This window comes from Salvia splendens, chromosome 5 (assembly GCF_004379255.2).
Source record: "Salvia splendens isolate huo1 chromosome 5, SspV2, whole genome shotgun sequence".
Classification (NCBI taxonomy): domain Eukaryota; kingdom Viridiplantae; phylum Streptophyta; class Magnoliopsida; order Lamiales; family Lamiaceae; genus Salvia; species Salvia splendens.
This window is the reverse complement of record NC_056036.1, coordinates 13985592-14050463: the sequence shown is the minus strand read 5'-3', so window position 1 is coordinate 14050463 and position 64872 is coordinate 13985592. Positions and strand designations below refer to the sequence as shown.

General features: G+C 39.1%; 3 protein-coding genes and 2 pseudogenes across 3 annotated transcripts; 3 read left to right on the top strand and 2 right to left on the bottom strand.

Moving 5' to 3' along the window:
* The first annotated feature begins 9929 nt into the window (after positions 1-9929).
* Positions 9930-17095, top strand: LOC121803861 (annotated as a pseudogene).
* A 282-nt stretch (positions 17096-17377) lies between these two features.
* LOC121805378 (WD repeat-containing protein 55-like) lies at positions 17378-21393 on the bottom strand. The gene is made up of 15 exons (XM_042205200.1): positions 21144-21393; positions 21033-21065; positions 20884-20948; positions 20719-20806; positions 20549-20621; positions 19809-19915; positions 19297-19339; positions 19126-19182; positions 18840-18916; positions 18634-18682; positions 18495-18541; positions 18345-18418; positions 18161-18216; positions 17901-18021; positions 17378-17623 (listed from the first exon to the last, which is right to left on the bottom strand). The coding sequence occupies exons 1-15, from the start codon at positions 21236-21238 to the stop codon at positions 17553-17555; spliced, it is 1056 nt and encodes a 351-aa protein (XP_042061134.1). The 5' UTR covers positions 21239-21393; the 3' UTR covers positions 17378-17552.
* Positions 21394-28066: 6673 nt separating this feature from the next.
* Positions 28067-31116, bottom strand: LOC121803859 (translation initiation factor IF-2-like). Its single transcript, XM_042203445.1, has 3 exons — positions 30721-31116; positions 29972-30381; positions 28067-28070 (listed from the first exon to the last, which is right to left on the bottom strand). The coding sequence occupies exons 1-3, from the start codon at positions 31114-31116 to the stop codon at positions 28067-28069; spliced, it is 810 nt and encodes a 269-aa protein (XP_042059379.1).
* Positions 31117-40042: 8926 nt separating this feature from the next.
* Positions 40043-43380, top strand: LOC121804748 (annotated as a pseudogene).
* A 752-nt stretch (positions 43381-44132) lies between these two features.
* On the top strand, positions 44133-49786 carry LOC121804747 (mitochondrial-processing peptidase subunit alpha-like). Its single transcript, XM_042204391.1, has 13 exons — positions 44133-44286; positions 45207-45443; positions 45541-45837; positions 45930-46097; positions 46230-46397; positions 46501-46581; positions 46804-46870; positions 47119-47216; positions 48544-48616; positions 48786-48856; positions 48935-48984; positions 49158-49270; positions 49442-49786. The coding sequence occupies exons 1-13, from the start codon at positions 44248-44250 to the stop codon at positions 49486-49488; spliced, it is 1509 nt and encodes a 502-aa protein (XP_042060325.1). The 5' UTR covers positions 44133-44247; the 3' UTR covers positions 49489-49786.
* Positions 49787-64872: the final 15086 nt, after the last annotated feature.

The following is a 64872-nucleotide window of genomic DNA, read 5'->3' as shown; positions in this document are numbered from 1 at the left end:
TGCATTTCATTTTCATTTGAACTTGAGAATAGGAGAAGCAGATGAATGCTCTAGGTAGACGAAGTATTTTATAAGTTGTAATGTATTACTCCCCTTTTCTTTTCTACAAAATTAAACCACTGCCTATTGTTACTTTTTTTTTGTAGGTTTCCTTATTGTTGGAGGTGGAAGTGGAGGTGCTTGTTCCATCTCCTTCCAGGCGAATGAAAAACCCATGAAAAGGAAGGTCAAGCAAGGAAGATATTCTTGCAACCACTCTCATTGTCCCCTCAATTTTCGAGCGAACAACAAACTCCCAATAACGAAACACTGGAAGCAAGACCATGGAGTCACAAGCAACTGCGCTTGTGACTTCTGCGAACATTGCAACAACTACAAGCACGGAGGTCATCTGTGCAAATTCTTTGACCCGTGTCCGCTGGAGTGGGGTTTGACAACAGATGAATCTTATGAACTGTTGAAGAAGCAGTACTACGAGGAGAAAGAAGAGAAGGAGAAGCTTCTCAAGAAGAAGAAGAAGAAGAAGGACTAATTATGATGATGTATAGTGTTGCGCATTTGATTATTGTTCAGAGCATCCTCAACGGTGGTGGGGAAGATGGCCGCCATCCGTGCCAGCGGCTAGGACGAGGCTCTCCGCCGCTGCGCTCGCGCCGTGCCAGCGAGCAGTCGACGTGGCGGCACACGATATTGGGCAACGGCATAGCCGTTGCCTTTGAATAATTTTTTTTAATTCGTTAATTAATTTTAAATAATGATAAAAAATAAAAAAATTATTTTCCAAATCCCAAAAATATGGCCTTTTTTTTGCCCGTTTTCTGAATTTTTTTGATTTTTTTTATTTTTTTTTTGCAAAATCATCTATAAATACACACATTCATCATCCATTTATCACATCAAATCATCTCTCATTCATAATTCTCATACAAACTATCAATACATTCATCCCTCACTCAAAACCTCAAATGGATTTCACCCATATTATGGCGGAAGCGGAGAGTCAAGAACAAGAATACTACGAACAACATCGTGCCGCTTACGAAGCATATGTCGCGGCGAATACCCGAACCTACATTCAGTTACAAGAAGACCTAATCAACCACATGTGGATGAAATTCAGCAACGAGTAGTGGTTTTTTTAATTTTTAGTATTTTAATTATGTAATTTTTAATTTTTAGGCTTTTAATTATGTCGTTTTTATTTTATTTGTCATTTGTAATTTTATTTAGGTTTTTTTAATGAATTTTATTATTATAGAAATGTTATTGTTTAATTGAATTTTAAATTAATTGTGGTCGTCCTTGCGGAAGAGCACAGCTGTGGGTGTTGTGCTCTTGCCAGAGAGCATGCAGAAAAAGTGGGGCCTGGCCCACAACCGTGCCGCTGGCAAGAGCACGGTTGTGGATGCTCTCATGGCCATGTGAATGTTTATGGGACTTTTCCTGGCAAATCTATATTTTATTTGGTATATGCATTAATTAATCTTGTTACTTTTTATATATTTTATTCGGTATATGCATTAATTAATCTTGTTACATTTTTATTTATCTAGAATGATGAAAGCTAGTAGTATTAATTTATGATTGAATGGTCATGGTGGTAAATGTAAGTCAATTTGGATTTGCTTTGATATATGAGCTGGAATTTAATCAAGCATGATGGGAGGTAGGGAGCACATGCATGTGTTATGATGCATGTACATAACATACATATATAGATACATTTTTTCATTTATTTATTTGCCAAAAATATCACATATTGTCTTATCATTTAACATTAGATATAGTTGCGAAAATGTTAGCATAATAATTCTTTGGTACATAGGAAAATAATGTAACGAAATACATTTGTGTTTGACGATGTCCAAGTATTATTTAGATATTCAATATTGTTATTTGTTAATGGCTTAATTAAAATTTGTATAATATTCTTTTGTAAGAACATATAATATTATTTAGGGTGGTGAATTATACCAAAATATACTTCCAACCTCGTGCTGCCACGTGACACGTAACATGTAATATTATAAACACAAACATACATTAGGCCATTTAGGTATAATTCGCTACCCTAGATCATTTCGGTATAATTCCAAAAAGAAAATGTATCACTTAGAGTGGGACGGAGGGAGTGTTTTTTTAAACAAAATACTTACAAATTTTGCACTTGAAATTACAATTTCTCCTCAAATATAATTCGGATTTATATTCCAACTATAGAAACTACAATTTCTCCTATCCCATCTTATAGATCTGACCATGCTCAAAATATCTATCTTAATATGTTCAACAAGTAATTTTGTCATCGAATAAATTAATCTTAATTATAACAGATCCGACAACAGATCACAAAGGAGGTCCAAAAACCTACAAAGATGGTAGTTATGCAGGATTGTCCGCTGCTTAAGATTATTTCTTTGATTATGATACCTATAATTTAAAGTTGAAGCCTACAATGTTAAAACTGCTACAGTAACCTTCAGATATGGTGAACTTGATTTATAATATGCGATACATGGTTGTTTCTTCTCATTGCAACCTTTTCCTTTTACGAGGTGGGGCAGTTGCCCCTTGTGGAGCTAAATTGGATCCATCCCTACTTTGATACCTATACATTTAAAGTTGAAGCCTATAATCTCTAAAATCTTATCATTTTAAATAAATATAATACTGACAAATATAACCAAACAGAATTGCTTTCTCCAGCTTATCTATCCTTGCATCTATTCGGTCTTCACCTTGCACATTCACCGCCTCTAAGCTCCCCCTCTTAAGGATGGTGCGAGGAGAGTCGTAAGCCTTCTTAGCATCGATTAGCCTGCCCAAAATCTCTCGGGCTCACTTACTCGTTTCTTGGTAAAATTTCCCCCGCTAGAAGAGTTTAATAAATCCTTGAACTCCGGATTTGCCCCTTCATAGAAGATGTTGTATACCTCTGCTTCGCACATTCGGTTGTTAGGGCATGAATCGAGCAATCCCTTGAATCGTGACCAATACTGACTCAACGCCTCATCATAATCTTGTCGGCATGCCAGAATCTCCTTCTTGATAGCATTCGTTTTGTTCGATGGAAAGAAATAATACAAGAACAATAGCCTGAAATCCGCCCATGAGTTTATAGAATTTGACGGCAGCCTCAGTAGCCATGTGTTCGCCTCTCCCTTCAGTGCGAAAGGTAGAGCACGTAACCTATAATCTTCCTCGATCCAACCAAGCTGCTCTAGTGGCTTGGGAGTTGATATCAGGGAGCTTTCACTTCCTAGGAGGTCGCAGGTTCGAATCCTAGGAAGTGCAGATTTGGGGATTAATTTCTCCTTGGGCCTATGGGCCCAGAATGACAACGAAGCGCACCTACTGGGTAAGACGCTTCACCTCCAACTGTTAGGTCGGGGGTCCGAGTCACATCGGAGGGTAGATGGGGAACCATCGTCGATCCTCCTAAATGAATGAAAAAAAAAAAAAAAAAAAAAAAAAACCTATAATCTTCCTCGGTCGAGTTAGGTGGCCTCTTCTGAATGCTGCAGAGCTTGCAAAACTCGTGTAGAAACTCGTAGGGACATTCTATCTTATGGCCATAGAAGTGTGGCATGACCGCCAGTACATTGGTCTTGATGTCTATCAATCTCTGAGCTTGGGTGATCACTATTGCTTGTGTCGGCTCGCCGTTCAAATGAGCATTCAGCGAGCCGATCTCTGGATCGTTGTCTGGTTCAGCCGCCATTCTGACGGTTCCTTCGTCTGAGTCTGGAGTTGACTCAACTTCCTCCTTAATGGATGAGACTAGATCGTCGTCACTTTTCGAACTCAACTGGACTGGATCTCCTGTTGTCAACCCAGATCGGGTAGCAACAGGGGAGACTGTCTTCTTAATCTACCAACTAGCTTGAGCGTCTCTCCAACCAAATGAGTTATTCCAGTGTCCAGACCTTGAGCCTCTGCTCATAAACTGAAAAGAAAAACGAAAAGCAATAAATGAAAACTATGTACTCCAAAAATCTCTAGATGCAAACATAAACAACGCCATCCATCCCAAGCAACGGCGCATTTGAAGCGCGCGGTTACTGTGTCGTTCTAAATGATTTGTGTTAATTCTTAGGTCCAGAGGATTCGCTAGAGCATAGGGTCTAGGAGATCGTGAACTTTCAGAATGTAGTCGTTGTCATAACAACCTCGCCTCAAAACCTCAACCCTCTACACTATTGGTTAGTATAGGGAAGTCGGGATCGAATCCACGAGGATGGAAGGGTCGGAATGCATCGAGAGAACTTTTGGAGGGGTTTGGCTGCTGCCACGCAACATGAGGGTCGAGTTTTTAACTACTAGGCATGGGAAACGAAATTTAGTCTATTTTAACTACCAGATTTGGAGAATTGAAAGTACGTAAAACATAAATGCATGCATGATTCGTATCCGAAAGTAACTTGAGAGCATTCACAAACTCCCTGGGTCAAGTAAAAGAGTTTCCTAAATTAACCAAACACAAGGTAGACAAAAGTAAACAGCAAAACAGATTACTCTAATAGCTACTGACAAAAGCTGCAATTAACAAACTAAAGTAACACGACTACAACTACCTAACGATTTCATCTTCTCCAACAAGCAAGCACGAAATGAACAAAACATGGCATGAAAAACAGAGCATACTTCAGATTGAACGATGAACACTTCAATTAAACTAACAGCTATCAGATCTAAACTACTGGGCTAAGTAAACAAGCAGTAACAGGGTTTTCCATGCAGATCCGAACACACGTATTCCAGATTCAAACGATTAACAGAAATCTAAGCTAGATCTACCAGAATCATCACTAAACAAACTAGATCCACCGTTTCCAACATCATTTCAACTCCGATTCAATATCAATTCAGAAAACCAACTCCGATCAACACCGATCTCAACTCCGATCAACAAATCAATTGCGGAAAGCATCCAACTCAGTAAACAGAGCAGTAAACATTAAGATCAAACGAAAACAGAAATCGGAACTAGATTAAGCAAAAGTTGAAACGAATCACAAAGAAATCGGCGAGACAAAAGTACGTGCGAAAAAAGTAAAATTATTTCTTCACTCCTTCTCGGAGTGGTGTTACACTTCCAGCTGAACAAAACAAAACCACCAACTAACTACCCCAGATCTTCATTGAACCAAGTGCGTGAGTGAGTGAGTGAAAAGCGAGCCAAAAATACCAAGGAAATTCTCTAACTAAAAGCTCCCAAAAAAAAGTCTCATCCCCTTTCGTAAGCTTCCTGGTATTTATAGGCGAGGCTCAAATCCCTAGGGCAACTGTATTCCTGATTTGACGATTGTGCCCTTGCGGGTCTCACTCTTTTTTTTCTCACTTTTCTCATTTATTCCCTCTGCCCTGGTAATTGTCTTTCATTCCTGGGTCTGGCAGATTTTTCACGCACCTGGACTAATAAATGGATGTTAGCACCGTAAAATCATAGAATTTATATATAAAATAGATGCATAAAACGAGCCTTATCACATTCTGTAATGAATTAATATAACTTGCTACATAACCGTGAGAGGAGGTTGGCGAGTTAGGTCCACTTAATAGACACTACAGTTAGCTTCCTTTAAAACTGCACTGTTAATTGAGAGTGGACACTTTTCAAGGGTCTTAGGAGCTTTTAGGAGTTACGTATTTAGGATTGACAACCCTAATGTTTGTAACCAACGTTTGCATCGCATGAGCATAAACTAGATGACTTGTTCTATCAAAGTAAGAACTGTGCTAGGGTATTGTAGTTGGAATTTGTATAACCATAACTGTGAACGCACATCCCTGGAATTCCTTCATCTCTATACTTTTATCTCCGTGATTTATTTGCAATTAGTTGTTTATTGCTTTCAAATTGTTCTTTGTTTTCAAAAATTCAAAAATCTTTCGGTTTTCCAAATAGTAATTGAGTTTTAGTAGAGGGTAGCCAGTTTGTGATTGTTTTCCCCGTGATCGATATCCGGTACTAACCTTTAGCTATACTATTCATACTCTGTATACTTGCAGGTATTTATAGTGCTAATAAAAAGTGCATCACCAAGTCAATTAAATATTTTAGGATTTATATGATACTTGTTACATTTTTTCTCAGTTCAATTACTTTTAAATGATGTAATTTTTTTTATTGATATATACTAATGTGGTATGTAATTAAATCCATGACCAATAAATTATGTAACCGATGTAAATATATATTTTAATGTGATGGCAGTTTTAAAACATCACCCACGATCACTCAAAAAATTTAATGTGATTTATACTAATGATAAGTTTCAGATATAAATTGAAATGCACCCTTTCAATAGAAAGAAGCATTTCAGCGTTTAATATAATCGCATAGTATAAATATATTTTTAAATGTGGGTTGCAGTTACAAAACGTACCCCCAATTACTCAACAAATTTAGTGTGATTTACACTAATGATAAGTTTTGGAATACAAATTTCAATGAACCCTTTCAATGAAAAGAGAAATTTCGGCGTTTATATATTGGCTTTCCATACTGAATCTGAGCTAGAAACAAACATGGCAAAAAGAAGGAAAGTTATCGTCTCCACGCTGCAATTCTCTTGCACCGATGATGTTCTTACAAACGTCAAAACAGGTGAATCCTCTTCTATTTATTATTTTTCTGCATTTTGTTATTGTTTTTGCTCCTCTGTGTTCCATGCTCTAGGGAATAGTTGAGATTTTAGAGGAATCTTAATATGTGCATAGATGAATTAGTAAGATTTGTTTAGTGTTGTACTTGGCTGGTTTATGATTGGGGGAGGGGGTTTCAGATGCTTTTCTGAATTATTTTTATGATGAAGAGCGAACAGTACACTACAATAGATTACAAGCTAATGAGATAAAATAAAATTTGAAAGGTTTTATTATTCATTTTAATTGTTATTGATTATTTAGACAAATGTATTTTAGTGTCTATGCTGTGAGGTAAAACTTGAATGTTTTTAGAAATGTTGTTGAATTTTAGTATATGTCTATAAATACATGCTTTTTTATTACTGCATCCTCAAATGATTTAACTCCAGCAGCCGATTACGAGAATATCTTTGAACGGTGTATGGAGACGGTGGAGCTATAGTCCTAGGAGAGAGAGTGAAAGGCGAAGAGTCGGATATTATGGACAGAGAGTCGTGTGAGAAATAATTATTCCTCTTTCAATTGTAGAAACAACATTCATGACCAAATAAATTTATAAATCTGGCTGTTATGCTTGACTATGAAAACAACATTATCCTTAATGGTAGAAGGGATAAATTCCAAATGTATTTCGGGGATAGTCAGAAAGCACTTTTTCACTGGCAACCTTGTCTTCAAGGAATTGAGAAGATGAAACCACACATTATTTGGGCCATATGTATATTCTGGGAAAGAGTCATTACATCTAATGCCTTAAATAGGAGAAGGAAAAAACAATTACACCCGTGCAATGCACGGATATTTAATTTAATCCACAGTAAATTTATATTTTGAATTAATTACTTAAACTTAGATTATACTATCTAAGGATTAAAACTATAAATGTGTAAACAATCTAAATATACAATCCAAAACATAAGATTAAACAACTTTATAAACCAGCCAAGCGCATACACATATTTAAGATGATTGTATGTGATCGGCATTCTTTTTAAAATTGTTTAAAGCTTGGCAATAATTACTTTCTTATCTTACCATAAAACAACAATCATAGTTTTATACTGTATTAATGGACAACATAAACACCGCAATATCATTCACGTCAAATAATTAATACACGATAATAATCATCAATATTAAAGAGTCATTTAAATATAGAGATATAGTAGCTAAGTATGTAGGACATAAAAATATTTATACGATGACAACTAAGTATAATTTCATAAATTTTGGAAAACTTTTTTTATTTACATCTTCTTCTTCACTCATTTGTTCATTTTTTATGCAATCTACCCGACACAGCCTACACCTCAACACATATTTCTTCCTTATTCTCGATCAACTGACATCAACTTCAAATGGTCGTTATCTCAGAAGGCATATTATTTTAGCATATTTACAATTGAAATAAAGAAAATATTGACAGTTAATATCAATTCTTAAAATAAGTTAATAAACTACACATTGCATACTTACATGATAAATGGTTTTAGTTTTATGCATAAACAATTGTCTCCAACACCACAATTCATGTAGTGTATATAATCCTTACAATTACTTAAACAATGAGAATCAATCAAATAAATCCAATCATGCCTATGGAAGACCGTAGACTAAAGGTTCTTCGAAAGATGAAAGCATAGAATAAAGTTTGTCTGCAATTCAGTGATGAACGTAATAGAAAATAATGTGATTCATAGTAAAAATATGTGTGATAAAAGAGTTGGCATTCATAAAATTCTTGAATATATTATTCAAGCAATAGTTAGGAAATTTGAATATTTTGTAAAGTCAAAACTTACTTTAAACATGTGTGTATAGAAATGAGAATTGAGTTACTACTAAGATATTAATAAATTTCAAAATAAAATCTAATGCACATATATTTATTTGTAACTGATTTGTCTATTATACGAAAAATCGTAATTAATTTATCTATTCAATTATTTCAATATAGCTTTGCAACTGATTTATCTATTATACGAAAAATCGTAATTAAATTTTCTATTCAATATAGCGCAAGATCGTTGCTAATTAGTGTGGAGAATGGAAAATCAGAAACTAATTAATTTCCTCAATTATAGGATACGTTATACTATTATCTCAATCAAATATTTTAAAGAGTAGTAGTTTGTTTGTAAATTCATAATGAACACAAATTTGAAGGCCATTATTATAGGGATAGATTGTAGTAAGTGATTTATCAATTACAAAGATAGATTGAAAGTTGAAACTGATTTAAATATAATTAACGTGGAAAATGAAATAATTAATGTACTCATATGTTATACTTGTGTACAATTTTTTCACAAGCAAAATACTCATAGACCTTCTACGTAGAACTCATTCTCGATATATCTTCTCTTTCCCCCACCACTTCACCACCAATCCACCATGCCGCCGCCCGCCACCACCGTCGGTACTTTCTTCAGAATGGTGACAGAGGTGAACATCAAGTGGTTTGTTACTTTGTTTCACCTCACCACTAATGGATTTATATTCTGGGTGAAACTGGCCTTTTGGTTTTATATTTAGAGTGAACTACATAAAAGACCCCTAACTTTTCGCCTTATAACAGCAGACACCCCTAATATTTAAAAATCACTACACAGGTATCTAACAAAATATATAATCACGAATGGGATTTTTTCGGACCATAGTGCCCTCAAGGCTTAAAAGGGCAAATGCGACATTTGACTCATTTCTTCTGCTGCATGTACACGCCGCCTGTGTTGATGTGACATTGAACATCATTTCACATGTCATCTCACTTCTCTTCCCTAGAATGTAGAGGGACGCCCTCATTTGAAATTTTAGTTTTTGCTGTGAAAAGGCATGGGCCTGCATTGAAATTTAATGTTTTGTTTTTAAAATCGTGCACGATTTTGGTTAATTAAACTCAGAATTGATATTATAGCTCTTTCTTTCTCTTCTATTTTCCTCCATTTCACTTTCATTCATTTCATCATTTTCCCTCCCCTCTCTCATCTTACGCACCATTTCTCATCAATGCCTCCAAAACGGAACCGAGGTACCGCTGGAGCTTCCTCCATAAGTGGTACGCGCTGGCTTCATCATGGAGGGCTACATGGAACGGACAGTGTTCGTACCAAGTATCAGGGCCGGCTGGCCAATATGTTGTCAACATGCGCGATTTTACATGTTCATGCAGATTGTGGCAGATAACCGGAATCCCGTGCACTCATGCTATCGCCACAATCAACAAGAATGGTGATGATGTCGCGCGGCACGTCTCCCGCTATTATTTGAAGACAACAATGGTCATGATGTACGAGAATGTCCTTTACCCAATCAATGGGGTAGACAATTGGCCCAAGCATATTTCTGATGGTGTGTTGGAGCTGGCGCCCCCAAGGTCAAAGAGACAGCGTGGTAGGCCGAAGAAATTGAGGTGTGAGGAGCCACAGGTTCGTCTTCATGCTGACGGAAGTGAGTCATTGCGCCGAACATTCGTGATGAAATGTCGCCGTGCGGTCAAGAAGGTCATAATAGGAGGACATGCAGCAATGATCCTCGGACAGATGCTCGTTCTCAGGTTGGGGAGAATTCGCAGCACAACGGGGCACGTGAGACTGAAGAGAATACTTTGCCTGAATCATCAAACAATCGCCGACGCCATGAGGTACTATTCAATGAGCATCTGTACCTATATTTTCATATATACTTAATATACTATTAATTGTTGCAGCCTAATGTTTCGGACCGGGGACCTAGCACGCGAACCAGGACTCAGCCTCAGAGATGTGGCCGGCGCGGTGATCAAGATTGACTGGCCTTGTGTTTGTTTGGTCAATATTTTGGTTTATATTTTGTGGAAAACATGATATGATATGTACGTTATCGGAGTTTTGTTACAGACTGATTTGTAACAAACTACTCTAGTGTATTTGGGTGGAAAATGATACAGTAAATCGTCGGTTTGGTTTTCATGTGATGTGTACACAGTTTGTGATTTCAGTCATAGTTGCTTAACTTCATTCGTGATTGCAGGCATAAATGGGAACATATTTTGTGATTTCAGTCATAGTTGAGTAACTTCATTCGTGATTACAGGCATAGAGAAGTAAACTTCATTCGTGATTTATGGCATATTTGAATGTCTTAACACATTCATTTGTGATAACAAATGAATGCAAACACAACGTATTCAAATTCAAATAACATCAAAAGAGACGTTATCGAAGTCAACAGGACATAGCTTTGTTATACCAAAAGTAGAAAAATTACAATGCATAACAAGAAGAGTGTGATTTTTAACTTTCGGACAGTTGTTGCCGTTTTAGCAATGGTTTGCGTCAATGCTTCACACTCTTCCGTTTTCATGCCAAGTTGTAACTTCAAGGCTTCAAACTCCACAGTTTTCAGGCGCAATTTCTCTTGAAGAACACTCTCAAGTAGCGATTTGGCTCGAAGGTCAGATTTGAATTGGTCACGCTCAAGTTTCACTCTCTGAAAGTAACTGTCATGGCTTGGGGATAGACTCGCATCAAACCATCGAAAAAACTTGCAATCATCTTCCTGCATAAAACTTTTTCCTAAAACTTTCTGCGTACAAAATTATTCAACGACCAAAAACACATGATTTTAACCTTCCATATTGGGTAGCGATAGTACCGTCTACCCGGGTTAGCAGCCGTCCTCGAAGTCACAAGCTCAGCCTCAAGCTCGTGATTACAATTCACAATTTCGGGTCGAGGCCAATTCCAGTTGAAGCTTGAACCGAAAGATTGAGAAGAAGAAGAAGAAGACATTGCAACACGACCTGCATTGAATTCAACAATATAAAATTCAAATCAGCAATGCAATTTCGCCTAAACTTCATCCAAGAATTGCAAAATTCGACCAAGTATTGCAAAATCAAAATCCAGATGAAATCGCCTAAACCCTAAACCCTTGTGGTATACGCTAAATTTCCTAAATTCCAGATGAATTCCACTAAATTCCATATACCGAACAAATGGAATCCCCTAAAATGTGGATACCACTGTAACCCTACAGCCACAAACCTTTGCCGAACAAACCACTTGTGCAAATTACCCTTTAGAACTTACATAAAACAAACACAAGTTCGGACCCACGGTTATGTTTACAGAGGCAACTTCACAAAAACCAAAGGAATGAAACGAGGGAACGATGAATTGTAAGGAAGAGGAACGAGGGAAAATGAATTGTAACGAAGTGGGACGAGGGAAAGATGAAATGTAAGGAAGTGGAATGAGGGAAATAATGAAATCATTTAGAGAAGGAAAGGTCAAAGAACATGGAAAATAGAGAATTGATGTTTGACGAGACAGCTCTGAGAAATCAGTCAAGATGTGCAGATAGAGTCAGAAGCTATGCAGCCAAATGGACTATAATACCCTTCAGCCCATTTGGGCATTTTCATCCGAAAAATGGCAAAATATGCACTGTTTGTGATTATATATTTTGTTAGATACCTGTGTAGTGATTTTTAAATGTTAGGGGTGTCTGCTGTTACAAGGCGAAAAGTTAGGGGTCTTTTATGTAGTTCACTCTTATATTTATAGATGCACAATAAAACCAATAATCATTATGAATTCATAACCTCAATTACCGTTATATTCGGCATGAAAAAGGTCATAGTCGACCGCCATCTGCATCGATGTGTCCTCCGTGTCGATATGGTTCGGGAGGCTCATGTCGATATTCTTCCTGTAATTCCTCCGACCCCAACAATGTCCACAAAAAATGCAAATATGAATAACAATAAAAGAACATGTATTTATAGACAAAAACTAAAAGTTAACCTTTCAAGTTCCACAATTCATAAAAGACCTTTTAGTTTCCATCATCTTCAACATAATTTTAAAATTTACGCATGAAACGTTTACCAAAATTTACGTAAAATTTAATATTTGTAGGTGAAATGCTTAGAGAACAAATGATAATTAAAGGTCACGGTAATTTTTAGAATGTGGAAGGCAAAACGCTTAGAGCAAAAATACTCCACCAATTTAAATCATGGACTATTAATAAAAAATATTTTAATCAATAAATAATTTTTTTATTAAAATGGCATTCAATATCAAGTTTAATCTATCCTAATCTAAAGTGCAAGTTTGGTAAAAAGATCTTAATGCCCTTTTTAGAGGGAAAATGGAAAGATGAGGTGTCTTCTATCCAAAAATAATTTTATGAGGCAAAAACAATTGGACAAATAATAGCCCAATAAAATACTAACTTCTTGAAAAAGTTTTAAAACGCATTTAAATAGTGCACTACCATTATTTTTTTTATAATTAAGTTATTAAATTTATATATTAATTAACCTTATATTTGAGTAATTGGAATTGTGCTAGAGAGTTTAGTTTACCTTCCATTTATTTAGGTTAAAATTGAGATTTAATCATTTATGGAAATACTTTTTGTCTGAATTAATTCACAAGCTAAAAGACAACACATATGTAATGCTTACAATTTTTGTCCTATATTTACTCAATTAAAGTTTTTAATTCTTATATTTTATTTCACCTCTAATTAAATAATACTACTAAGTTTAAAGATTAAACTAAGGAATAAGATGAAATTATATATATTTAAAATTAAACCTAACTTATAAAGTTTGTATAACTTCTTAATATAAAGAGTAGTGTAAATTGTCACATTATTCAAAACAAACAAGATGCATAAAATATTATCGTTATTTTAAGTGATAGTAGTAATTTACTTTTATACGTATATGCCGCAGGAAGTAAGAAATTTATTCTTTCCAATATAAAAAATTCATTTAGTCTTTGACAATGTATATCAAGTTATGCTATGGTCTGAAATTAAAAAAAATATTAATAGTCAACTAAAATGTGATTATTGGATAATACAAATTTTCTAACTTAACTTCTCAAAGAAGTTTTAAATTTTTATGATTTAAATTATTCATGTGGATATGTTTAATATTCCATATATTTTTTTCAAATTAATTTTTTATAAATTAAGCTATTAAATTTATATATTAATTTACCTTTTATTTAGATTAATGATTTGCATAGCACTTTCAATAAACATCTTTACTCACACATATTTTCTTTATTTGTATATCTTATTCTAATTAATTCATACTCTTTGATCATTAGTCACACATCTTATTTTTGTCATTAATTTTATTGTTTTTACTCTACTTAGATTATAAATTAAAATTGCATAAATATTTCATTCACTGGGGAGTAGTAAATTTTTCATTTTGAGTGAGACAAGATAAGTACATTTCTGTTTTTTTTAATCTTTAGATTGCTTTCAATTCTTATTTTCTATATATTTATTATATTTTATATTCATTATTTGAAACTCTTATGTCCCTTGCATACGAGTGTTAATACTAGAGTTAACAATACACAAGATAAGAAATCGATCAGAATCACGTTGGTTATTTTAAATATTGTAAGTCTTAACCTTTTCTAGTTACGAATTTAAAGATTATTTATTGCTTATTATTATATCTAGTTTAATTAAATGCAATTGATAGTATTTAAGTAATAGTATTGTGTTGTATTCTCTATATTTTCTCAATTTAAGGATTATTTATTGCTTATTATTATATGTAGTTTAATTAAATGCAATTGATAGTATTTAAGTAATAGTATTGTGTTGTATTCTCTATATTTTCTCAATTTGTTAAATTATTTTTAATAAACAAAATCACAATCATGAATTAATGAAATATATTGAAGTTATCATTGTAATAGTTAACATTATTATCATCAGAAAGGTGATTATATGTATCTTTCATTTTTTTATATATAATAAATTAATACTATTATAGGAGTACAAGTGGCAATATCACCCTCTGACCAAATCTTATTCCCAAAATCAGCCAATCTAAACGCAATTAGATTTTCTATTGAGTACACGAAAAAGTCCAAACTTATAGATGAGGTCTTTTATCTCATTATAAATACCAGAATTTTTCCAATCATAAATTATCAAACAGAAAAGCCGTTTCTTTGTCACATTGTAATTTTTCCAGTCATATACATAATATATCTCCTTGTGTTTTAATCTTGATATTGAATTATTTTTGTTGCCAAGATAACCAACCTCGTTGACCAGCTCCTACAGGGTAAATAATTTTATTTTCCTCCCAAAATGCCATAATGTTTCATAATATTCACGATCTATAATTTCAAATTGTGTGTCAGATGAAGAGATTAAAGTTGGCCAGCAATCTCAAGGCGCCTTCGAAGCTCCTGAAATAAATGCTTTTGGCCAAAACTTTAGGTATTGAATTAATCATGTTACAATGTGATTTAATTTCTAAGCCAAGTTTTTAAAAATATTAGTATTTGATATGGAATTTATAGGGACTATACTAATGCCGAGACCGAGAGGCAGAAAGGGGTTGAGGAATTCTACCGGTTGCAACACATCAACCAGACATATGATTATGTGGGTGCAATATATTTCGTTTTTAATCAATCACTTCTATATCTTTTTTTTTCTATATATAATTTTAAAATTGAATTGCAAATGCAGGTTAAGCAGATGAGGGAAAAGTTTTCAAAACTTGACAAAATGGAAATGAGCATATGGGAATGCTGTGAGCTTCTTAATGAAGTAGTGGATGAAAGTGATCCTGATTTAGACGAGCCACAGATTCAACACTTGTTGCAATCTGCCGAGGCTATCCGCAAGGACTACCCCGATCAAGATTGGTTGCACCTCACTGCTCTAATTCACGGTACGCAACCAAACAACCGCCTCCCATTAAAAATATTAGGTATTCATCCCATATTGTGAACAAGTAGATTGAAAACAATACATAAGTATTTCCTCAACTTCATTAGTATGAAGCCTTTTGGGGAATAATCCAAAGACAAAATCGTGGAACCTTGATTCAAAGCGTATAATACTATTCTAATATTGAGTTTGAGTGTGCATCGTTTAGCCCTAACACGCTATTTTATCAGATCTAGGAAAAGTGCTCCTTCTCCCAAAATTCGAAGGGTTGCCTCAATGGGCCGTTGTTGGTGAGTACATTAACATGCACTACTATATATTTTTCTCCATTTAGACGATGATCATTAATATACATTTCCCAAATCAGGTGACACATTCCCTCTAGGATGTGCTTTTGACTCCTTCAATATTCATCACAAGGTGACAAATTAATACTACCTCAAAATTCATTTGATTTTATGTGACTTGTATAATCTAATATTAGTGCAAAATACAGTATTTCGAGGAGAATCCCGACAGCAAAAACCCTGCCTATCTCACTAAGAATGGAGTTTACGAGCAAGGATGTGGGCTGGAAAATGTGGTTATGTCATGGGGGCACGACGACTACATGTATTTGGTAACTCTATAAGTCTATAACTATTAATATAAATTACATATATATACACAATTTTCATATCATTATACCAAATCTTAAACTAGTTATATTAGTTGAAATCTCATGTTTCTTAATTTGTCTCTATTTTTAGGTGGCTAAGGAAAATGGTACAACTCTACCTACAGCCGCATTGTTCATCGTCCGTTACCATTCATTTTATCGTAAGTATTCGAATATTGACATAGTAAATGAATGATGAATTATTACTAAATATTCCACAGGCAATATGTGAAATTAGAATTCATGCATTGAATTTGTTGGAAAGAGAGACAACATTAATATGCCGCCCAACATTCATTATGGAGAGTTTCTAAGTGATGCATAGTTCCTAAGCTTTGTAGAGTACCAATTTACATTTATTGATGTACTAGAATATTCTCATTCACCCTATAAATACTAGGGTGATGAACATTTGGAATATATAAGAAAATACAAACATTTTTCTCTCTACTCTCTACCTAAACTATGTCTTACCAATCCTGTTATACCTCTCTCAATTATCATCTTTAAGAGAATTAAGACAAGTTGATAGTATTTTATTATTGTGAGATTGTGAGAATATAAAAGATAATGTCAATCACAAAACTCGATAAAACGAATTATTTTTCTATTTATTGGAAATGACATTGAATAGATTTATTAACATTTGTATCTGGTTAATTGCAGCGTTACATAAGGCTGGAGCTTATACACACACACTTGATGAACGACGAAGACAGGGAGAATCTCAAATGGCTCCACGTATTCAAGTAAATAAACTGATTAATTTTAATTAAAAATTAAGTCCTTAATATTTAACTAGACGAGGAGTATATATTAACACTATTTTTTGAATTGTTAAAATTGTACAGCAAATACGATCTTTACAGTAAGAGCAAAGTTCATGTTGATGTAGAAGAAGTGAAACCCTACTATATGTCACTCATAAACAAGGTGTGTTTTGATTACTAGCTATTTATTCCTTTTCTGTTTTGTTGTTTTTTTTTATTTATTTATTAGTTTTAATTGGCTGATGAGAAGTAAATATTTTATATTTTATTATTGCAGTACTTCCCAGAAAAGCTGAGATGGTAAATTTGTGTGCAAGACTGCAAGTGTTTCTTGAAGAGTAATGTTGGGCATAGGATGAAAGTTGTACTATTTGTTTTATTTTGTTAATTTGTGTGCAAGTGTTTCAATTGACTACAGTTTCAGTATCTAAACTTTCGTAACACCCCAATAATTATGTCATGGACTTACAAGCCATATTTTGTAAGCGAATGGATGGAAGTATTGATTTGATGCACGTTGGGGCCTGGAATATGGTAAATAACATGTTTTTTTTATAGAAAACTACAAGATCAGAAATCATCCACAAGACAAAATGAAACTCTACTTATAATAAAGAAGTGCATAAATCTGTGAAAAAAATTGTCAGCACACAACACTTGAAGGCCAATTCTTGTCGCACAATTTTCTACATTCAACTATTCTAAAAATAAGAATAATACAAAATAAATAAATCTGCATTCAACAACAAAACTCAGCAATTCTACATGTCTGCAAAGAAATTGGTTGAATTGTCAAGTTTGCTTCCCTTGCTTACATTTTTCCTCTTGGTCCCTGCAAACATTGCCAGGAGCACACTAGTTCATAAGATATTTGTAGTAATTATTTAGAACAAGATTAAGAAAGTTTTAATCTAACTAAACCCAAGCCACATTTAACCTCATTGTATAACTCAATCATAAAAAAATTGATGCATCAACAAACACACGAGTTACATGACTCAAAGAATGCTATTGAAACCTAAAATGATTTCTGCCAGAAAATTAAATTCAAGTTTTACCGTGCAGTTTATAAAGTGAAAAACAGAATGCGACTAAAGATATTGGCATACCTTTAGAGGGTTTTGGGATACTAGCATCGACATCCATCCCATCGCTATCACTATCTGAAGCCGCAGAATGGTTTGGCATGCTATTTTCAGATCCTTGCAGTAATTCATCCAAATCCCACAGCTATATATATTCACAGGCCTCGATAAGTTGAAAGCATAGATTATGTAAAACAAGCTATATGCAGATAACAATAGATAGACAGACCAAATGTAGATTTACATTATTGAATATAATGGTTGAGTTGTAGAGAGACGCTGACCTTTAGTGTTTGATCATGTGAAATGCTGCCAAGGAACTTTTTATCATGAGAAAAAGCTGCAGGGCAAGAAAACTAATTGCACTGAGAAAAGAGAATAATGCAAAAGATTATTGAATTGCTTTGCTTCTGACTACAAGAGCAAAAACTTCAAATTATCAGTTTGCAAAAATGAATGGTGTCATACCAAGACCTTCCACAGGGTATTCAGAATGCTCAGCAATTGGCTGAATTATTCTATTTGGCAGAATACCTACCAGGCTATAAAGACAAAAAGAGAGATATTACTTAAACTAAACTTAAGTGTGGAATGTGAGTTTTTATACAAAAACCTCACCTGATTATTCCATTCTCTGAACCAGTTATTAATCTATCTTCGTCAAGCTTAAAATTTAGAATAATCTCATCAGACAAACAACTTGAGAAGCAAGAAAAAAGTTATAAGAAAAGGAAAACCTCATCATGAATGTACTGACCTTTAGCATGGCATCAACAGAGTTTGGGGAGAGATCAACAAAACGATCACTAATCATTAAAAAACTACTATCAATATCAACCAAAAATAAGTAATGCAAACCAAATTCCAAAGTAGAAAAGGATATTGCAGGGTCCTCTATTCCATCCCAATATGGTTAGGACAACATGCAAATAAAGAAAATAGACATCTAAGAAAGGCATATACCTGCAATCCTTGAAAAATCCCCAAGAGTACAACAGCAATGTTCCACTTTGTGTTCCACAAACAACCTTTCTACCGTTCTAGTCCAAAGGGGAGAAACGAAACAGTTAGGCTTATAAAAAAGAGTACTAGGTAACCTGGAATGATATAGTAAAAAGGCTTCATCACTCACTGATGAGTAATGAATAGCAACAACAGCAAACTCAGCAGGTCTCTTCTATGCTACAGGCATTTATTTTCAAAGCAAATCTAGAAACAACTTTCACTTTTCAAGAAGAAAAAAAACAACCTTCATAATCACAACAGAAAGCAGCTCATCCTCAGAGAACTCGGATCGAGTTTGAACCTGATGTACATTAATAACATATATTCTTTCATTGAGTAAACGTAGTTGATAAAGGCACTGACAACCAGATGCGATCAAAATGACAAAGTGCTGGAAGAAAGTAAAAGAGCACACCTTGTTGCTTCTTAAGTTGCAAACAGATAAAGTGCCATCCCCACTGTGTTAAATTTCATAAAAATTTAAAGCATGTATGAGAGAAGTGGAAAATCATAAAATGGATGGCATCATAAGCACTGGATGTATTCAAGAAAATGTTATCACGTGATGAATTTGCATGAAAGCACAAAACTTACAAAAGATAAAACTGGGAAGCTAATAGAAGCTAGACACTACATTCTCAACATGAAAATAGGGCTGTCTACACCCAGCATATGAAATTTGAGTTTCAGAAATGAACATTGAATTATAGGATTAGGAACATGGTAACAAATTTTCAGAAAATTAAATTTATAGGTACCCCTGCCTCCCAAGCAGGCAAAAAAAAGGAAAAATGAGGGGGACCAATTTCCACATCCCAGAGTTCAACTATAACAGACTTGATGAACTTGAGAGCCCACATCTCAGAACAAACCACATTTGGAAGGATTTCACCAGAAAGGTTTGTAATAACAGACATGCACGCATACCTTGTTCCAATCAATTTCATCGAGTCTGATGCAAATGTCATATCTGAAATATATTCTTCATGAACATGTAAAGTGTTGCAGCAAGTACGTTGCCTGGTATCCCATACCTGTGATACCAATACGAAAATTGAAAATATGTTCATTACACAGTTAAAAGAAAATGGTTCACCATTAGCTGCTTGGGAAAAAAACACTCTTCCTACTAAACAATACAGACTCATCACTTATCACTGAAACAGAAGGTGACATAGGCTGAACTCTCTTTACTCAACTAAAAACAAATCCAGAGCAGAATTCTTGATAATAATGCAAAAGATGGTGCCAAGGGATACATGCTGCATTTTAGATAATAATGCACAGTTCTACTAATCAGTAATTATTCTACATACAAGATGAGATCACACTAATTAAAAAAGTGATTTTACCAGTAATAAGATAAGAGTACAAATTTCACTGGATGCAGACAAGAATAAATTGGATAACAAAAATGCATTAAGTATGTCCACTATGAGGGAGCTACCCAGTAGCATTTATGTTTGAAAATACTTGATCAACTCTGATAACTTAACCACCAAAATACATCCCTTAATTGCTGTTCCTCGAGTTTTACAGAGCTTACAAGTATAAGTTACAACAAGCACAGTAGATTCATTTAGCACACCCTCCAAAATAGCACAAAGCTATAGTGCACTTTGAGTCACGAGACTGAATTTTCAATAGTTAGGTGAGTGAAACTTCACCTTAATACAACCTTCATCATCACCGGAGGCAATGGTAGATTCTGTCAAGTTAACTATGCGATTTACAGCAGCCCTACATATTTGGCAAGTAATATTACAAAAAGTCTCGACATCTATGATAGTGTTACTAGACTCATAACCGGAAACTAAAATTTTGTTGTAAAACATACCCATGGGAGTTATCAAGGCGTGCAATAGCCGCACCAGTTTCAACATCTGTTGCAAGAATGGAACAATCTGGAGAGCCGGTGACTATAGCTGAGCACGAAATCCGATTTCAGTGGACGAAATAAACCCAAAAAAACAATGAGTACTATAGAAAGCACACAAATTACCACGTCCTTCGTTGACGAAACGGAGAGCCCTACATGATTCGGTATGAGCATTCACTTCCAGCAGCCTGATAATCAGCATAACCATTAAAGTTTAACTAAACAAAACACATGAATTCACAATTTTGTATTGCCCAGGAGAAAAATTGTACCGTTGTGGCGTAGCTTCTGCATCATAGCGGTACCTAATGGAAAGGAACAGAGAATGCATCAACAACATCGTAATTCATATGATAAGAGTTGGAAAGTGAGACTGAACTCACAGTAGGAGGTTGCCGGTGATGAGACCAGCCGCGACGATATTAGTTGATGGATGAAAGTCAAGATCAAACGGAAGCTTTTCCAAATCAATCTCCATTGGTAATTAAAATACGCTACAGCTGAAAATTTTGATTTACACAGAAAATACTAGTCAATTTAGGCGGGCTGTGGCCGGATGGCGGTTGGAGAAGTGCGGCTGTGGCGATTCAGGCGCGAAGGAGGAGGAGAATACGTAAATGTGATGCAGAAATAAGGATTGTTAATTTTCTAGGGCTTCTTCTTTAGGCCTCCTATTAGGCCCAATAATAACAATGAATGTATATAATAGCCCATAACTTATTTTTCAAAATTTCCCATTTAATGATAAGTTAGTACTAGGGCTAGGGAAAAATATCGAAAAAATGATATATCGCTCGTATCGTATTGAAAAATATCGAAAAATTATCGGATTTTTGATATATCGTAATTTTCGATACGAAACGATACCGTATCGTAAGTTTTCGATACGATAACCATATGAATTTCCTTATATCGCGATATATCGTTTTATATCGAATATACGATATATATCGATATTTTCGATATATCGTTTTATATCGAATATACGATATATATCGATATTTTCGATATATCGAATTTCGGTACGATATATCGAATTTCGGTACGATATATCGTTTATATCGAATATACGATATATATCGATATTTTCGATATATCGAATTTCGGTACGATATATCGAAATATCGATATGATAACGATATAGATATCCTCCATATCGAAAGTTCGATATATCGAAACTTTCGATACGATATCGATATGAAATTCTTTCATATCGATATTTTCGATACGATATACGATATACGATATACGATACAACGTTTTCGATACGATATATCGTATCGACCCACCCCTAGTTAGTACATAAAAAAATAAGCATAGTACTCCTTTTGTTACTTTATAGCCGACCTGGATTTCTTTATTTGGTTGTCTCGCTACAGAGATATTTCTATTTTTGGCATCTTTATTTTCTCTTTATATTTCTATTTTATTCTTTTTCCTATTTTATTAATCCAGCAAATTCTAGTTTTACAACTCTTTCCCAACACCAAGTTTAGCACTACACATTGTCATCCTAAACCAAATCGTTTGAAGTCAATTTATTAATTCATTTTTAAAGCATGGGTTAATTAATTCATTAATTATATTACATTTATTAATTTATTTTAAATTATAGAGAAAACAAGCAAAATCGAGCTTTAATTTTTATAAATTTTGTTAAATTAAAATTTTCAATAACATTTTTTAATGTATTAGAATCAAACTAAATATATAAATCACAACGAACAACGTTAAACTTGCGTCACTCTTTCAAACAAGAGTGATGCACACATAGAAAGTTCACAAAAGGTATATAGCATATCATTTTTCATACATATTCCTATGACAAAATAGCAACAGAAATATGTTTGAAATAATCTTTTCAGTTTTCACGCATCTATGTCACTAGTTTGAGAATTATGGCATTGTGTTGTTTTTTTCTTTTATTTTATAAATATGCTAAAAAAATATATGATTATAACTTGAGGAATGATATGCTACATACCTTATGTGAGCTCCTTATGTGATCACCACTCTTGTTTGACGCATGTTTAATGTTACTCGTTTCGATTTATATATTTAGTTTGATTCGAATACATTAACAAATGTTATAGAAATTTTTAACTTCACAAAATTAATGAAAAATTAAAATATTATTTGTTATTTTATTAATTTATTTGAAATTATAGTGAAAACTAGTTAATCGAGCCTTTGATTTTTATAAATTTTGTGAAATTAAAAATTTCAATAAAATTTTTTAATGTATTAGAATCAAATTAAATATATAAATTGAAACGAACAACGGGAAATATGTGTCAAATGAGAGTGGTGCTCACATAAGGTATGTAGCACATCATTCCTCGTAACCTTAAAGAGGATATGCTATTTTTTTTATTAGATAGTACTCCCTCTGTCCCCAAAGAATATGCAATTTGGGTTCGACACGGGTTTTGATGTAAAATTGGTAAAGTAAGATAGATGTAGAGAGAAAAGTTAATTAAATTATTGTTAGTGGATAATAGGTCTCACCTCATTAGAGAGAAAAGACTTCCAAAATTAGAAAGTGCATATTCTTGTGTGAAGGACTAAAAAGGAAATAGTGCATATTCTTGTGGGACGGAGGTAGTATATTTTATGCATACGAAAAATACCCAAACAACCATTTCTTATTATATAAAATGCTAAAAATTGGACATAATAAATAATCATAACTTAAATTTGTTAATTTTATTTTTAATATATAATTTTACGTATCTGAAAATACCAAAGCGTACCAAATCTTATTATACACTCCATCCGTCCCACAAGAATATACACTCTTTCATTTTTAGTCCGTCCCACAAGAATATGCACTTTATAATTTTGAAAACTCGTATCTCTTTTGAAGTGAGACTCATTCTCCACTAATAATAGTTTAATTACTTTTTCTCTCTACATCTCTCTTACTTTACCAATTTTGCATTAAACCCGTGCCGAACCTAAAGTGCATATTATTTGGGGACTGATGGAGTAATAAGGAAAGATTAGGGGCGGATCTATTCATACCTTAGGAGGGGCATTTGCCCCACCTCATATTTTTTCCTCAATATAAATATTGCCTATCATATGGAGTAATTTATTTCTTTTAATTTTTCAGTAAATGCCCCTCCTAAAGTTTTTAAATTTTCTTCATAGATGAATTTGCTCCCACCCCTACAAATTCTTGGCTCCGCTCGTAGGAATGATATGCTACATACATTATGTGCTTCTTATATGTGTATCATTCTCGTTTGACACATGTTTAACGCTTTTCGTTTTGATTTATATATTTAGTTTGATTATAATACATTAAAAAATGTTATTGATATTTTTAATTTCACAAAATTCATAAAAATCAAAGCTCGGTTTACTTGTTATCTTTATAATTTCAAATAAACTAGTAAAATAATAAATCAAACTTTGATTTTTATAAATTTTTAAAATGAAAAATTTCAATAACATTTTTTAATGTATTAGAATCAAACTAAATATATGGATTTAATCAAAACGAACAACTTTAAACGTGCGTCAAACGAGAGTGTTGCTCATACTATAAGGTATGTAGCATATCATTCATCTGTAATTATAATATTTACATATAGTTTGTTTAAAAATTAGTAAATACATACTAATTTAACATATTTTATACCCTTTTGTTTAAAGGTAGTTCGAGCTTTTCTTGGGAGTATGGCGTAGGTTACTTCAGTGCCTGGTGCTCGAACATCGGATCGAGGCATTTTCTCTACTATAAAGGGAAAACAAAAATAATTAGTGACAATTGAACTATAATATCATTGGATATTTATTATAACTTTAAAATTAATTTTACATATTACAAAATTTAAATAAAAATACGAAAATAATAACTAAAAGTAAAACAAAATACAAAATCAACATAAAAGAATTAAAAAGGGGTTACAGTTACTTCCTCGATCCAAAAAAATAATCTAATTTGTAGATTACACGGATTTTAATGAGAAATAGGTAAGTAAGAGAGAAGGAGGAAAAAATAGATAAAGTAAAAGAGATATGAAGAAAAAGTAAGTAGAGTATGAGATAAGAAAATTTTCATTTTTAAAATATGATTTTGTGGATATCCCAAAAAAAAAATGAGAATATTTTTCGTGAACGGAGGAAATGATTATTTACGAGAGTGTTAATGTTCAAGGATAACATGATTGAAACGGTTGGTGTTCAGGGCGCTTAGGTGTCGTTCAAGTAAGGATACATCCTACTGGTCAGGATAGAGATCCTAATTAAACCTAGGCCCTGGTTTCAAAAATTCCTCAACCCACTCCTACTGATCAGTATAGTGGTGGTAAGGGTCGAATCCCACAGAGATGGTGAGTTAAAACTATTGTGGTGATATTCTGGATGGTTTGGTTAGCTACCACGCTCGGGTTGAGTCTCTACCTAGGCAAGAACTTAAAGGTAATTTCCTACTGACTAGAATGGGGAAAGTAGTGTAGAGGTGCAGCTGTGTACGTGGAAATGGGGAGACATTTTTGTAACAGAAAATATTTGGAAGGTACGGGATTCTATTTTGGGCTAGACAGAATATTCAGAGGGTAGTGGTAGTCGTGGTGACTAGGCTGACAGATCTGCAGGTTATAACTAAAAAGTAAAGGACAAAAAGCAAAAAGCATCTAAAAAGCAAAGTGGTCCCCAACATTAGACTAGGACATCATCTTCTTCAACAACACAAACTAAAATCAGAAAATAATTCCAGATTCAACACAGAAACACAGTTTATCAATTCGCGAACACAGATCCACAAATAAGAACACCAAATCTGAATTCAAAACACAGAAACTGCAACTCCGCGTACTGGTCAGCAGGAAACGAAACGCACTCAAACTAAACTTCACATGCAGCGATTCACTCACGATCGAACAGTTCCACGTTTAACTAAAGAAATTGCTACGGAAACAAGGAAAGAAAAGATTCAGCACTTAAAACACCAAGGAACCTTAGATCTAAGCTAACTAGGCGGAATAGGAAGGAAAATGAATCAACACCATAACTGAACGGAAATCAACTTCTTAGCATTAACACGTTCGGATCTTCAACAAGTACTTCAAAAGCAGAAAATATCCAAAAGCAAGCAAAGATCCAACGTAAGGAAAGCAAGTAAATTAAACTACGAAAGCGAATAAAAGTGTTTCGCCACTCCGGGCGATGAAATCTCTAAGCTACGGTCTTGCTGGCTGGAACGGACGATGTGGAACTCCGGGATCATCTAGATCTTCAAGTGACCATGGCAGTGGCGAGGAACGAGATTCTGGACTGGGCTGAAAGACTAAACTCCGAGAGAACTCTCCTAAAAGTGATGATGATGAACGATCCCCTCTTTCTCTCCAAGTGGCTTCCTTTTATAGAGAGGCTTACCCTTGATTTTTAGGGTAAGACCTTGCGGTGAAATGACTTCTTTGCCCTTAATTGTGATTGAGCAGTCCCAGCTATCCTCCTTCTCCATCTCGAGCCATTTTTGCATGTATACTGGTCAGTACGTAATCGTCCTGACGCCCTTTTCACTTGAAGTGTCTGAAACTCTGCCTACTGGCTAGAACGCTTACCCTGCACGCTTAAGCAACTAGTTTTGCAGATATAATTCAATTATGCACATCATACTGACCCGTAACCTAGGCGGCCTAGAATACGACTTATCAAACTGCTCACACTTACCACATGCTTGTCCTCAAGCGTGAAGAACAAACAAAAAGGAATAAGTCGAATTCTAGCCTGGTTACTCCCCTGACCGACTCTACCTAAACTAGACTCTATACTACAACGACGCAAAGAAAAACACTTGGTCAAACACAGAAAAAAAACACAAACACACAAACACAAATAAAACTAAAACACAAAGATTGGGCTATATTTTCAACCATCCCTTACCCCGGGATCTGGTGCAATCCGGCCTTAGACAGCCTTGAACTTCTGCCACCCCCATTCCTTCCTGGTCAGTATATCCGCTTGTCAAGATCGCCCAAACTCTCGGCCAAACACTAGATTCACTCGGTCTCTCATACCTCACCAGGAATGTTAGGACCGCATTCTCTCAATATGCTCAACCACACTTGCTTCGGACTTAGATCTCACGTGCAGCTACTGAAGGCTTAAAGGCTTGTAATGGGGCTATTGGGTTGCAGTGTTTTGGGGTAGATGTTCCTAAGGCTCTAAGTCTTCAAAAATTTCTATTTTATTGATGTGGGGGGAACTGTGTGCATTAGGCTTCTGATCAGTTGCTTCTTAGCTGGCGCTTCTGGCTTGGGTTTCCAACTGGTTAGTATCATCTTGTGGCTTTGCCACCCTTATTCCTTCTCTCTTTTTTTTCTTTTTTTTTATTTTCCCTTTGTGGCTTCGCCACCCTTATACTTTCTTCTCCCCTTTTTTTCTTTTTGTGTGGAACTGGGATAACTCCCTGATCGATTTTCTTCCAAACATTCTTACCCAGCTGGAGTCTGCTCTCTTTCACATCTTTCTGGCCAGTAAGCTTTATTCGCCTCATGCCTCGCACACACACAGCCCCAGTGGCTAGGGGTATTTATCTGGGTAAAAGAGTTAGAAAAAAGGTTTTAAAGGTGGTTTTTTTTTTTAAACGGAGGGGGTTTCCTACTGCCTTCAGTGTTTGCTACCCGTGGTCACTTCATCCTAGGCGAATTGTGGCAGCCTCTCCTTCTTTTCAATATTTGTGGAAAGTGGTTCCACTTTAAGCTTATAACTCACATTTGAAGAGGGCTTTCGCGTTTGGCTCTAAGTATGGGCTTTTCTCTCATACTCACATCATCTATCCTGACTAGGAGGTACTAGGGAGGGTGGTTTCGGTTTTCCAGCATGTCTTATTTCCCTCAGTTCCCTTCACCGTCAGCTCAAGACGGTTGAGTTTTAAGCCCAATCAACACACAAATTAAAAAAAACTAAACTTAACAGGACACTAACACAAGCACGAACACAAAAACTACAGATATACACATACTCATCATACTGGTCATTGCGTCCCCCCTCCCACTTCACAAGTGTCTGCCCTCAGATAAGGCTGTGAAGTGGAAAAGGTAATGACCAGTATGATGGACACATAGACAAACATACAGAAACAACAAATTAAAACTAAAACTTCTCACACTTAGACTATGGAATAGGCTAAGTGGGAGAGTTTGAAAACCTAAACAGACCAACAAAACACACATATATATAAAACTCCTCACACTTAGGCCGTGCAACGGACTAAGTGTGAGTCAACATGCGTACGAAACAAGAAAAAGAAAAAGAAAAAAAAAACATGCTACACAGAAACAAACACAGAAGTTTACCTATCACAACAAAAACTAACACCAACAATTATGAAAAAAAAAACTTAAAAACAAACAGAAAGCTAAAAATAAAACTAACTTGTCAGGGTGGGGGGTGGTCTAGCGAAGTCTCCTGCTCCTCCGTGGGGCAGGTGGTGTAGGCTGCTTTTCCAGGGGTTCCTCTTCCGTTCCAGTGTGATCTTCATTTACCTTCGCCGGTTCCTCGGCCTCTGCCGGCACCTCGGCGTTCTCTTCCTCGGGCTCTTCTATCATTGTCTCTGGTGGGTGGGTCTCATCGTCCTGGCCTCCATGGCCGCTTGTTCCTGTAGCTGGTTCCTTCTTCCGACTGGTCACTTCCTTCAACAACTCATCTATCACGGATGCCATTCGGCCCATCTCCGTGATCAATCGATGGTTCTCCTCTCCTAAAGTAGTCACTAACGTCTCCATAGCATCTTGCCTCTGAGCCAATGTCCTCTGCTCTGCAGACCCTTCCAACATCCGTTCCACTACTCCCGCTAGCTTGACCATCTCTGCCTTCAACTGCTTATTCTCCTCTCTAACTTCGTCCATTGCCTTCTCCATTCTGGCTTGACGCTGTTCCTGGTCTGATGCCAATCCGATCATTTCTGCCCTTATCTGTCTGCTTTCCTCCGCTATTTCCTCCACAGCTTTTTCCATCCCCTCTTGCCTCTGGTCGTGTGCCGGTGCTTCATGAGCTACTGCTAACCGAGCAGTGGGTATAGCTTCCTCTCCCATCGCATAGAAGTGTGGCACGCCTTGCCTCATGTACACCGCATTCGTCCGGTCGAACAGAAGGGTATCAAACAATCCTGGGGCGTCCACCATCGTCAAGGGGGTTAAGTCTTCGTCCTCCGAAACGGTGATGTTGTTTCTCACAAAGATTCCCAATATATGGCAGAGGGAAATATTCCGTGCTGGGTGGGTAGCGATGAGGTGACATGTGTATGCAGTCCAGAACCCTAAGTGCAACTTCCTGCCTTTCTTGGCACACCACATAAGATACAGCTCCGTCATCGATGTCCGGACTATCGAATTGGACTGTCCTAAAATGTTGTAATCCAAGAAGAGTTGAACCAGGCGTAGATTAGGATCGTTGAGATGGATAGATCTGGAGATAGTGGACTGAAACTGTCCTGCCCCGGGGTGAGTAAGTTCTTCCCAAGCTACCTGGGGCTCGAATTCCACATGCCTGCGGGGAATCCCCCGCTCCCTATCTCTCCACTCGGGCCCTATGGCCTCCTCCAAACTGCATATTCCTAGCCGAACAGTCCATTCAATCAAATTCATCCTAATCTCACCTCCAAATACTCTGAAACTGATACACTCTACATCCAAATCCATTGTGACCTTGAATCAAAAGGTCGCGAAAAATTCTTTGGCCAAATCGACCAGAACATTCAAATTCTCATTTCTTAACAGCCATTCAAAACCCAACTCTTGCACAAGGGCGAGAAACGATTCCCGAACCTTCAATTCATCTAATGAGGGGAGATGAATTACCTTTCCACACTTAACCTTCTTGCCTTTTGCGTTCTTGGTGCGATAGATGGATTGGAGCTCCTTGGAGTAAAAAAATTTCATCCCCTCCACCACGTCATCTGTGAGCTCCACCGTCCAACGCTTATATCGGAGTGGTTCTGCAGGTGGATGCAATAATTCCCCGATGATCGTTAGGGAGTTGCTGCTCCTTGTACTCCTCATCTTCCATGGCCGTATCGCTATCGGATTCAGATTCTTCACTGATCTCATATTCACTGTCACTCTGTGTTTGCCAATTTGATGGGGTCCTCGGGTCAGCCTCCGTGATCACTATGCATGTGTTCACGGTGCGCGGTTTTTTCGTACTCAGCTTGTTCTTCACAACGGCTTTTCCTTTCCTTTTTCTTTCTATCTGGTACCTGGCTTCCTCCTCAGCTTGGAGTAAGGCCTCGTCCTTCTCAGATCCAGCAGACCTTCCTGACTCTGATGTGAGGTTCGGTCCCCCAGCCATTCCTTCCGTTGTCGTGCCCGGTTCGTTCTGTACTGGAGACACCCCTGTGTCTTCCTGATCAGTAGCTTGAACAGGTTCACCTTCAGCCTCTTTCGGAGTGGCTCGCTTTTCCTCGCTTGCGATCTCTATGGGGTCCTCCGCCGTGTTCGGTTTTGCCCTGCTGGAGGCCCACTTACCTAAACAACGTTGCGATACCCTCTGCGGCTTGGGCGAGTCTGCCTTGGGGTCTGCTTTCACCACCAGTTTTCGCCTGACCGGAATCGGCTTTACAACCTGAGGTGCTTCTACTTCTGGCTCCGCTGTCTCTGTTCCTGTGTCCTTGACTTCCGTAGACGCAGTACCTTCCTCTCTTGCTTGTATTCTATCATCCCCGGCTTTCACTTGGGGGTCTACTGGTTCTTTTTCTTTACTCGGTACTTCTCCTTCCCCTCCTACCAACTGGAAAGGTCGGCCTTCCGGTATGTTTCCTGATGTGGCTTTCTCCCTGTTTCCTACTGCCCCCAATGCGAGGTCTAGACCCTCAGCCATTGGTGTAGTGTCCTCTTCTCTCCGGTTGACCCTGTTCAGAATCGAGTCAAATTCTTCGTCTGTCATGAGGCCTTGTTTTCTGGCCGATTCATTCAAATCTATTTCCGGCCTTCTCACTTCTTGAAATACCGGTTCCGCTTCGGGCGTTTTCTCTGTTCCTTCGCTCCCCTCCGGAGTTGTCTTTCCTGGACTCGACTTTTTCTTACGCTCCTCAGAGTCGGAGTCGTAATGTGCGGCGATAGCGTCGAGTTCTGCCGAATCCGGTACGGAAACTGTTGCATGACTGACCGGCGCAGGCGGAGCTTCGCTGGATATGGTTCCGACGCCCCCCGTTTGGCCGAAACTGGTCAGAGCCGTCGTCCAGTCCCTAGTTGGGTCCTGTTGGCGAAGAAATGTCATCATGGCATCCAAGGAAACCATGGGCGATGGCTGAGCGACGGGTGCTGGTGGGGTTGGCTGTGGTCGTGCCTCCGGGGTTTCTCGGCAGCTGGGTTTGGTTTTCTTGGCGAATGCCTTCTTACCCATGAGCGGAAATTACGATCTGGAAATTAGGGTTGGGAGTCGGCGGAGATGAAAGAGGAATTTTTCGAGAGAGAGTGTAATTGCAAAAAGAGGGTTTGTGAGGGGAAAAGGTAAAGCGGTATGGTTATGTGGGAGAGAGAATGCAGTTCCAGGTGGTTGTAACCGGTTATCAGGGGTAGCCGGTCGCGACGTTTCAGACGGGAAGGGCGGTTGAGGTTTCTGGCCTCTGATTGGTCCGCGCGTCTTTTCCCTCTGCTCACGCGCCATTTTTCCTGCTGTCACCCTGCAAAAGCTGCACAAGCATTAATTCAAATTTTCGTCCTCTCCATAATTTCTCCTATACTTACCTAAAAAAGAAACTAATTTAAATGGGCACTTAAATAAAATTTTGAAATAGCACCAGATAAGTAATCCCTTGGTCAATGTGCACTTCAAATTAAAATTAAGGCCCGAAAATATTTTTGGATTTTTAGGAATTATCTAGCGTGCAAAGATTAATTACGTATTTACAATATTTACAACTTCCTTAGGCAATTTGGAATTCAACTTGGCCAGTATATGCAAACTATTTTCAAAGGGAAACTGGCCACGCGGAACTCCAAATTCCTATCTTACTGATCAGTATGAAACCGATGTAAGTGGTTGTAGTGGAATTTCATCCACCACACCCACCTCGCTATTATCCCTGAATATTTTCAACCTATGCCCATTTACTATGAAAGGTTCAGAGTTAGAGAAACTCCTTGAAATTTCTACTGCCCCATTAGATCGGAGTGCAGTTATGATGTAAGGTCCTGTCCACTTGGACTTGAGTTTCCCTGGCATAAGCTTCAATCTTGACTGGAAGAGTAGTACTTTCTGGCCAACATGGAGCTCCTTAGTTCTCAGATTTCGATCATGCCATAATTTAGTTCGTTCTTTGTACCACATGGCGGAGTCGAATGACTCCAATCTCAGTTCCTCAAGCTTCTGCAGTTGCAGCTTCCTTTCCTCTTCACAGGCTGTAGCATCCATATTCACTTTCTGTACTGCCCAGTATGCTCGATGCTCGATTCCAACTGGTAAATGACACATCTTTCCAAAAACAATCCGGTAAGGGGACATGCCTATGGGGGTCTTGTAGGCTGTTCGATACGCCCAGAGAGCATCCTCTAACCTTACACTCCAATCCTTCCTAGAAGTGTTCACCGTCTTCTCCAAAATTTTCTTTATCTCGCGGTTAGAGATTTCTGCTTGACCATTTGCTTGCGGATGGTAAGGGCTGGATAGTCTATGGTGCACACCGTATTTCTTCATCAAGGCTTCAATTGTGCGATTACAGAAGTGTGTACCTTGATCGGATATGATCGCCCTGGGTACACCGAATCGGCTGAAGATATGACTCTTTAAGAACTTGGCCACTTCCTTGGCTTCACACGTGCCTGTGGCCTTGGCTTCTACCCATTTGGAGACGTAGTCTACAGCAACTAGGATATACAGATTTCCATAGGATGAAGGAAAAGGCCCCATGAAATCCATTCCCCATATGTCGAATAGCTCGCAAACTATTACGGGTACCTGCGGCATTTCATCCCGGGCAGATATTCCACCGGTCCGTTGGCAACGCTCACAACTTCTGCAAAACTCGTACGCATCTTTGTTGAGGGTTGGCCAATAAAAGCCGCTATCCAAAATCTTCCTTGCCGTCTTCTTGGACCCGAAATGTCCTCCGCATGCTAATGAATGGCAGTGGGTTAAAACATCCCGCTGCTCCCAGTCAGGAATGCACCTCCTTATCACTTGATCGGACCCTACCCTCCACAAATAGGGGTCGTCCCAAAAGTAGTATTTCGCTTCACTCTTGATCTTCATTCTTTGGGCCTTGGTAACACTCGGCACTTCTGGAAGCTCTCCAGTCACTAGGTAGTTGGCCAGGTCCGCATACCATGGTTCCTGCCCTATCTTCTCTTTTCCTTTTGCTGTATCATTCTGACCAGTAAGCTTGAACACTTCTTCCCAATCAATTCTTCTGGGCGCAAAAATCACCTTACACAAATGTTCCTCTGGAAATTTATCGTGCACTTCGTCACCGTTTCCATCTTGCACTATTCTGCTCAAATGGTCTGCCACCTTGTTCTCGACTCCTCGCTTATCTTCTACCTCCCAGTCGAATTCTTGTAACAAGAGTACCCATCGGATCAAGCGTGGTTTAGATTCCTTCTTGGCAATCAGATATTTAATCGCCGCATGGTCAGTATACACTATGACTTTGGATCCCAACAAATATGGCCTGAACTTCTCGAAAGAATACACCACTGCCAGCATCTCCTTTTCAGTGGTATCGTAATTCCGCTGGGCTTGATTTAAAGTCTTGGACGCATAAAAAATTACGTACCTCTTCCCGTCGATCTTCTGACCCACCACGGCTCCTACCGCAAAATCGCTGGCGTCGCACATTACTTCGAAAGGATGGTTCCAGTCAGGAGCCCTTATGATAGGTGCGGATGTCAACTTTTCCTTGAGAAGGTTGAAAGCAGCCTTGCATTGCTCATCAAAGATGAATTCCATGTCATTCTGAAGTAATCTAGTAAGGGGCTGGGCGATCTTGGAGAAATCCTTGATAAATCTTCGATAAAATCCGGCGTGCCCCAGAAAACCCCTTATTCCCTTCTGATCAGTAGGGTATGGTAATTTGGATATAATATCTACCTTGGCTCGATCCACTTGGATACCTCTTTCTGAGACCACGTGTCCTAAAACTATCCATTCGGTGACCATAAAATGGCACTTTTCAAAGTTCAAAACCAAACTTTTTGCTTGACATCTTTCCAAAACTATATCCAAATGGTGAAGGCAAGAGTCGAACGAGTCTCCGTAAACCGTGAAATCGTCCATGAATATCTCTATGCAATCCTCAATCAAATCGGAAAATATGCTCATCATACATCGTTGAAACGTACCTGGAGCGTTGCACAGACCGAAAGGCATGCGACGGTATGCATAGGTTCCAAACGGGCAAGTGAAAGTGGTCTTGTCCTGGTCCTCAGGATCTACGTAAATTTAGAAATACCCGTTGTACCCATCTAGAAAGCAGAAAAACTTCTTCCCAGCTAATCTCTCCAACATTTGGTCAATGAACGGCAGGGGAAAATGGTCCTTCCTGGTCGCATTGTTCAGCTTACGGTAATCGATGCACATTCTCCAACCCGTGACTAGCCTCGTTGGGATCAGTTCATTCCTCTCATTCTGAACTACTTGGATGCCCGACTTCTTTGGGACCATGTGGATCGGGCTGACCCACTCACTATCCGGTACTGAATAGATAATCCCTAGCGACAACAACTTCAAGATCTCCTTCAATATCTCTTCTTGCATGTTAGGGTTTACCTTCCTTTGAGCATCTCGATGTGCCTTCGCTCCTTCCTCCAACCTAATGTGGTGCATGCAGACATCGGGGCTAATTCCCACTAAATCTGTAAGACTCCAACCAATCGCCTTCTTGTTCTTGCTCAGCACGGTCAGTAGCCTAGCCTCTTGTTCCTTTGTAAGGCTGCTACTGATGATCACTGGATATGAGTTCTCCTCTCCGAGGAAGGCATACTTCAAATTTGGTGGTAACTTCTTCAGCTCAACTTGAGGTGAAAGTGTGTCTTCGGGTAGAGGGTTTTTCCCAATCTCTCCTTCTTTTTCTAAATCTCTCTCCGATGGTTCTTCTATACTGGCTGGTCGCTGAACCCCTGCGGCTCCAATGAACTTCGATTTCTGACAGAATTCCTTGATTGCTGCTTCTATTTCCTCATCAGTTAACCATTGGCTACTGATCAGATCGCACCATGCAGCAGCTTCGATGTCAGCCTGCTCATAAACATCTAACGCTTGGAGTTTCTCCTGCAATAGTTCGGTCTCAAGAAAATCTTGGACAAGGGGGTCAATCACATCAACATAACACAAATTTTCAGAATCAATCGGTTTCTTCATGGCTTCATTGATATCAAAAGTGAATTTCTCTCCATGAAAATCAATGCAAATTGTCCCCTCGGCCATGTCCACTATTGTCTTAGCCGTTCTCAAAAATGGCCTTCCTAACAACACTCCACTAGATTCCCTAGCTTCATGCTCACTCATTTTGATCACATAAAAATCTGTAGGATAGGTAAAATCATGCACTCTTACTAACACGTTTTCTAAAACTCCTTCAGGACTTATGCACGACCTATCAGCAAGTTGGATCAACACCCTAGTATTTGACAATCTAACTCCCTTCAATCGGTTATAGATAGACAATGGCATGACATTTATGGATGCCCCCAAATCACACATTGCATGTCTGACCTTCACATCTCCTATAGCTATAGGCAGAGTGAACATACCTGGATCGGCTCTCTTGGGTGGCAACTTCTCTTGCACTATTGCTGACGCTATCCCTTCCACCATAATCTTGCCATCCTTCTGGGCTCTCCCGGCTATGAAGTCCTTTATGAATTTCCCAAGAGGGGGTAGCTTCACGGCTTGGAGGAATGGTATGGTGACATCCAACTTCCCAAAAATCGACAAGTAGTCAACCGGGTTCTCTTTCTTCCTCTTTGTAACAAATCGGAATGGGAATGGTTTCTCCCCTTTTTTCTCCTCTACTGGTTCCTCAGCAACCTTCTTGGAGTTTTTCTTGGGTAGTTCCCGGGTCTGAGCCTCCATTCTGGGCTCTACCTCTTGAGGAGGTTCCTTCCTGGTCAGTAGGGTGTCGGGTTCACCTCGTACACTTGGTGTATCATCCAAGAAGAATGGATCTTTCATCCGAGGCATAGTTCTTCCTAATTCTTCCGCTGAAATGGTATCACCTCCTATCTTCGTTCCATTGGATCCTCCACCAGGTTGTTTCGGTTGAGGCGCGTCATAAGTGGTTCCTGACCTCAACGTAACCTTACTCACATTTGCCTTTTCGGGCATTTGGACTGTAGATGGGAGTTTCCCTGCATTTCCCTTCAAATCACCCACCGAACTGGCCAGTTGAGCTAACTGCCTATTAATCATATCCATGTTCGCCTTATGTTCCTTCTGGGCGTTTTGCATCCCCTGCACGACCTCATTATGGGATTGCAATTCTCCTTTGATGCTCTGTTGTGACGCTAGCATTTCACCCATCATGTCCTCAACGGATCTCCTTGACCTGTTCGAGTTTTGGAAATGACTTGGCCCTTGGTGTTGATAGTTCTGTGAGTTTTGCTGGCCAAGATTAGGCGGATATTGGTTATACTGGGCAGGAGGGGTGTACTGATCTTGAGGATATTGATTCTGGTGCTGGCCTTGGAATTGATTTTGGTTCTGATGGTTTTGGGGTCCTGGGTTTGGCTGATTTTGGAAGTTTTGGAAGTTTCTCTGGTGGGGTGGCACATAGACAGGGTTCGGGTTCTGGTTTTGTGGGATTTGGTTTTGGGAATGTTGGTTTCTTCCTGACCAGTTGGGCTGGTAGTCTGGGTTTGCTGGTCCACGGTTAGGGTTTTGGTTCGGATGAGGGTTATACTGGTTCTGACCTTGGTTCGGATTTTGGCTCCCGTCACCCCATCGGAAGTTTGGATGATCCCTCCATGGTGCATCCCGTTGCCTACCTTGAATCCAATGCCCACTAGAATTGAAGTACCCCGCAGAATTAACTTGCTCTATATTCCCGAAATCATTAGGCTGATCATAGTTCGGTCCTTGATTTCCCTGCTCTGCACCCTTGTAATTCCCAGTTGGGGGTGGTGGTGGAGTGCTCTTCTCGATCGCCCTCAGAAGTGACTTCTTCAGCTCATCCATTTTCAAATCCATTTTCTGCTCCAGTGTATTTTCCTGATCAGTAACCGAGGCAACGGCAGCCCGCTCTCGGTTGTATCCTTCCCTTGAATGGTCATACTCTTTCTTTGCATTCAATAGCTTCCTTAGGACTCTCTTTGCTTCGCTAACCCGTAATTGCGTGAAGCTTTCTCCTGACGATGAATTTGCCAGGTCCTTGGTTACCGCGTTCATGCCTTCGTAGAAAGTGTGATGTACTTCAATGTCCGCCATGCGATGGTTGGGACATGATTCCAAAAGACCCATGTATCTTGCCCAATAATCACTCAAGGGCTCATCATAATCTTGCTTCACATTAGTTATTTCCCTCTTCAGCGCGCTTGTCTTGGATGACGGAAAAAACTCACCCAGAAATGCTGACTAGAAATCGGCCCAAGTCTCAATAGAGTTGGGGGGCAGGCGCATGAACCAGGTGTTAGCTTCCCCCTTGAGCACAAATGGCAACGCCTTCAGCCTATAATCATCCTCAGTTGCTCCTGCTGGTCTCCTCTGCGCCCTACAAATTTTGCAAAACTCATGAAGAAACTCATACAGCCCTTCGTAGCTCTTCCCGCAGTACGTAGGCAGGATCGCGATCACATGAGGCTTCACATCGCAGGCGGTTTGCCCTTGAGTAACGACTATGGCTTGCGGGGGTTCTCCTTCAGTATGCGCGTTCAGCGTCCCGATCTCCGGGTCCTCATCTCCCTGGTTGGCCATTTCCCTTGGGTTGCCTTCCAACCGTGGTATCTCTTCTGGTATCGGTCCCTCTATGGTGCCCTTCTCTTCGTCACTACTCGTGCCTAGGTCAGACAAGGTGGTCGACAGGCCAAAACGAGTGGTTACGAGTATAGATCCTCGCTGAAGTATCTTCGGTCTCCCCTGGTCAGGAGCCGAGCTGCTTCTCATAAACTGAAATGAAAAGAAAAGAAAAAGAAGATTATGCACAATATATACGCCAAAGTATCACACACAAAAGTAACTAGTAACGCCATCCATCCCCGGCAACGGCGCCATTTGAAACGGTTGGTGTTCAGGGCGCTTAGGTGTCGTTCAAGTAAGGATACATCCTACTGGTCAGGATAGAGATCCTAATTAAACCTAGGCCCTGGTTTCAAAAATTCCTCAACCCACTCCTACTGATCAGTATAGTGGTGGTAAGGGTCGAATCCCACAGAGATGGTGCGTTAAAACTATTGTGGTGATATTCTGGATGGTTTGGTTAGCTACCACGCTCGGGTTGAGTCTCTACCTAGGCAAGAACTTAAAGGTAATTTCCTACTGACTAGAATGGGGAAAGTAGTGTAGAGGTGCAGCTGTGTACGTGGAAATGGGGAGACATTTTTGTAACAGAAAATATTTGGAAGGTACGGGATTCTATTTTGGGCTAGACAGAATATTCAGAGGGTAGTGGTAGTCGTGGTGACTAGGCTGACAGATCTGCAGGTTATAACTAAAAAGTAAAGGACAAAAAGCAAAAAGCATCTAAAAAGCAAAGTGGTCCCCAACATTAGACTAGGACATCATCTTCTTCAACAACACAAACTAAAATCAGAAAATAATTCCAGATTCCACACAGAAACACAGTTTATCAATTCGCGATCCACAAATAAGAACACCAAATCTGAATTCAAAACACAGAAACTGCAACTCCGCGTACTGGTCAACAGGAAACGAAACGCACTCAAACTAAACTTCACATGCAGCGATTCACTCACGATCGAACAGTTCCACGTTTAACTAAAGAAATTGCTAAGGAAACAAGGAAAGAAAAGATTCAGCACTTAAAACACCAAGGAACCTTAGATCTAAGCTAACTAGGCGGAATAGGAAGGAAAAGGAATCAACACCATAACTGAACGGAAATCAACTTCTTAGCATTAACACGTTCGGATCTTCAACAAGTACTTCAAAAGCAGAAAATATCCAAAAGCAAGCAAAGATCCAACGTAAGGAAAGCAAGTAAATTAAACTACGAAAGCGAATAAAAGTGTTTTGCCACTCCGGGTGATGAAATCTCTAAGCTACGGTCTTGCTGGCTGGAACGGACGATGTGGAACTCGGGGATCATCTAGATCTTCAAGTGACCATGGCAGTGGCGAGGAACGAGATTCTGGACTGGGCTGAAAGACTAAACTCCGAGAGAACTCTCCTAAAAGTGATGATGATGAACGATCCCCTCTTTCTCTCCAAGTGGCTTCCTTTTATAGGGAGGCTTACCCTTGATTTTTAAGGTAAGACCTTGCGGTGAAATGACTTCTTTGCCCTTAATTGTGATTGAGCAGTCCCAGCTATCCTCCTTCTCCATCTCGAGCCATTTTTGCATGTATACTGGTCAGTACGTAATCGTCCTGACGCCCTTTTCACTTGAAGTGTCTGAAACTCTGCCTACTGGCTAGAACGCTTACCCTGCACGCTTAAGCAACTAGTTTTGCAGATATAATTCAATTATGCACATCATACTGACCCGTAACCTAGGCCTAGAATACGACTTATCAATGATCCACAGAAAATTGATATTTTCTAAATGAAATACATTAAATTAAAGTGAAGCAACAATGAATATACAAATTTTTATTAATATTTTTTATGACTGATCATAAATAATACGATCATTTAACGCTACCCTTTGAATAATATATAAATAATTAACTGAAATTATCATACATGCAATTAATAGTAATAATAATTTAAATTAAATTCCCATATATAATATTAATAATAAATGCAATTAATAGTAATAACAATTGAAATTAAAAACATATATAAATGCACAAATTAAGAAAGAGGCGTCTTCTTTGCCTCCCCACTTTTCTTTCTCTTCCTCTTTCTTTATCCATGTCACCCCACCGAAAACCACCCCCATCCCCCTTCCCGTCGTCACCGTCACTGGCCCCGTCCCCTGTCCGTCTCCGAGCATCCACAACGAAGAAAGACGCCCTCCGTTCCCGCTAAGGCCTCTTCCTTCCACATCCGGTTGTGGATGTTCTCATATAATTAAACAAATATTACTCCTAATAAACTCAAACTAGGAAATACGGCCTTAAAATAAGTATAAAACAATTAGTGGAATTCTGTATATAGCCACTTTTCCAAAGTGGCCTTATATTGATTTAATAGCTCTATATAGTACAAATAAATTATCGCCTCCACCAACAAACTCGTTGTGTCAGACACGATCTCCCTCTCTCTCTATATATTCTCAGCTGAGATAAAGAAGAGTCAGAGTCAGAGTCAGAGTCAGAGTCAGAGTCAGACTGCGAAAAACTGAAGTAGATTAATGGCAGAAGGCTTACAAGATTCACTGATCAGCACTGATGGAATCAGCAGAAGTGGGAAGCGGTGCTCCAAAGCTCTGTTGCTCATCATCTCTCTATCCACAGCCATAGCATGTCAGCCTTTCCTCTTTTTTTTCAATTCTCTCTTTATTAGATCCTCAATTTATCTTTCGTCATTTCAGTTTTCAAAATTTGTTCTGAATTCAAATATAGTTGTGGTCCTCTACTTAAGACAAACATTTCACAGATTATAACCAAGTCCGATGATCTCTCAAAGATAAATTATTTTAATTTAGAGGGATGGTTATAACTAGGTTTTAAGAATGACATAATCTGATTATGCATTTGTTAGAAAATATACTCAAATCACAAAGAGAGATGAATAGAATTATTCACCTTATGATATATCCATAGATATTCTAATAGGATTAGAATTAGAATTAGAATTAGAATTAGATTAGGTTTTAGAATTATATTTTGCCTATATAAAGAACCCATGATACATTTTGTAGGAAAGAGAACCAAGCATATTACAATGTAGTCTTTAAAGTTCTAATGTCTTTTATATTCCGTATTAGTCTTTTATTTACGCATTATACAACATTTAATTTAATAAAGATAGTTCCAATTGATTTTTCAGGCCTTGTTCTCACAGAAAACTTTGTATGGGAGGATAAACATGATCATTCCTATTTAAATGGAAATTTACAAACTACAAATAGCTACATTGTTGAGTCTCAGCAAGTAGTGGTTGCTGCTGACGACGGTCGATACTCTGAAATTGGTGTGATGATGCTTGAGAAAGGTGGCCATGCTGTTGATGCTGCTGTTGCAACTGCACTCTGCCTTGGCGTAGTTAGCCCAATGTCTAGTGGTATAGGAGGTGGAGCTTTCATGGTTGTTAAGTCTTCGTCTTTGCCCGTTGCCCTGGCAATCGACATGAGGGAAACTGCACCAGCAGCTGCTTCACAGGTCTCTACACTTTCCTATAAGTCAAACTTCTTCTCTATTATGAATTTATCGGGATTGGAGATTAGACTACTTGTTTAGTTTGCACATCTCTATGTGTTTTTTTGTGCAGAACATGTATGATGAAAATGCAGGAGCCAAATCTGAGGGGGCGTTGTCTATTGGTGTTCCTGGTGAAATAGCTGGCCTTCATGCCAGGGGCGTAGCCACATCGGCCTTTGGTGGGGCATTTGCCCCTCCTCAAAAATTTGTATATATACTAATATTTCTTTAAATTTGAATATTTGTTTGAATTCCTTCTTAAATGCCCCTGCTCAATTATTTAATTATTTGCTTATACATAATTTTGCACCTCTTGATTTTAATTCTTGCCTTCGCCCCTGCTTCATGCTGCTTGGTTGAGATTTGGTAAGTTGCCTTGGAGGACTTTGTTTGAGCCTGCCATTAGGCTTGCCAAAGATGGCTTTATAGTCGGTCCATATGTCGGAGTGTGTATTGCCACACAAGCAGAGAAGATCATGAATGACCCTGGCTTGCGAAAGGTCTACGCACCAAATGGCATGCTGCTAAAATCTGGTGATACTTGCTACAATGAGGAGCTCGGGAACAGCTTACATGCAGTGGTGGAGCAAGGAGCCGAAGCCTTTTACAATGGGACAGTTGGTGAGCGACTAATTAGGGATGTGAGAGAAGCAGGTGGAATTTTAACAATGGATGATCTGAGAAACTACAAAGTGAGGGTCACGAATGGTTTTTCTATAAACATTATGGGGTATGACATACTAGGGATGCCTCCTCCATCAAGTGGAACAGTCGGAATTTCTTTGGTGGGTGGTAATAGATAAAAAAAAATCGCTCGTGTTGCACATCATTTCCCATTTTGGTTGTCTGATAGAATAGGGGTTCATCTCATCATACGTTGATTGGCATTTTGCTGATTTATGATTCACAGGTTCTAAATATTTTAGCTAGTTACGGAGGTTTAGATGCTGTAAAAGGTCCTTTAGGCTTGCATCGTCTAGTTGAAGCGCTGAAGCACATGTTGGCCATCAGAATGGACCTTGGGGATCCCAATTTTGAAAATATTAGTAAAACGGTATCTGACATGCTTTCCCGTTCTTTCGCAAAGAGTGTCAAAGAGAGGATATTCGACAACACCACATTCCCTCCTGAGTATTACATGCACTGGTCTAATTTTTGCAGTGTTCCTACAAAATTTGATCATCTCCTTTTACAAATTAAACTGATTCTAAATGTATACTCCGTGGCAGGTGGAGCCAACTTATGGACCATGGAACAAGTCATTTTTGTACTGTAGATTCAGCTCGAAATGCTGTATCAATGACAAGCACAGTGAATTCACAGTTTGGAAGCGACGTGCTCTCCACGTCTACTGGTATTGTCCTTAACAACGAAATGGATGATTTCTCAGTTCCAACTGACCTGTCACATGATAAGCTCCCTCCTTCTCCGATTAACTTTATCAAACCGAACAAAAGGCCCTTATCTTCTATGAGCCCTATCATAGTCCTCAAGGTATGGCTGCTTCCCTAACTTTTGATATCATAACTTTGACTAAACTCATCAGAAAAAAGTATACAACTACGGAGTCGAAAGAACTTTTTGTATCGTGTATAGGACAAACAGCTAGCTGGGGTCATTGGTGGCAGTGGCGGTCTAGACATTATTCCTGCAGTGATCCAGGTGTTCATCAACCATTTTCTCCTCGGTATAGATCCGCTAGCAGCGGTTGAGAATGCAAGAGTATATCACAGGGTATTCTGAATTTGCCAAAGCATAACTTCATACACACAATTTGTCAGCAACAAGAAAATGATTTGATCTGTTTCCAATTCGTGTAGCTGATTCCAAATGTTGTCTTGTACGAGAACTGGACAGTCGTAGACAGAGAGCACATTGAACTTTCTGAAAAGCTCAAGGATTTCTTGAGGGAAAGGGGCCACCAAGTGCAGGCTAAAGCAGGGGGAGCAATTTGCCAGCTTGTGGTTCAGAATCTGACCGCCGCAGCGGGTTTGGGGCGAAAAGGGAGAGGCGACGACGTGCTCCGTGGTGTGCTGACGGCCATCAGCGATCCCTCGGAAAGGCGGGCAGCCTGCAGCAATGTGATTGTGTTTCTTGAAAAAATGATAGAATGTCGTGTTGCTGCGTTTCTTGTGAATAATTTCATGGCCTCATGCGTAAAGCATGTAATCAAATTAGCTGACTTTTATAAGTCCAGAAGCAAGTATGTGCGAATGCACTTAACTTAACAACAACAAATTTAATACATAACGTTTTATACGTGCATAATACTATAAAAAAAGTTGATGGTAAAGAAAGAATAGTTCATGTAAACATAAAATATATTTTTATGTATGTTAAAATCTGATCGCTAAAGCTGTATTTTAATTGATCACCTGTATTTTATGATAATTGAACTTTAACTAATTCACTTCTATTTGTACTACTAGAATAAATATATTTTATGAGAGTTGAACTTTTACTAAATCACTTCTGAATGCCTTTTGTTTTTCACGGATCTAAAATATAATCGTATCAAACTTTCGCATAATTTGCTATTTTTAATTTTTTTTTTCTTCCAATGATGATTGATTTTCCCAATTCTTTACGTGACTTTTTTATTTTGAAAAAATATGATTTATACTAAATCTCTATAGACTAATTGTGTCATTTTTCTTTATTTTATTCTATTTTAATTCATAATACTACATCTTATATAGTATGCACTATGCACTAAATTAAATTCTTATAATTATGAGAATTGAACTTACTATATTACTCTATCTATTCTTTAACTTTAAGCATTTCATATATATTAGCTAAATAAAATCTTATAGAACTTATTGAATTTCTTACCTTCAGTATAATTCATGAACATGCAAACGTCTTGAGCCCAATTGCCCGTGCCTGCCAAATGTTCAACCCAATACGGCCCGGCCCGGTACCGTAAACTAACCATCGTTTGTGGTTGGGCCGCCGTCGTCTTTCACTCTCTCTACTTGCATCTCTCTCTGGCATTCTCCTCTTGCAATCGCAAACCCTTCCTCACAGACCAAAGCTTCCATCGCCAAATCTCGCTATGTACAGAACAGCCGCCTCAAGAGCTAGGTCTCTCAAGGTCAGCCTTAATGCCCAGCCTATTTCTTCACTATCTATTTCTGTTTTCTCGCTGGCTCCATTGCTTGTTCCTATTTTTAGATCTAATGATTCCTCACACACTGAGATTGATGATGTTTGTGGTGGATTTGTTCTGACTTTTTTTCGTCTTTGGCTTCATTTTCTACTCATGTAACGGCTGGTTATGAGCATCTTTATTTTCATAAGACTTGATTCTGAGCATTCGCTAGCTGGTGCCTATTGATATACCGTATATGCACAATCAAATGTATGTCACTGTTGGTGAAAAATGCTTCGTAGGATAGATCATCATTTAATTGTCGAATAAAAAATCAAATCTCTAGTTGCCAATGGTTAGTCTAAGCTTCTTCGTGCTAATGGAAGTTGGGGAACTTCGTGAAGGAAAATTGTTTTCAATGAACCTAGCTTTGCACCATGATTTCAGTGTGCAGCATTGACGTTGTTTTCCAATATGGCTGCCGCTGTTCCTCTGTTATTAGGTGCTTAAGATGAGTTTATGATGGTCAGATAGCTCTGCACCATTTTTTCAGCTTAGTGCATTGATATCGCTTTTGAGAATGTTAATCTTTGTTACTTTACTATCTTGTACTCCCTCCGGCCCAAGCTACTCGAGACATTTTTTTGGGCACGAGATTTAAGAAATTGAAGATTAAATGTAGAGAGAATAAAGTAGGAAATAGAATAGAGTAAGAGAGAGAAAGAAAAAATAAAGGAAGAGAGAGGATATAGTTTTTGCCAAAAAAGGAAGTGTAGCAAGTAGCTTGGGACAACCAAAATGGAATATGTTGCAAGTAGATTGGGATGGAGGGAGTACTTTGAGTTCTATGTCACAACAACAAGAGGGCGGGGATGAAAGATGTTTTCAATACAACTCAGTACAAACATTTTTTGCCCTTGCAGCATCTGACAGGTTCTAGAGGATGGGTTAGATATGCAACTACTGCTGCTGCAACCCAGTCATCATCTGCAGGTCTCTTCAGTTGGTTGACGGGGGAGAAGTCATCCTCACTTTCATCACTGGACTTCCCCCTTAAGAATGTTACTCTTCCTTCTCCACTACCTGACTACGTTGAGCCTGGAAAAACTAGGATTACCACTCTTCCAAATGGTTTCAGAATTGCCTCCGAAACTTCTGCGGTATGAACTGATTTATGTATTTCACTTTTAATCCAGAAGCAAGTATTATTTTGTGATATATCTGATGTCTGTGTTACTGACTGAGTTTATTGACCAGACTCCTGTTGCTTCAATCGGCTTACATGTTGATTGTGGCTCAATCTATGAATCTCCAGATTCATTTGGTGCAACACATCTGTTGGAGCGAATGGCCTTCAAAAGTACCCTGAATAGGAGCCACTTGCGCATTGTACGAGAAGTGGAGGCACTTGGTGGTAACGTAACTGCATCAGGATTACGGGAACATATCAGTTATACATATGACGCACTAAAGACTTATGTTCCTCAAATGGTAGAGCTCCTTATCGATTGTGTAAGGAACCCTGCATTTTTGGATTGGGAAGTTAGCGAACAGGTAAGCTGTCTCTTTTGCATCTTGGTATTTGATACACCATATTTGTTTGCTTATCTTTTTTCTTTATTAAGATATTATGATACCCTGGACAGCTTCGCAAGGTCTCTGATGATATTAGTGAAAGCTCCAAAGATCCTCACCACTTGCTGATGGAGGCCATTCATTCAACTGGCTATTCCGGTCCTTATGCAAATGCTCTCTTGGCTTCTGAATCTGGAGTTCACCATTTGAACAGCACTGTGCTAGAGAAGTTTGTTAGTGTAAGTCTGAAAAAATTTATATATTTTGCTTTATGCATTTGATTTCTTATCACATTAGTTGTCTTTGAAAAAAGGGAACTCTAGTCTTCATATAGATTCTTATTTGTTTTATTTATTGATGACGTCGTTCAGAATAACTACACAGCTTCTAGAATGGTCCTTGCTGCATCAGGTGTTGACCATGATAAGTTGGTGGAATATGCAGAGCCACTTGTTTCTGATCTACCTAATGTTCCTCATCCTTCTGCTCCAAAGCCAATTTATACAGGAGGCGATTTCCGCCTTAGTGGTCCTTCAGGGGTCTGTATCCCGAAAGCCCAAATTAGATGTATATGTTGTGCTAGTTCTTAGCTTGTTGGCTTGGAAGCATTAACAACACTGTTTTTTTTTTGTTTTGTACTAGGTTACCCACTTTGCTATTGCCTTTGAACTTCCTGGTGGATGGATCAAAGAAAAGGATGCTATAACATTAACTGTTCTTCAGGTTTAATCAGTTACCTATTCATTTTCAGAATATTTTGTTTCTTGATTGGGTTTAATGTTAGTTCGAGTAATGTGAACGTGATTTATGGGTATACTGGAAAATGTTAATCGACTAAAAAGGTTGTTTCCATCATGTGGAGTGGTTCTTGAATGTTTATTTGGTTGTATTTTTCTTAATCTCATATTTTATATGCATGTCAATATACTCCAATCAATCTTGTAGATGCTGATGGGTGGAGGTGGATCTTTCTCAGCTGGTGGTCCTGGGAAAGGGATGTACTCAAGATTATGTAAGTAAAAGTGACTTCGTTCCGTTGTGTTAAACTTCACATATTAATTGTAAAGCAACCCATTATGACCTAATTTCAAATCTGTCAGCATATCCTTTGCAATTAAAGGACTAAATTCTTGCTCCATATCAATTAGTTTATGCTTTTATGTTACAATCATTTGTCAGTTTCAAACTTTATCCTAGATTTCCTAGGTTTAATGAATGCAAGTAGTTTTATAATGGGTTTTTTTGGTAACTCATATGCAGATCTCCGTGTACTGAATGAGCAACCTGCGATTCAGTCCTTTACGGCATTCAACAGCATTTGCAATCATAGTGCATTATTTGGAATTCAAGCATCCGCAGTAAGCTTTTTCTGCTTGGCATATGATTCAGCATTGATGAGTTCCTATATAAGGAAAAGTTGTGTTTAGTGCTGCATAGCTGTTTGGCTTGCTATTGATAATTTTTTCCCTTTATTCTATTTAAGCTTTGGATGGATTGACATCTCTGTATTTCAGCTTGATGCAGTACATTTGTCTTGGATTTTATATGCATAATTTTTCCTCTAGTGTTTTGCACTTTTACTACGTCTGCTAATGCTTGTGAACATTTAATTTGGTATATATGCTTCTGCGGACTGGTAATTCATTCACATAGCTGCAATTTTTCCTATAAAAAGTGTTCTAGAGTGATGCCAGATTGTATTGCAACATGATTTCTAGCTTACAGCTCAGAACCCACTTGTTATGATCAACCAAGCATGGACTATTTATGGAGGTCGTGATTTTTTCATCTCCTAGAAACAGTAACAAAGAAAAATTTCTTCCTGAAGAACAGAAAAGTTAGAATAAGAAGGAAGAATAATGGTCATCCATGACTTCTGGATGCTAAGCCCACATGTGTAAGCTTAGGTTTGATACATATATCTATCTTAACGCTGAAAGGATAAATGTTGGACCATGAGTTTGTTGAGGAGACTGGGGCTAGATGTATTGCAGGCCTGGCCATATGTTAGATAAAGCCTTTGATCTTTGTTTAGTACTGTGATATGTAATCCACTGGGGCTAGATGTATTGCACCACTCTTGAAAATCTGGTGATGCTTGTATTTTCTTCATAAGGTTTATCAGGATGATTTTTTATGTTTGTACATGGTACAGTTCTCTCCATAATATTGTTAAACCCTTGACATGATGTGAATGGAAGAGTTGGAGTTAATGCACTACATGGTAGATGGATCTGGAATGAAAGATGTATTTTAACTTGGAGAGGCCAACAGACATTGATATAATGATTGTATCATAATTTTGAACAAACTAGGAACTCAGCTACTGTTAGTGGTCTGTTTTTAAGCTATTCAGGGTATTGCCATACTGATGTGCAGTTTTGGTTTGAAGTTGCTTCTTGACAGTGATTCTGTAAACCTCTATCTCTGACAATTCTCCAATTTTCCTTCTTGGTTCAGATGCATGTCTTATTTAAATTGACACCATAATCATGATGGATATTATGCACAACATTAAGCTTCTCACTTTAGTATCCCAGTTTGATTGCAACCATTTGAGAATGAACATTAAAATATATCTGAATTTTGGGAAAAATTTTAGGAATATCAGTTTCACTCCCCACTTTATTTGTTTCTTTCTTTGTCAACTATGATCTGAAATGGATTCCACCTCTTGGAATTTAGGAATCTGATTTTGCAGCTCATGCCGTTGAGATAGCTGCTTCAGAGCTCATTACTGTTGCAACTCCTGGACAAGGTTAATTCAAGTCACCCATAACTCTGTTTCTTGTCATCTTGATAATATCTGTGCTTTTCAAGCTTATGGAATATCAATTCTACTTGTTAAAAGACCAATTAAATTTATAAAATATCATTCCACTTTCTGCTGAACTTGCACCTCCTTTTCTGCCCTCTTTGTTTTGCAGTTGATGCCGTGCAATTAAATCGTGCTAAACAGGCTACAAAAGCTGCCATTTTAATGAACCTAGAATCCAGAGTATGATATATGGACTGAAATTAACATATTTCATTTCTTTATTCCTTTGTGCTTGAATGTTCTGTTCACTTTCTGCAGATGGTTGCTTCAGAAGACATAGGCAAACAAATTTTAACATATGGAGAGAGGTCAGTCTACTTATAGTTTTATGCTAAGAATATTTTGTTACTAGGAATGGGGATTGAACTAAGTCCTTCTGCGTAGTTATGTTTTGTGACTTTTATCTCTAGGGCTATCTGTGAAGCCTGTGATTTTGCATAACCTAAACGCCAAATGTCTCACCTTGATTTTGGATCTCTAGGAAACCTATTGGTCATTTTCTGAAGGCAGTTGATGAAGTTACCATTGAAGATGTTACTAAAACTACCGAAAAGCTTTGGTCATCTCCCCTCACCATGGCATCTTATGGCGACGGTTAGTATTGATTTTCCTCGAAGAGTTATTTACTCTAATGATATTTTTAAGTCCCATGTGATTGTTATGGGGATCACAACATAAGCTAGCATGCCCTGTGTGACTTCAAGAAACTATCCCCAACCCCTGGATTGATATATTTATTTTTCATTTTCTGTTTTAATCTACCAGTGCATCTTCTGCCAACCTACGAAGCAGTTAGCAGGGTTTTCCAATAAAAACCCAAGTTGTCCGTGTGTGGCTCTGATGGGACTGTTGATGATGGCCGTATTATCTCTGAAGGCGACTTGAATCTCGGCTGCCTTTGGATGGATATTCAATGGAGATGGGGACGATGGACCCTTCTCTTTGGACAATAAATTATGAGCTACTACTAGGCAGGAAAGCCATTTTCACACACAAATATGTTACTTTGCGAATTAGCATGCTAATTTTTATTATGATTGAGGTTCTTGTTGACAGTGGAGTATCATAACTCAAATGTTGATTTTTTGAGAGCTGTGATTCTTTGATGAATGGTAGCTCTGTCATCAAATATGATGCTTAAAATAAATATTTCACTTGAGAACCCTCAAAGAATACACATGGTTGAATGGATAATTTGATATGGTGGTTTTCAAACATTTATTTTTCGGAAATGTGATAAGAAAAATATTATGTACATAATGCTCGTCAAAAACAGGGTTCTGAGTTTAGTTTTTTTATAAAAAAGAGAAAAAAAAGAGATTGTGATAAAGAGGGAGGCAGATTGTCAAACCTAAAAATATGTTAGATGATGCTTGATTGAGCAAAAGTAACAAGCAAAGGTTTGTATTAGATGAACCTAACTATAGCTTGGGCCTTAAAGTCACCCCAAACCCACCAAAGTCATGCACATTTGGACAAAGTAGAGAGAGAGAGTCCCTTAACTAACCAACGAAATCCGCAGCAGCACACAGTATTTGCACCTTCTGCTGTTTCTAATATTCTAAAGTCATTTTCTTACAATGTAAATAAAAAAATTGTCTTGTCTGATTTGGCATGTAGTACTTATATGAGTAGCACAGAATTTACGCCAAATAGAATTCGAATTTTCTATTCTTTATTTCTTAGAGCATCCCCTCAGTGCGGACCCACTTTTATTACTTTTTTACTCAATACTCTTAGGCAATAGCACACCACACCCATGCTCTTCCGCAAAGACATGCTCAATGGTCCCACCATTTTATTATTCAATTTAAATAAAAACATTTTCATAATATTAAAATGCATTAAAAATATGGAATACTATTACAAATTACAAAAAAATTAAAAATTACATACTTAAAATACTAAAAATTTAAAATTACATAATTAAAATCCTAAAAATAAAAAATACAAAATTAATGGCTAAAAAATACCCTCGTGGAAGACTATTCCTTTGGCCATATCCTCAATGTTCTTCGGAGACCCTGTATCATTGCCAAATGTGAATCAAGTTGTTCGGGGGTCATATTTGACCTATCGGCCAAATTGAGTTGAGCCAAAAGGGTCCACAACGAGTTGGTGGGGGGTTGAGGTGGCACAAGGGGGGGGGGGGGAGCGGGGGCGGGGGCAGATGGAGTCGCGGTGCGACGGCGGTTGGTCGTCGCCTTCTTCCTTCATTGCGGCGGGCGTTGGGAACTGTTCGGACCGGCGTCGGGGCTACCCAAATTAGCTCCGGCGAGCTGGCTAGCCACCTCATCCTCGCCGGCGTCGAATAGGGATACCGACCTCGACCGTTTGCTAGAGGAGCTGAAGGAGGATGATACGCCTCCCCTATACTTCGGATGCACACGCACCTCCTGCCAAGCGCTGAGGTACTTGAACGGTTTGTAATTTATGGATTGGTAGGTCGCCAAGGCGGCACTGATGATGTCGAACTCGCTCCTACCGCTCCCCGCTGACCGCTCTTCCTGGAGGTAATACCCCTGTAACTTTTAGATTTATTCGTTGGCTATGAATATGGCATTGCGCACCATACTCTCATTGCGCTCGATGGTTCCAGCCGGGCGGTTTTCATTGTACCGGCGAGAGACGCGCCACCAAAACCTTTCCCCGCTTTGGTTCGTGCCTATCTTCAGATCTTCGGAGATAATCAAATAGGCTTTGAATAATTGATCCATCTCCGCCGGAGTGTATGTGGTGCGGACACCACGAGGAGTAGGAGTAGGAGTAGGAAGATGAGGAGTTTGAGAGCCGCCGCCGCCGCCGCTCCCTCCCAATCTGGGTTCGGGTGCCCACCCGTATCGCCCATCGAGGGTATCTTGGTCGTCCACCGGGAGGCCGGTAGCTACCCGGAACTTGAGAACCTTGGGTTTGAGGAGGGGCCGAAAATTGCGTTTCCGGACTAGGAAATGGTTGTGAGCCGAACCATTCGTGGTTCCAACCGCGGGAGTCAGAGGGGTGATCGCCGGAGCCGGACATTTTTTTGTAAGTAAGAGTGAAAGATTGAGAATTGATAAGAGAAGATGAGAGAATTTAGATGAGAATTGTGTAGTGTGGTGTGAAATTTTTGATGTGGAAGTGAGAGTATTTATAGATGAAAATGTGAATTTTGGTAAAAAAGATTGAAAAATAAATTAAAAGTGGGGAGAAAACGGATATAATTTATTGGGAAGTGGGAAAATATATTTTTTATTTAATTCAGATTTTTTAAATTAAATCCGATTTTTTTAAAAAAAGAAAAAATGAAATTGCCAACGACATTGCCGTTGGCCAATCACGCGCCGCCACGTCAGCTGCTCAGCGACACGGACGTGCTCGATGCATCGAGCAGCGACATGCCAGCGGCGAGCAGGGGTCAACCGGGCCAGTGGCACGGACGTCGTCCTTGCCAGCTAGCACCGCTGCAGATGCTCTTATTTTCATTGATTATAGCAGGGGAGATGCAGATATAGTTCCCTCATAAAAGTAGTACCACCTTTCCACCAAAAATATGGAACACAATCAACACATATATAGATTACAGTAGATTCTTTCTTCTACGAATTAGGACTCAGTGATTTTAGTTTAGTCAATACAAATTAATTAATGTCACCTCTTTCAACAAACAGGACAAATTGCTGATCAATGAGAGTTACAATCACCGGCTAGTTCTACACTACACATGATGTGAAGATTTTGATCGCGAAGTTGTCAGGATCGATTGATCGATTGAACGAACCGCAACGAGAAAAGGAAACACAGCGATTACGTGGTTTGGCTCTAGGCCTACATCCACGGGCAGAAAACTAGTGTATGTGTTTATTGATCACTGAAAGAAAGGTTTTACAAGAACACTCAATTATCTCGGAGAATTACAAGTAAAGAACGCTCTCAACTCGCTCAAAGTCGACTTGCTTCGAGAGCACAGTTGAAAACTCTCTTCTTTTCTTTGACCTCTCTTGAATTCTGTTGTTGTGGAATGCGAGGAAGCATCGTCGCTACTTAAAGGAAGTTAAACTCAATCAATTCAGCTCAACCGCTAGCTTTTTCGCAAATTCTATTATAACCGCCAATACAACGGTCATCTTCCTTTCTCCTTGATCAAGTTGTTTTCCCTCTTTTTCTCCTTGATCAAGCTGTCTTCCTTTTGTTCCTTGATCAAGCTGCAGCCCCACCGTAGTCTGCAGCTTTACCGTGCGCATAAGCCTTGATCTTGATCAGTTCAATACACTAACAAATCCTCCACCTTGAGCGATCCAAGAATCCAATACATCTAGCTCTACCTTTCTCCTTTTACTTCCAAATTTTGAACCACCCCAACCAAATCTAAGCAATGTCGAAACTTAGACTTTGGCAAGGCCTTTGTAAGAACATCAGCTGCATTGTGTTCGGTGCTTACTTTCTCAATTCTGACCGAACCTTTCTCAACCTCATCTCGAATGAAATGTAACCTCACGTCGATATGTTTGCTCCGCTCATTAAAAGTCTGATGCTTTGCGAGGCAAATTGCGCTATTACTGTCGCATTTGATAGCAACACTTTCTTCCTTCACTCCAAAATCAGCAGCCATTCCTTTGAGCCTGGAACTCTCCTTCACGGCCTCAGTCAATGCTATATACTCGGCCTCCGTTGTTGATAAAGCCACTACAGACTGAAGATTGGATTTCCAGCTTACTGCAGAGCCAAATAAGGTGAATATATACCCGGATTGTGAGCGCCTATTGTCGAGATTAGCTGCGTAGTCTGAGTCGCAAAAACCAGTAAGAGCATCTCCATTATCTTCACTTTCTACTTTGAACATAATTCCTAGATCAGAGTTTCCCTTGAAATATTTGACCCTTCAAGGCTAACCAACGCTCTTTCCCTGGACAGGACATGTATCTACTGACTACACTCACTGCATGAGAAATGTCAGGCCTCGTGCATATCATCATGTACATTACACTGCCCACTATGTTGGAGTAAGGTATTCAGCTCATCTCTTTTTCTTCTTGTTGGTTTCTAGGGCACTGCTCCTTAGACAGTTTTGTTTGCTGGGATATTGGAACTGTTGTTGTCTTGCTCCTTTCAATCTGATACTTTTGTATGACTTTCTTGACATAATCTTCCTGAGACAACCACAAAACTCCCTTGTCTCTTCCTCGCACTTCCCAGATCCTTGATCTCAAAGCCTTCTTTCAACAGACGTTTTACTCTATCCAACTCTTGCCTATCTGGCTCAGCAAGTAATACGTCATCTACATACAACAGTAGATACACTGCTGGCCCCTCGGAATCAGATTTAAAGTAAACACAGCTATCATATTTGGAATTTACAAATCCCATTTTCTGCATATGCTCATCAAATTTGATATGTCATTGCCTGCTTGCTTGTTTTAAACCCTAAAGGCTCTTTTTTAACAGACACACCTTATCCTCACTGCCATGTATCACAAAACCCTCTGGCTGATCCATATATATAGTCTCTTCAATATCTCAATGAACAAAAACTGTCTTCACATCAAGCTGATCCAAATGCCAATTTCTTTGTGTAACTATGGCCAGCAAAACTCTGATTGAGGCATGCTTCACCAGTGGAGAAAACACCTCATTATAGTCTATTCCCCCCTCTTGTGTGAAGCCTCTAGCTACAAGTCTTGCCTTAAATCTGATCTCGTTCCATGCCTCCACCTTTTTCTTTAATATCCATTTACACCTTACTGGCCTTTGTGTGGATGATCTATTCACAAGTATCCAAGTCTTATTATTGAGCAAAGACTGCATTTCCTTTATCATAGCTTCCATCCACTGCTTGCTCTCCTTTGATCTCATAGTCTCCTTGAAGTTTGCAGGCTCTGCATACTCAATATTCTCTGCAATGCAAAGTGCATAGAGCAAGTATTCTGCCTCACTGTATCTGGTTCATGGTTTAGGGACTCTTCTGATCCTGTCTCTAGCTAAGATATAGTCACTTAGATCTTGCTGAGACTCCTCAAGGTCCAGAGTATCAGTGTCTGGCTCTTCTTGTCCATGATGAGCCTCTGATTGCTGCTCAGCCTCAGCATCTCTGTCAGATCCATAAGCCTCCACCTGAGCTGATTCCTCAGGCTCTAAAATCTCCATCTCCATTAGTTTTTCATGCTCTGGTTCCTTCCTTAGATGAGATGGCATTTCACTGTCTTGAGCTTTCTTTAGAAATGACATTCTATTCTCTTCAAATTGCACATCTCTAGATATAATGATCTTCTAATTTCCTGGTTCTATGTACCACAACCTGTAGCCCTTTACTCCCTTCTGGTATCCAATCATCACATATTTCAAAACTCTTGGCTCCAGCTTGCTTTGCCTGATGTGAGCATAAGCCATGCAACCAAAAACTCTCACATTTGAGTAGTCCACAGCCCTTCCATACCACTTTTGATCTGGAGCAAATGCTATTGTTGAAGATGGACTTCTATTAATAAGCACTGCAGCTATACTTACAGCCTCACCCCAGAACCTTTTAGTCATTCCAGAGCCAAACAACATGCACCTAACCCGCTCTAAAATGGTTCTGTTCATGCGCTCAGCAACCCCATTTTGCTGGGGATTGCATGGAGCTGTCCTGTGCCTTCTCATTCCTTTCTCCTTGCGGAAAGAGTCAAACTCATTGCTAAGGAATTCTAATCCATTGTCAGTTCTCAAGCACTTTAGTGAACAGCCCTTCTCAACTTCAACTTATCTACACCATTCTTTAAACCTCAGAAAAGTTTCTGACTTTTGTTTCAAGATAAACACCCACAACTTCCTTAAAAAATCATCAATGATGGATAGGAAATATTTACCTCCACCCAATGTGATTGGTGTAGCTGACCCCCACAAATCACTGTGGGCATAGTCCAGTGGAGCTGCTGAAATGGGATGCCCCTTGCAAAAGGAAATTTCTTGCTTTTCCCAAGCACACATTGCTTACATAACCACAACTTTTCACTGGGATTTTCCAGCTTGATCAGGCCCCTTTTTTGCCAACTCTTTGATTACTGCCTACCCTAGATGTCCAAGTCTCAGATTCATTGTCTGCTCTAGATTCACTGATCCAGAAATCACACTAGCCTTTAGATAGTACAAGCTCCTTCTTCTTTTAGCCATCATGACAACCTTCCCATTTTTTACAATACTCATGACTCCATCAGATAAAATGCAAGAGTAACCTGCAGCATCTAGAACTCCAATGGAGATCAAGTTTCTTTTAATCTCTGGGATGAATCTCACACCAGTGAGTAACCTTACAAATCCATCATGAAGTCTGAGCCTTATACCCTCTATTCCTCTGATTCTGCATATCTGATCATTTCCTAACAAGACTGATCCAGTTGCATCTTTGATTTTATCAAAACAGTCTCTGTTTGGACACATGTGAAAACTGCATTCGGAGTCCATGATCCAAGGAAGATCTTCCACATCTTCAGATACACACAGAGCCTTTGGGACTTCCAACTCTTCTGCAAGATCAGCAGTGTTCTTCCCACCTTCTTCCTCGGCCTGCTTCTTCTTCCTAGACCAGCAATTATTCTTTAAGTGGCCAGGTTTCTTGCAGTAGTGGCATGATCTAGTCTCCTTCCCATCGGCTCCTTTATTCTTCCAAGGCTTCTTTTGTGATTTCTTTCCATTCTTCTTGTAATCAGCAATGTTCAGGCTCTCAAACACTACATCAACATGTTTGGAATTGTATTTTTGGACCTCCTTAAGTTTCAAGGCGGAATAGACTTCCTCATAACTGATCTTGGACCCTCTTCCCAGAAGCATAGCATCCTTAAAGTGTTCATAGCTTGGTGGCAGAGAGTTTAACAGCATCAGAGTCTTATCCTCATCCTTGATCTCTTCATCAATATTCTCAAGATCATCAACACATTTTCCAAACTCTTCAAGCTGCTCCAACACACCTTTCCAATCAGCAATCTTGAATGTCAGCAGTTTCTGCTTCAAATGTAGCCGGTTGACCAATGACTTAGCTATGTACAATGACTCCAATTTGGACCAAACTCCAACCGCTGTGTCTTCCTTTGAAACTTCTCTCAGAACTCTATCAGTGAGGTTAAGGATCAAGGTGCTATATGCCTTGTATTCCATATCTTGAGCCTTTACCTTTTCCTTCTCATCTAGCTCAGGCTTCTTCTCCTCACTGCTGCCTCCACCATTCAAGATTTCCCATAAGCCCTGCTGCATTAGGATTGCCTTCATTTTGAGTCTCCACAAGCCGAAATCATTTCGACCAGTGAACTTCTCTACATCAAATCTTGTTGTAGACATTTCCCCAAACAGGTGATGCCCTCCTTGAAGAACAGATAACCAAGACCAAGAAAGAACTCCTGGGAAAAAAAAACATTTATGCCTTCACGATTACAGAAATGTTCCCACAGACGGCGCGACGTTGTGAAGATTTTGATCGCGAAGTTGTGAGGATCGATTGATCGATTGAACGAACCGCAACGAGAAAAGAAAACGCAGCGATTACATGGTTCGGCTCTAGGCCTACATCCACGGGAAGAAAACTAGTGTATGTGTTTATTGATCACTCAAAGAAAGGTTTTACAAGAATACTCGATTATCTCGGAGAATAACAAGTAAAGAACGCTCTCAACTCGCTCAAAGTCGACTTGCTTCGAGAGCACAAATGCACAATTGAAAACTCTCTTCTTTTCTTCGATCTCTCTTGAATTCTGTTGTTGTGGAATGAGAGGAAGCATCGTCGCTACTTAAAGGAAGTTAAACTCAATCAATTCAGCTCAACCGCTAGCTTTTTCGCAAATTCTGTTACAATCGTCAATCTAACGGTCATCTTCCTTTCTCCTTGATCAAGTTGTTTTCTTCTTTTTCTCCTTGATCAAGCTGCCTTCCTTTTGTTCCTTGATCAAGCTGCAGCCCCACCGTAGTCTGCAGCTTTACCGTGCGCATAAGCCTTGATCTTGATCAGCTCAATACACTAACACATGACTTCTTAAATTCTTAAATTAAAACATCACAACATTGAATACTCTATCTTACAATATCTATACAACTAGGGGGTGTTTGGTTTGCAATATTGTATCCCGGATTAAATTTGTAGTGTGTTTGGTTCATGGGATTCAATCACACAATTCAATTCTAGATGGATAATCACGGGATAATTAATAATAGCTAACCCCCTATGACTAAAATAATCTCACAATTCAATCCTAGATTGTATCTTAGTATTATTTTATCTAGGAAACCGAACACCATCCTAAAAATTATGTTTGCATGGTATTATTTTATCTAAGAAACCGAATACCATCCTAGGAAATCGAATAACCAGCTTACTAATGCTACTTTATTTTTTACGCCACCACTAATAAGAATGCATATTTTGATTCAATTTAGTAATTATTTCTATTTAGTGTTGTTGTCTCATGCACAACAACCACTCAACTTTGACTATTCAGAAAAAATAATTCTAAATAATGTAAAGGTTTAAACAATCAAACCTATATATGCTGGTTATAATGACAAATATGAGTTGCCCATTACCCTGCACAAATTTGAACTTGCTTTATATGCGACAAGTTTTGATTAAAGCCCAATAATAGTTTTATATTATAAAATATTTATCTTGTTTTAAATCTCATAGAACATTTTGTAACTAGATCAAGATATTTATTGTTCTTTGTCATCCCTAAAGTAAAAGTTAGGTAATGCAAAATGCAATTTGAAGCCATTCCTTCTATGTTTGAGTAATATATCCTTCTTTAGCGAAACATTGTATGAAGGGGTTGAACAAATATGTTGCCAGAAATCTCTTGAGATGAAACAGAAAGTGTGTCACAAAAGCAATCAAGAAGTATATAGCTAGAGAGATAAATTAATATAAAAAAGTAAAGAATGAGGAGTAATAAATTAAAAGAGAAAATGCATCATAGAATAAAACATTTTGGGCACAAATAAGCAAGGCAAAGATGGGGATGGTTCCATGTGACTTTTAGGAGTAATAATGAGGTGGTCAGCATGCCTAATCATCACCAAATTAAGCATTACCATCACACACGACATCTCCCACCAAATGTGCTAAACATTTCTCTTTTTTCCATACTTTGGTGGCCTCTTTTGTCCCTCTTATTTTGCAACTATTTCATTATGTTCCTCTCTATAAAATTACACATCTTCATTAATTGATCAAATTAATTAAGTCTTCAATGAATTGCATGATATAAACTACTATATGGAGTATGTAGGGGGAAAGCTAAGATTCTAAATTTTTGAAGTTTATATAATTCGTCATTTGTTGAGTAGTTTGCACTTATATATATGCTGTGTAGAGAAAGACAAACTCAAATAGAAGAGGAGAAATAAAGAGAAGACCATTCTTTTCCAAAACTGCGTTTTCACATGCAAAAAATGTGAGACTTGGTATACTTTTCCTCTTTTTGATCAAAGGAGATTTGGCATCATTATACATATATAATCATCTCCAATATTATCCCTTATTTCAATTTCCTTCATTTTCTCTGGAAAATATATCTCTTTTTGTTGTGAAAAAAGGAACTAATAATGTGAAAGTTGTACATTTGCTAACATGATCAGTTAATTAAGGCTGCTAGCAAATAGAATTATGTAGTTTTTTGTCCATTATTGAAGCAAAACCCTATATTCGAAGAAAACATATGTAACTTCTTTCTCGCTCGTTTTAGTCTAAAATGGAAAGGTTCAAACAACCCAATTACTTAAATTTAATTTTATTGAATAAAATATCACTAAAAGCAATTGATAATAATACTACTAGCGACATTGAATTCTGCCCCTGAAAAGTTACTTCACATGATCATGGGTTTTGCGTACTCATAAATAATAATTTACTAGACTGTCAAATGTAACTAATTTAACTATATACTACCATTCTGTTGCCTATTTGGAATTGGGGAAAACTATACTCCTCCCGTTTCATGTTAATAGAGTCACATTCATTTTTAAGACGTTCTAAAATAATAGTCATTTCTATATTTGGCAAAAAGCAATACACTCCCTCTCTCATACTTTATCATATCTCTAACTATATTCTTTCTTTATCTCTCTTACTTTACTCTCGCTGCTTCACATATTAAATATTTATTTTTTAATTTTCATGTCGAAAAAATATTGTCGGCGTCACCAGTATTATATACACCTTCCAACTTCCCTCAGACTCCAGATGTGGGATGAGTTTGTACTTAAAAAACCTCCCCCTCAAACCAGATCACACCGGAAACAGACAGATCAGACGCAGTCGACAGGTCGAGACATTATGGGCCCGACTCGAATAATTGGGGTTGGACAAGAATTATATACACCTTCCAACTTCCCTCAGATGTGGGATAGGTTTGTACTCAACAAACCTCCCCCTCAAACCGAGACCACATCGAGACACATTACGGGCCAAACTCAGACTTGTCAGGATCGTCGGCCCCACTCGAACATAGGTCTCTCAGACAAGACCCAACGCCAACCTGGCTCTGATACCACCACTTGTCAGGATTATCGGCGTCGGCGTATTAGTTTGATATTGTCCGCTTTGGGTCAAACCCGCACGGATTTGTTTTTGGGTCACTCACCTAATGGCCTCGAACTGATTAAGGGTTGGACAGAATTATATAGACCTTCCAACTTTCCTCAGATTTCCGATGTGGGATAGGTTTGTACTCAGCACCTCTATTAATATGGAACGGAGGAAGTACTACTTTCACAATACACACGTTTTCATTCTTTTAAGAATTAATTCGATCTTCGTTATGACACGAGTATCACTCTCGCTGAGGTGTTACAAGTTGCCAAGTGATGGGGTACGTACTAAACAAGCCCAATAGCAGTGACGGCCCATCAGCCCAAAGCCCAAGGAAGAGTATCAGTTCGGCATTACCAAAGAGTTCGGCCCCAGCCTACAGCTCGGTAAAAGCCAACCAATCAGTTCGGCATTACCAAAGAGTTCGGCCCCAGCCTACAGCTCGGTAAAAGCCGACCAATCAAGCTCTACTCTCAGATCGGCAAAAGCTGCTCGGCAATAGTTCAGAAGTTCGGTCTCAGTATTCGACCGAACTGGGAGATAGTGGACTCATGCAGAACCTCCACGACCTCCACTACACGATCTATTTAGTGGTGTCAACTCATGCAGGATAGCGGACCAAACAAAGAGATAGTGGACCCATGCAGGATCTCATGACCTCCACGACATCCACTACCTAGTTAGTGGTGATGCAAGCCACGACCTAGTTAGTGGTGATGCAAGCCACGATCTTAGTTCAATGTATAAATAGAACTTAGATCAGATAGAAGAAGGCTCTAGACATCAAATAACAAATAGCAAGTCTGTATTTGTAAGCTGGAAAACCAGATCAAGCAATACAATCTTGCCCCCCTTTCTTCCCGTGGACGTAGATTTACCTCAGTAAATCGAACCACGTAATTCCTTGTGTCGTGATCTATATTCATTACCTGCATTTACTACCATCAAAAATTCGCCCAACCATCACTGGCGCCGTCTGTGGGAAACAGAGAACCAAATTTGTGATAAAGCGAATTTTTGACCCTTTTTCCACCCCAAAAAAATGCATACCAGATCACATACTACCCGTAATACCGTTCGTGAAAACCATGAGGAAGCTAGTCCAGCCCGCAGGTCCGGAAAACAGCCTCGGGAGACATCTACTTCCAGTTTTCACGATGAAGGAACAAGCCGCTCAAAAGGTCCACACACCGAGTCTTCCCAGCAGCCTGATTTGAATGAGGCTGTCAAGCTATTCTTGGCTGAGAAGCAGGATGAGTTCTTAGCCTTCCTGCAAAAGAGCCAAGAGCCGAAGACGAAAACGGTGGATTCTCCTTCCTCATCCAGACATGAAAGTCACTACCGCAGTAGTGCCGTGTCTTCCAGGAAGAAGAATCCTCAACCCCGACATGTTCCTGTTCCTCCTCGGTACCGGAATCACAGGAGATCTCCATCTCCTCCATACCGAAGAGATGTCGGGTTCGCCATGTACGGAGCATTGAAGACTCCGTTCTCGGACGATATCACCCGAACTCCCCTTCCACAGAACTACCGAACTCCGTCGATGACTTATGACGGGTTGGTGAATCCTCATGACTTCCTGGGACGCTATCAGTATAACATGGCGAACCAGGGTCTCAATGAGGTCCACATGTGCAAGCTGTTTCCCGAGCTGCTTATCGGGAACGCAAGAAGGTGGTTCGATAGCCTCCCCCAAGGCAGCATTAGATCTTACCGAGATCTAATGGATGCTTTCCACAGGAGGTTCTTTCAGAAAGCGGAAGCCCGAATCACTTCGGCTCAGCTGCTTTCTATACGTCAAGGTCGCGACGAAAAGATCAGCGACTTTATGACGAGATTCCACAAGGAATGCCTACAAGTAGATGATCTCAATGATCTACTTGTCATTTCAGCATTCCAAAATGGAATCCTGCCCGGAGCTCTCTACAGAAAGCTCGTGGAATGCAGTCCGCAAACAGCTCAACAGATGTGGGACATTGCGGACCAGTTCTCCCGTGCCGATGAGGCAGACCGTCGCAAACGGTCTTTAGACAGCTCATCCCGAGGAGACAGGAGGAAGCCCGATCATAGCGATCAGGGACAAACTCGCCGAACTCCTTTTGGCGATCAGGGACATCCTCGCCGAACTCCTTTTGAAAGGATTCAAAGGACTCCGGTGCAAGACCGATTGGGGCCACGTCTCAATCCTGAGAAGCCGCCCGCTCAGTTCGTACCATTGAACAAGTCAAGAGCGGAAATTTTCGAACTGCATTCCGATATGTTCGAAAAACCAAAGCGGATGACGAAATCGGCCGCGCGTCGACCTCAGGATCAATATTGCTCCTTCCATCAAGACCACGGTCACGATACCGAGGAGTGCCGACATTTGGCTGCAGGTATTGATGCTCTTGTGAAAGCAGGGACATTAAAAAAATACCAAAGCAAGCAGCCGAAAAAGAACAAAAAGCAGAGAGGTGCGAACTGCGCTCCTCAGGATCCGAAAAGGCAACAGGATCCCGAAGACGATGACGAGCAGCAATATGATGGAGTAATCCTGACTATTGATGCTCTCCCTGCCGGGAAGACTAAATCGTCCCTGAAGTCAGAGCGCAGAGGCTTCAATCGAGAGGAGCCAACGCATAAAAGGCTGAAGCAGGACGAAGTGATTACATTTTCAGATGCAGATCCCGTCCCGGCCATCTCTCCTCATCAAGACGCTATTGTCATCCAAGCCGGAGTGGTAAACAAACTGATCCACAGAGTGTTTGTGGATACAGGAGCGTCAGTCAGCATTCTTTTTAAAGAATGTTTCGATAAACTAGAAGTGGATCCAGCTCGGCTTAGTCCGGCACCACTTCCTCTGAAAAGTTTCGCCCAGGAGGACACCCGCCCTGAAGGTATTATCAGCCTTCCGATCACGGTGGGAAAAGCGCCTACAAGCTCCAGTACGATGATCGAGTTCTTTGTGGTAAAAGCTCGGTCTCCGTACAACATCATCCTGGGAAGAGACTGGCTCAACGCAGTTCGGGCCGTTTGCTCTACTTATCATCTCACCATCAAGCTCCCCACTAAAGGGGGGATAGCGGTCATCCGAGGGGATCAAAAGAGAGCAAAAGAGTGTCTGCAGATTGCGCTTAAAAGTGCCGAGCAATCAGATCGGCATCATCAGGCATAGCAATCACAGCAGCCGGAGTCAGAGGCAAGCGAAATGACCGAAGTCACACCAGAGCCGAACTCAATGACCGTTCAGTTATACGAAGATGATCCATCCAGAACGGTCAAGATCGGTTTCGCGGGAACGCCTCTACTCCGGGAAAAGACCATCCAGCTCCTCAAGGAGTACAAAGATGTCTTTGCATGGTCTCCGTTGGACATGACCGGAGTGCCCTCTGAGGTAATCACTCATCGGTTAAATATTGATCCATCAGTCCGGCCTATAAAACAGAAGCAAAGACTCTTTGCGGCAGAAAGAAATCAAGTCATCCATGACGAAGTCCGCCAATTACTGAAAGCGGATGTATTATTCGAGGTGAAATATCCCTCTTGGGTGGCCAATCCTGTGATGATCAAGAAAAAAGAAGGAGGATGGCGGATGTGCATAGATTTTACCGATCTAAACAAGCACTGTCCTAAAGATTGCTATCCCCTTCCGAACATAGACAAAAAAGTAGAAGCTTTGATCGGCTTCGAAATTTTCTGTTTTCTTGATTTATACAAAGGCTACCACCAAGTCTTAATGGATGAGAATGATGCTCCAAAAACGGCTTTCATTACTGACTTCGGCATCTTTGCTTATAAAAAGATGCCGTTCGGTTTAAAGAATGCCGGAGCCACATATCAAAGGATGGTAGATAAGCTTTTTCGGCATTTGATCGGAAAGGAGGTTGAAGTGTATGTTGACGACATAGTCGTTAAAAGCAGAAGCACTTCGGAGTACGAAGACAATCTCAAGTCCACTCTCGACGTGCTCCGAAAAGCCAACCTCAAACTCAATCCCCAAAAATGTACCTTTTTGGTAGATTCGGGAAAGTTTCTAGGTTGTTGGGTTTCAAAGGAAGGACTCAAGGCAAATCCGCTAAAAGTTCAAGTTGTTCAGAACATGGCAATGCCGAAGTCCATACATGATGTGCAAAGGCTAACTGGATGTCTAGCCGCACTGAATAGATTCCTTTCCCAAGCAGCCGAAAAGCAAATGCCATTCTTCAAAGTGTTAAAGAAGGCACCAAAGTTTGAGTGGGGAGTCGAGCAGAAAAAGGCTTTTGACGAGCTCAAAAGTTATTTAGCCGAGCTTCCTATTCTCTCTGCTCCAACAGATGCTGAAGTGATATTCTTATACTTAGCGGCATCGGATCAGACCATTAGCGCGGTGCTTGTACGAGAAGAAGGCCTAAAGCAGCTTCCCATCTACTTTACAAGCCGAGCATTAAGAGGTCCAGAAACAAGGTATCAACCTCTGGAAAAAATTGCTCTGGCATTAGTAAATGCAGCAAGGAGACTGCGGCCATATTTCTATGCTCACAAGGTATGCGTCTTAACCGATCTTCCACTTCGGCAAGTTTTGACCAAGCCAGAAGCATCAGGCAGAATCGCCAAATGGGCCATAGAGTTGGGAGAACACTCAATCGAATACCTACCTCGGAAAGCCATCAAGGGACAAGCCTTGGCAGATTTTCTTGCAGAAGCAAAGTTCGAT

Coding starts and splice junctions, on each gene's coding strand:
- LOC121803859 (XM_042203445.1), bottom strand. CDS start 31,116: ATGGGTAAGAAGGCATTCGCCAAGAAAACCAAACCCAGCTGCCGAGAA. Junction 30,382..30,720: donor AAACGCCCGAAGCGGAACCG/GTATTTCAAGAA, acceptor ACGGAAGTCAAG/GACACAGGAACAGAGACAGC.
- LOC121804747 (XM_042204391.1), top strand. CDS start 44,248: ATGTACAGAACAGCCGCCTCAAGAGCTAGGTCTCTCAAG. Junction 48,617..48,785: donor TGTTGCAACTCCTGGACAAG/GTTAATTCAAGT, acceptor TTTGTTTTGCAG/TTGATGCCGTGCAATTAAAT. Junction 48,985..49,157: donor ATTTTAACATATGGAGAGAG/GTCAGTCTACTT, acceptor TTGGATCTCTAG/GAAACCTATTGGTCATTTTC.
- LOC121805378 (XM_042205200.1), bottom strand. CDS start 21,238: ATGGAGATTGATTTGGAAAAGCTTCCGTTTGATCTTGACTTTCATCCA. Junction 18,217..18,344: donor ATACCCTGTGGAAGGTCTTG/GTATGACACCAT, acceptor CTTGCCCTGCAG/CTTTTTCTCATGATAAAAAG. Junction 17,624..17,900: donor TATCCCAAAACCCTCTAAAG/GTATGCCAATAT, acceptor CAATGTTTGCAG/GGACCAAGAGGAAAAATGTA.